The following is a 61,364-nucleotide window of genomic DNA, read 5'->3' on the forward strand; positions in this document are numbered from 1 at the left end:
TTCTGAACCCAAAACCTCAATTCAATCAAGAATCTGTGGCGAGACTTGAAAATTGCTGTTCACTCAAGGTCTCCGTGCAACGTGACAGAGCACAGACAATGGATGAATGGGAACGTCCAGTTGTGCAAGCCTTACAGATCCATCCAGCTGTAATTGCGATCAAAAAGGTGCCTCTGCTACACAGCATAACTGGAGGAAGTGAAAACTTATAAAACCAGTTGGGTTGTGTGTTATATATTTATATTCAATTTGGATCATCTGTAGATGTTCTGACACTGTCTTCCTATTGCTCTGTGTCAGTAAAGCCTAAATGCATCCACTTTAAACATTGTAAATCATGAAAAGTCAAAGGTTAGTGAATACAATGTCTTGGCATCGCAAATACAAAGACACAGGCAATTTGATTGCTTTACATGTGCAACTGGTCTGCTCTACCATTTTGTTAATTTTATGTTCCTGGTGCAGGGTTGATATAGCTTATAATCCATCTCTCTTATCATCCCTCCATCTGTGCAATCCATTTCAAAAACACTAGTTTGCCAATTCTGCCTTCCAAGAGTGGAGTCGCCTCTACAGTTTTGGCTCGGCAACAATATATTGCTTAAATCTCGCTTACATATTGAAACAAATACTAAGGCTGGATCATGGTTGTTTCAGACCAGCATGATCACCTCGAAATGTGCCACAAATAAAAGAGAAAGTCAGGTCAATTGCAATTTCAGTGATTTATTTGTACAATATAGGAATCGCACTGTACAAATACCCCAGCTCAGATGTAAAGGCAAGAACATGAGAGCATTTTTTTTTTCTGTCTGACCCGAACATCCCTCAAACCTCACTGTGAGCTTTTTAAACTGATGGAAACAGATGCCAAGAAGAAACATAAAAAATAAAGCTAAAAAATTAAATAAAGCAGCTATTTGCCAAACAAATGTGGGCTAGACAAAGACCCTTCCCAACTAAGTGCCAAAGCTTACTGAAATTACTGAAATTAAAAAAGGCGAAATAAAAAACTAAAAAATATCATGTCCAGATTTAACTGTCCAACCTTTATGGCAGTGGAGCGATTATGGCCTCAGTTTAAATAGCATGTAAAAAAAAAAAAAAAAAAAAAAATGGAACTCACAGTAGACAAATAAAGAAAAGGCATATGGTGATATCTCTATCAAGTCCATGTGCCTATGCCACTTACACCACTTACACATTTACACACCATCCACAGACAATGTTGTGAGCTTTTACACACAAGACAGGACACTTTTCAATTAAAAAAAAAAAAAAAAATGGAATCCCCCTCTCCACCCCATGTAGAACATGTTTAGACAGCAATGGAGATGACATGGTCCTTTTCAAAGCAATATCAATTTACATTCACTCAAATTTCCATTAGTAAATCACTAATGTTACCATGGTAACTCAAAACGTCGTATAAAAATATAACAAAGACCGAAAACTGATGCACTCAACAAAAATATATCTACACAGTCTCAAATGTAGGGTGGGGGCTGAGCGACATGGCCAAGAACAGCTCATATTTTTCCGATATATACTTTGACTTCTGGGGAATGAGTAAGGATGCTGCACATATCAAGTCTGAGTGGCAGCAGTCTTTCCCCTCTCGCTAACAGAGACACAGTGAAAGCCGCGGGTTCCATCGGGACCCCTTGGCAGCCTCATTACACCAGGCGGCAGACCATCGGCGTTCTGGATCTTTCTACCCAGCATCGGGCTGCCCACCGGACTGCTCTCCTGAGACGCCACTTGCTTGCGCCGCTGTACCCATGGGCTCCCTGAAGGGGTGAGGCTACTGTCTGAGGAGTAGTCTGCCCAGCGGCGCCCAGGCTCAGGGCTCAGTCTGCCCTCGCTTGCCAAGGGAGATTTGTGGGAATGAGGAGATTTGCGCTGAGGACAGGGACTGGCACGGGGGCTAGACCAGGGACTGTTGCGTGGGGACATACCAGGACTGAGGTGATTGTTCTGGAAGTTGATGCCTGCAGTGGTGGGGCTGAGCTTGTTGCAGGACAGGGACTTTCTGGCCAGCCTAGGGGATGTGGGGGTGCTCTCAGTCTCTGAGGAGCTGCAGGCCGAGTCATCCCCGTGATACTGAAGCTCTCGTACCCTGCTGTTGAGCGAACGACTTTTGCGCATCCCTCCTTCCTCACGCGGTCGTTCCTTGGGAACCTTCTTCTTGGGCGGCTTGGTGCCAATCAGGACTACTTTCAACCCCAGCGAACCGGCTCCTCCATCCTCGCTCCCCACAGCTTCATTCGCCTTAACAGCAGCCTCCACCTCCTCAAACTCCACAATGGCGCACTCCTCAGTGCCTAGTTGAGTGTAGCGACCGCTCAGCCTCTTCAGGTCAGCCGGCAGGTCCTTCCCAAGCTTCAGGACTCTGACAGAGGCGATGGCGCCATATGCTCCGAACTCCTTCAGCAACAGCTTCATCAGCTGCTCCTGCTGAGTGGCTCCTCCCTCACTGCCTCCATTATCCTTGGTGAGAGCTGCCAGCTCCGGCCACCTCTGTAAATCACTTAACAGCAGCATGCGGCTAGGCAACGACTCGCTGGCAAAGACTGGCACTGCGGATTTACGCCGCACCTTACGCCCCTCATCATTCAGCTCAAGTAGCTTTGAGTGTCTCAGAGCATAAGCAGTTGTTCTCCAGTCACGGGTCAAGTGTTTCACCTGCAAAAGAGACAATACTTGTGTTACATGGTTGAGATGTTAAGTGGTTTAAGGGGGGCATCTCGTAACCATTCAATATTGATCCCTACAACAGCTTCTCTTTTGAGAGTTATAAAGCTCCAGTTAAAGAAATTGGCTAAACAGCAACTTAAGCCTGTTGGCAGGATCAATCAGCAGTTTGCACTGGCTTCCTTTCAGTCATACTTCCTGAATCAATAGCTGTACTAAACATCCTGGCTCCACTGCATTACTCAATTCATCACTGTTTAATTTGCTCAGGTATAAAATGCATCACCTCAGTGTCGTCAAGCTCATGTGTGAATCCTTGTTTATATAAAAAATGAGTGTGTGCGTGGGGACTCATCACTTGTGGCATAAACAGATTTTTTTTTTTTTTTTTAAACCCAACAAATCTGCATGCATGGGCCTAAAGTAACACCAGCTGCTGTGAATCAATGTGAGAATATCAATGCACTTCCAACTACTAGTCATGTTGACACTAGAAACAGCCAGTCACTGCTATCCAATTCTCATGAGCCCATACGTCATTGGGAATAGAAAGCGGCAAACCACAGCTTCCCATTTTAGCCTTCTTCTCAGCTTTGATTTATCTTCACATTATTCACTGACAATCAGCTCAGGAATATAACATTTCTAACATTAAAAGCACATAATGAGCCATTGCTGGGCTATTACTACTACTACTATAGCATGTGGTGTGTACACTATAATTTAGCCCATAATAGCAAAGGCTTTCTGTGTAATTTCCAGCTTCATCAGAACAGGGAATTACAATTACTTCCAGAGTATACCCAGGTGATTTGCAGTCATGGTTACCTTTTTGAACGAAGTGAGCAACTTGACGCTGACAAATCCCAGTTTGTTGCGCCTGACATGTTTGAGGAGGAAGGCATCATGCTCCAGGTTCTCATCGGACAGGTAGTACTCGATCTGAGCAACCAACTTTTGGATGAGCTCTGAATCTGGGGGCTGCCAGCTCTCCTCCTCCAACTCCCCTCCGCTGGTCCCGGCACCACTGTGTGTGGGAAGACAACATGCATCATGGTCAGCAGAGACTCTTACATCACCGGAACAACAAATTGCTTCATATCCCAAACTGTTGATATCTTTACAACTGTTACACATTTCACTTTCATTAATACAATAAGCCAGAGGCTTACGAGTTGCTGGCAGGAACGCATCCTCGTCCTGCCATTTCTCTCTGCAATTTTCCTTGCAGCAGTTGTCAAGCTGTGTCTTCTGTGCCATAGTCACCATGCCTCAGTGCCAAACCTCGACACCAGTGCCCCACCAATACTGACTCTGCCAAGACCTCTCCATCTGAAGGGCGCAGAGTCACAGGCTCTCCCTCCCACACAGAACATGGTGGCTCACCAGATCAACTTCACACAGTTTACAAAAACTGGTACCAACACTGCATAGCTGAAGCTTTTAGGCCACTATTTGATCTCAGTCAGACACGTGGCTGACGCTGTGAAGCAGCACAGTCAGGTAGTGTTGCAGATTAGAGTGAGGGTCTGAATGAAATTTTGTGGATGACTCATCACCTCCTCCAGCCTCCTCCCCTCCTTTTCCTCCTGCGCGCACACCCTCAGTCAACAGCTTTCCAGCCGGCTGACCGCACAGCTGGCACAAGCCCACTGCTTCCCCAGGACCTCAGATAAAGATGGTCACGAAGTGAGCTCTTAGAGGAGAATATGTCACTGTCAGCACGAACATTTAAAAATGTGAATGAAACTAAACACAGCAGCAGTACTGGAGACATAGATTGTCTTTATAATTGATTGTGATGAAGTTTACTTTCAGGTCACTATTACAGTGAGTAAAGCACTGAAAATCACTGGAGAGATGCTGCAGTAATATTAGAAAAGCCACATGTACAGACAGCTGACAACCTACACTTTCCTTTCAGTTCCTAAAATGCTTCCTATCAAATGTTTAGTGTGCTTAAAATACATCCTGTGTGGAAAAAGCGTGCCACAAGGCACCGGCCTGCACAGTGCAGGTGTGACAGAAGCTCTTTATGCCAGAGAGGTTTTAAGGTGTGACCTGCAGGCAACCTGAAAAGCTTGGTATGGACAAAGCGATTTATTTTCCCCCATTGGCCTTTCTATCACTGACTCACTCTTTGCGCACGCAGTCCGAGTAGGGAACTTATAGGCCAGGGGATAAAAATAGCAGGCCATGACGCAGGGGAATTAGATTAAAGCGAAGGTGCCATCCTTTATCTCTCAGGTGTCTGGTCTTGCAGCACTGTTGCTGTCTACAGGTGGTTAAACACTTTCCCCGCCATCCCACCCGGGAGACAATAATATCCACTCGTGTATTGTCTGTGAGGATTTACACTCCAAATTGTGAGCATCTATTGTCCTGCTGGCACATTGTGGTGCCGTCTTTTGTTGGCACTGTCATACACCTGTCGGTTCTATTTGTACAGCATATTTCTACACCACTGGCATTCTTTCAGTGAAACAAAACGAGCCAACTGTACCCACGCTGCTCATGTGCTGGCAGCTCACCCACTGAAGTTACACGGGCCAATACAGTCTAAAAAAGCCAGACACAGAAATAGACTAATGGGGTTCCAATAACCTTGAGATCAAGAGGGAAACGGTTCATTCACCCTGCAGCCTCACTGAACCCAATCTGCCCGACATGACTACACTTTACTAACATTTAACAAAACATTTACAAATGTTTAAAAAGAAAAGTCTGTCAAGTTTACCAAATGCTTAATTGACTTCTATTCATAGTTTACCGACCTTGTTGTCAGCCCAACAGAAAATTGCCTTAAAGTAGAAAATAACTCAAACCTTGATTTGTCATGTCTTCCGAGTTCGTCTTCACTACAGCTGCCTCCGAGGAAGTCAATATTATTGGATGACACTTCCTCGGGCTCGTCGTCCTCCTCCGCCGCTTGAATGGCCACTGTTATCGTCACCGTGCCCATCTCCTGCGTGTGCTGATCCACGGTGATTACCTCATCGATGCCGTGCTCCGCTGACGCTTCTAAGACGCACTCCGCTGGGCTCGGGTTGGGGCTCCCCACGGACCCGCTCATGTTCCTCGAACAAGTCAAGGTGCTTCCACCCGCTCCCTTCCCGTCCACGGCTCGTGTAGCAGCAGCAGCAGTAGCAGCAGCGCCTCCCTGGAAGCTTTTAATCTTGCTCGACTCGAAGGCACAGACAGGATACGGGGTGCGTAAAGCTGCTCGACGCTTCTTCGGGCACCAGTGATGGCGGAGAAGGACCCAAGGGGCTCCAAAGACGCGCTCCACGGCTCGCCAGAGACCCCCGATCCAGATCCGACCCGATGGAGGGCCCTGAAGAGCAGAGGGGCTTGTAGCAGCCAGCGAGACGCAGCCTGGACCTGGTGAGACCGACGGGCTGGAGCCTCCTTGGGCTTCTACTGCTGCTGCTGCTAGTGCTGCTACTTCCTCATATGTAAGAGGCTTTCTGCTTTTGAAACGAGCTCTGGGATTGGGCCGCAGCAGCGTCTCCTCGCACTCATTCCCAGCCCACAAGCAAAAGCTGACACAAAGCCAAGAGGGAGGCAAGAGGAAGGAGAGGCAGCGCATGAAGGCGTTCACCAAGGCGTGCATGCTTCGCTTTTTTTCATACACAGGTTTTTACACACAGACTGTTGCCTTTTTTCTGTGAAGACACGAACGCCCCGTTTACATGGCTCTAAGTAGGGGAGCAAATTCACGTGTTCCTGTCTAATTGGGAAATTACCGTGTCAAGGACGACCCTTTCTTTAACGCTGCTAATTGGATAATAGGCTCTCAGCGTCTTGCTGCACGCATGGGAAGGGGGTGAAGGCCTATGCACCTGAAGGAAGGAGGAACAATACATGAATAGTAGATGTCAAATCATAAATTGCAACCATCAAAACTTTACATTAATCAGAGGGGATCTGACACACAAGTCATGACTATAGCCAGGAATTCAAGAGGCAGAATCTTTTAAAGTCTTAAGTCATGAGTTCAAACTCCCCAAGTGATGCCCCTCCCCCCCAAAATGACAAAAGCTTAATGAAAATATATTTATTCCATATTTTATGAATGGAATTTGCTTTGCACACTTGAGCATCAAACAGTAATCTAGTATATTAAACTATTTGATCATATTTTCTGCCAAGTTCTCTCAACACAATGGTCTAAATGCTGTTTCAAAGCCTTTTCCACACTTTATTTTAATTTGTTTTATTTTAAAAACTGAAATTTAGGAATATTTACTCCAAAAAAATATCAAAATAATTCATTAAAAACTCACTAAGTGTAATTTTTGTAGCCTAAAACTCTCTATTAAAATTCCCAGGGACAATACCGAGGAGTTTAGTGTCATCAGTGGCAGCTGTGGCTCTGCTCTTGGCTCATGGGACCAGTGACACCTCATTAAAAAAAAAACAAAAGTAAACTATGATTATTTCCTTTGTCTTACAATTCATTTCCAGCATCACTGATTCCGCTGATGTTGATGTGTAGCACAAGCAAACATGTAGGTGTTCAGTGAGAGCAATATTAAAACAGTCATCTGAATATTTGTCTTTGCCATAGCTCTGATCCATTTTTGTAGCTTGTTGTTGGCTCCCATCCTAATAGCCCTGTAAATCACCCACACCAGTGTTGTCGGCTGTTGCCTGCCCCGCATGAAATATCTTTACTCCTCCCCACTGGCAAGCCAGGCTCACAGCTGGTGGGCAGTCTGACTCATTCGCTGCACCACATGCCATACAATGCTCCAGTTTGTGTACAATGCAACATGGGGGGAGAGCGAGGGAGACAATGGGTGAGAGAATAAACGGAGGAGGGGGGGAGTTGAGGGAGAAATTGGCAGCAAATAATCTGAGGCATTTAGTTTGTTACAGAGGGCTTATTTTCTCAGATGGAGCACAAGAGTCTGCCAAAAGTGTTTCATAAATTTTGAGTCCCACCCTGCCTCTGTATTCTCCCTTGTGTCATAACATTCACTCCCATTTTCTAGAAAATTATTGCACCAACAAACTAAAGATAACTTGCAGTGAAAATAGCAAAACTGTGAGGCAGTCTATCCAGGAAGTGATGTCAGGACAGCACTGTGCACCCGTTTTGCAGATCACTTCCTCTTTTCAGGCATGGATGTCAGTTTGACGTAGATGGCCTCCTTCAGGCCTTTTTTTTAACCATCATTGCACGATTTGCACAAAACAATCCATAAAAATATATAAGAAATGCATAAGCTATTGGAAGATGTGTCTATTATTTTGTCCACCCTTATGTCACAGCCGTGAACAACAAAATAAGGCCCCTTCCAGTATAATACAATATAATTCAGCTTCCAAAATGGCTGTAGAGTTCAATCAAAACCTCTCTGACACATATTTGACAAACACTAGATAAGACAAACCTGATGAAGACAAGATGAACTACAGGGCTGTTGCACTGGAACCAAGTAATTCATCCAGGTGTGCTAATAAGCACGAAACTTAGTGTATGATGTTTTACAGTGCCATTCTAAAAGCTCTCTCCGGGCAGTTCCTTTTAATTGACACCCTAATATATTCTTCATTTCTCATGATTACCATTTTCCCACTTCTGGCTCTCATTGCATCACCAACCCTCCAAGGAGACTCTTTGAATTGCCACTCCTGCCTCTTTTCTTTGGATAATTTTCCCTTTTTTTTTTCTTCCTTTCCCCCCTTTCTCAAGTCCCTTATATGCTTTTCAGGTGCTTTTTCTACTTATGATGCCAGTAAGGCTTGGGCTTTTAAATCCCATTGAAATATTGTGTTAGGTTATTCAAATCGACTTGACTTCTCGTAATTTTTGAGACTGTGATGTGATTCTAATGATACAATTCTCAGAACCACTCAGAGGAAGTGAAGCCTCTTAGATTAGTCTTGTCTAATTGACTTTGACTAAGTGTGTCTATATCCTATTACCTGGAAGTCTGACAATCTTCCAAGAATCTTTGAATTTGCAGGAAAGACTTGTTTGCAGAAGACAGATGTTGCCAAATTAAATAAAGATATATGAATCGTGTGGTAGTACAAAAAGGGAATTAAATATATCTCAATGCTGAGTCATGCTACATTGATCCCTGATCATCCCTATTCAGTCAGTGTAGGTCTCATGTTCAGTCCATCACTTTGTTCCTCACTGATATATCTCAACATCTACTGGATGGATTGGTCACAATAATGTAGATTCATGGTTTCCAAAGGAAGAATCCTAATGACCTCGGAAATCCCCTGACACTTGTCTCCAGTGCCACCATGAGGTTAGCATTAGTATTGCTATGAATTTTGGTTAAAGTTTGCCTTTATCCAGTGCGGTTTCAGTTCATGACCAAATAGCCAACGTGCAAAGCTTATGGAATTAGCATCACCCTCAGCTGCACTTTGTATTTACTGCAAATTAGCAAATGTTAGCAGAGTCTTTTTGAGCATGTCAGCATGTTGATGTTAGCATTTAGCTCCAAGCATTTCTGTCACAGATCCACTAGCATGTCTGTAGACTAGTCTTGCTTCTCACTTTAATTAGCTTAAAGTAACATGTGACATCTTAATTATCAAGAGAGGTTTAAATACAACAGATCCACCCATCATCATCATCATCATTAGATGGACAGCACATCCAGTTCCCTTTGAGTTCATGACTTACTAGATGTACGATTAAATTCCATTGTTAAAACCTGCCATACCACTTGCATAGCTGCAGTAACTGTTGTAAGTAGGAGGTACAGCAACAAAGGGATCTGCTGACATCAACCCACAGGGTAAAATTTTAATAAAGAATTATTAAACACCTTAGGTCACAATTATTGTTGTTGTTTTTTCACTCACAGAATCCCTTCTCTCTTTGCCTCTGCAAAGCTTGATAATATTGATACGGTGTGACATGGCAGATGGAAGAGGCCATGACAACCACTCTGTTTCCCCCTTCCCGTCTGTTTCTTACTACCATGTTTGAGAAATACTGCAAAAGATGGGGGATGGTTGTAAAGCTGCGAGAAAACGTCGCAACCCCCAACTCTTGCTGCATTCACAGCAAACAGAGGGCTAATTGGGTTTATAATCACCACAGATGTCATCAGTTTTAACTAAAGAGAGATCTTGCTTTAAATTCATTTTTTAAAGTAAAGCAACATCAAGCAGTCTCTTCAATTTCTTTTTCTTGTACTGCTGATATTATGCCTTATAACTATTATCGGAAGCTGTTTCTCTTTATGTGTGAATATAGTGAATGTCAGTGTTACAACCATCCTTGTTTCTCCTACAGTGCTTTCATCAATACGCAGGGTATTAAATAAGTAATGAACTAAAGTTTGAAATCATTAACTCAGAGCTGTCAAGTAATTCATTTTTCTCTCTGACTGTAAATGGCATAAATCATTTCAGTTGCTATGGATAAACTGAAATAAAATTGCTTGATGAATTGTCTGACTGACAGGAAAAACTAGATCTCTCTCACACACACACACACACACACACACACAATGTCAAATGGTAGAAAACAGCAGGTCACCTTTTACCGTAATTCTGCTGTCATATATAGAAATATATATATATATATATATATATATATATATATATTTATTTCATCTGAGAATATGTTTACAAATAATGTTCCTGTTTCCTCATCTCCAAGTCCTCTGATGGTGAAGGCAGGAGTCATGCTGTGCTGCTGCCAACAAATCAACATCACTGTTACAGTTATGCTGTGTTTATTCCATTTACTCCTATAAAAAAAAGCCAATGTCTATGTTTTTCTAACAGCAGATCAATATATATCACTTTTCTGTGCTGTATATCAGACTCAGACTGAATGTTTACAGTTTTCTGGAGTCCCCATGTTGAGCATGAAGAACAAGTGACAATTAATTAATTTTTCCTCCTGCATGTGTCTATCTCTCTGCTGAAAGATCCTCAATACCACTGAGTCTAACTTTAAGGGAAAAAGTATTGTAATGTTTTAAATGTCACACTCAAACACCTTGGTGAAGTAAAAAAAAACAACCTTTTTGATCCAAAGGGCAGAGGGTGCTGAAATTATAACTGAGACAAAATAAGAAATAGGGCAAAGACACACGAGATAAAAGGTGACAGATACAGAATAACACCTGTTATTGATCTGTGTCTGTTTCTCCTGGGAGTCACGTATGATAGATCTACGTATGTTGCAAAGCTATGCATGTAGCTCCATTTATAAATAGCTAGTATTTACATTGTACTTCTTCAGTATAGCCTGTCATACAAACTGCTGATGGCCACCTCCCATAATATGTGTCAGCCTGTGCTTCATGAATAGACTGTGACAGGCAGTGTGTGGGATGTCCCTTTGATGAATCTGGACTTGCGTTCTGTGAGCAACCGCTCATTACTGCCAGAGTAAAAAGGCTGGAAATACACAAAGCAATCTATTTTATCACATTTGGTGCTCTGTGGTGCGACTGATTCAATTGGCAGTCACCTGAATTATACTGTAAGTAGAGGAAAGAAAGAGCATCAAAACTGTGGATAAAGACAGGTTCCAAAATGTTATCCACCCATGACATGACAGGTTAATGTCTATAAGAAATTAGAATAGAATAATTCCAAGATATCTGAGAAATGTAAGTGACTCACTGCCATGGCTAAGTGACACACCTAACTGGAACACAGCCATTATTAGTGTTATTTGTTGCACCTGTGCCTTTTCCCGTAATGACAACACTGTGAGGAAGGTCTGTTGTCAGTGTTGTTGTGGTCATTATCATAGCAATCTCTTTCCTCAGCATTACATCAATTTTATCCAGAGTACAAAAAAGGAGCAATGAATAAGTCTCAGGTGCAGGTAATTGCTCGCATTTTGAGGTGTTTTGCTTTAATCATGTTTAGAATTAGGACTTAAAATAGGTACGTGCAATTCTATTATGTGTAATTTACATCTTAACAAATATAGTACTTTGTTTTGTCTTACAGCTTACATCAATGTTTTGTGGTTTTACCTGCTAGTAGATTATAGTGGCCTTATCATATTCAGATAGTTTATCTTTGTTATGGTTCTCTGAATAGTTGCATAAAACACCAACATTTTTCTTATATATTGTAGGCCTATCTAATTATATTCTAAATGTGATGTGATTACTGTAGTTCATCTGGGTTGCTGGAAAAAGCACACTGCCCCCACATCTCACAGGTAAATATGACTGACCCTTGCAGAGGCTACTAGTGTTTACTTAGGCCACTGTGTACATCAGACCATTTGTTTTTCTGCTGCATTTACTCCGACGTAGGTGTACTCTCGGAGGTCATGTGTGATTGGCTCATACGTACCCTTGACCTGTTTGACTGAGAATTATCTTGTTTGATGTAAAACATAAACATGGCCAGTGTAACCCAACAGGGGGCCCTGTTGTTAATCTGAGCTGTGGGCCCCTACGGACCCCCGTTCTGCCCACTCTCCGTATATTACGCAATTTCTCTGTCAAATAGAGTCCATAGGGAAGGACTACATCTGGCAGCTTTGAGAACCAGAAATCAACCAGTGCTCCTATTAGGGGATACTAGGCTTCTTGTGGAAATTTGATTAAAGACAATTTTTTGGAAATAGCCTATATCAGTGGTGTAATGTGGTAAAGTAGTAGTTCGTTACAGTGTTAAAGTATGTTTTGGTTGTATCTGTACTTTACTTGAGTTTTTATATTTCAACTTTCACTTCTGCTCCACTACAATTCCTAAAAAAATGTATAGGCCAGTACATTTCCCCTAGGCATCGTAGTAACTTACTACAAAATAGGGAAGGAAATGAGGAAGGATGAAGGGGGACAGATGGATGAATGAAGGAATGGAGGGAAGGACAACTGGAATTTGCTCTTTAAATCCTTTAAGTTTTGAAAAAAGACCTTGTTTTTCTTCAGGTGTAATGTACACTACATTTACGAAGAAATTAACTTCATGATTCTCCAAATGTTGACTGCTTGCTTTTTCATTGACAGCATTTACTTATACTTTTACTTTCAATACCTAAGTACAGTTAATATTATAAAGTTACTTTTGACACTTAAGTACAGTAAATATCTGATACTTTAAGGCTTTTACTTAAGTAATATTCTAATAGGTGACTTTTACCAAAGTCATTTTCTGGTAATTTCACTCAAGTGTTGCTGTCAGTACCATGGTCAGTACTTCACCCACCACACCTGGCCTACACACTACATAACCGGAAATACAGGCCTCTTAACTAGTTTGTGACATACGTATCTTCTGCAAGACAAAGTCACAATGATTGGTAATAATAAATGACAATTAAAATCCGAACAAAACTAAGCCAAACTTTCTTCGTTAAAGAAACAATTTCAGGACTAGTTTCCCCACGGAGTGTTTTTTACTGACACGGGAAGTGAGCGTAACTAAGCAACGCCGTCGTTGCCATGGCAACAGTGCTTGTCTCCGAGGAAGTTCGGTCGGTTTTGAACCAACAAACCCAGGCTTTACAAATATATTAGTGCAGCAAATGAGTTCGCTCATTTCTTAAGGTTATTCATGAAAGTAGCACCGCTACTTAATTAGTTTTTTTATTCTTCCAAGGTTGGTCTGAACTGTTCACTTTTAGCTTTAGCTAAATGTTGTCACAAACATTGGCTAAATGGAGACGGAGCGAACTGAGGGAAAAACGATACGATCTCAAAAACGCAACAGTGTCAACGATGGATGGGCGTTTCTCACCCCCATGGTAAGTACTACTTTTAATAGTCCTTTACCATGCTTCACAGTATAGTTATAGGCTAACCATCAAAAGTGTAAGTCTCAGGCTCAGTAACGTTAGAGAAAGTGATTAATTATCGTTAGCTAGTTGAAGTTTGTGTCGTAATTAGCTACATGTTTGAATAAAGAGTATATGTCTTGTTTAAGGCAACTCAGTTGATGTGTTAGTAAAATATTTTTGCAGGTCAACAGCTGCAAGTTGCACCTTACAACTGTCAAACCCCTGGTACAGGAGAGAGCCCAGAGGATGGTGAGTCATGACAGACAGACTGAAAGAGAAATACAGCATGTTGGTAAGCCTAGTCCAATGCTTGCTTCATAATTTACAATGTTCACCTTTTTACAGACTGACTTTCAAGATATTGTAAAAGAAAAAAACATGTATACCGTCCAAGCAATGAATCATCCTAACCCAGGTAAGCTTGACTCAGTCCATTCATTTGCACACTCACTCCCCCCTACCAGTCGCCCCAAGATTCTTTTTGCGTGATTCAGCAATGTATTGTGTTTATGAATGGCTAAGATATGTAAATAATCATATGGTCTGTTTGCACTCTTTGTTTCCCTGTACCATACCCACTGTAGAGAACAGGTTGCACGCTTGCAGAGGACTTGTCCAGACACCTCTAGTGCCATCATTTGCCAGTATCTCTACAGATTCCCCTGTACATAATCTGGTACCACCAGCATGTGGTGGTCAAAGTGGTTTGGATACAGTTTCACGTGCTACACAGGACACAAGAGACAAATCAAGGGGGCCAACCCACAGTGCAGGGAACACTTACTACCGTAATGCCTTAAACTTTGCCAAGCCAACAGGTAAATATGTAGATGCCACTTGGCAAATAATATGCAGTTAAAAAATGGTTTTACTGGTTATTGTAAGATTTAGACTTTGTTTCCTACAAGTATATAGCAGTGAGTTTTATGCATTGCACTATGATATACGATATTTTGTGTGTCCTGAACTCAGTATTTAATGTCAATGCCAGGTGGTTCTGGAGGATATAAATACCACACAACCCCTGGTTTTCCCTACACTCGATTGCCTGGTGACAGTTTTGCATCCAGTTTTCAACGAATCGACTTGGACAGGTACCTCTGGCCATTTATTTTTCAAAGTTTTATTTCAAACTGTTCTGTGTTGTACAGAACATGTTGGTTTAGCTGTCACTGTAAACTGGACAAATGATGCCATATGGCAGGTCTTTGTAGCTTTACTTGCAGTGTTATTCATTTTCTTTTGTCATCACCTATACCATTAAGTTTTGTTGGTTTTCTTAACTCAGTCTGGTCACAGTATCTGCAGTTGAAAAAACAAGACTTTCACCTGAAATGACAAGTGCTCCAGATCTCCACTAGGGAGCAGCAAAGTCCCTTAAAATGCCTGTCCCTTGTCTCGAAGATAAGTGTTTGCTGATAAGTGTTTCATGGATGACAGAGCAAAAATAAGTCATTATGCATAGGGAAATATTAAATCAATAATTTGCATCACTGAATTGCATTGATTGAAAGTGAAATTCAGCCGTTATATCCTGAAAGTTAAGTCCTGATCTGTAGTCATCCATATAAAGTCTAAATTGTGCAAAATGTTCTCTAATTTACCAGGCGCTGTCTGGAGGAATGCCCCCAGCTGGGCATAATGGATGAACTACAACTTCTGAACCTTCAGCACAATCTAATCACAACGATCCAGCATCTGTCACATATGCAACAGCTTGTTTTTCTCAACCTGTATGATAATCACATCGATGAAATGACTGGCATTGAATCTCTATGCTCCCTTAGGATCCTTATGCTGGGGAAGAACAGGTTAGTTATCATCCTCACAAGCAAAGAACATGTCAGATTGGCCTAAATTGCCTCTGTTACACAGAGAGTATTGTGCAGTTCATATTTAAAGAAAGTTGGAGAGTAGGAGATGTTGTTAAGACATCAAATGGTATATTGTTCTTTAATCTAACACCTTTAGATCTCTGGTTTAATGTGAAATGTGTAAATGTTGCTTGTAGGTTATTCAAGGCATCCTGCTTTTTGCATTTAAGGATTTATACATTTTATATACAAGCTACTACATGGTAAGAAATGAGTGGTTTCCAGCAGATGCCCAGTTTAATTCGAAAACCATTCATTTTGGTGTTGGTAATTCAGCAGGAGCAGCAAGGTCGGCAGGAGAAAAATTAAAGTCATAAATCACCGTGAATGACATCAAGATCTTAGAGATGAACTCTGACATTTGTTTCACTCTCTGTAAAATTTGACATTTATCTTTATAGATCTCCATGCAGGGCCATACGTGGTGAAGAGTGAGGAATACCACTGATTTAGGTTACCCTTGACATTTTTCAAGGGACCAAAGCCTTTCATCCTCGTGTGTTATTTGATCTAAATCCATATGGACAGTCCTGAACATTAAGTTGCTGTACACAACATACTGCATATAAGACTTCCTCTGGGAATGTAACCTTTAAACATGCTTGTTGGCTAGTTGGCTCTCTACTGCTTGGTACCTGTTCAATAGACTGAGCACCCACTCTTTCACATTTTCCTTTGATTTTCCTATACACATATAGTTGGCTGCAGCTGGCACAATTAAGAATGTGCAAAAATGTGTCTGGTTGTTTTCATACATTGTGACAAATTGCATTTGATGTACATTTTATGATATATTTTCCATTTCTTAGAATCCGTAAAATATGCTGCCTGGAAAGAGTGTCCAAACTGAATACCCTGGATTTGCATGACAATCAGGTACTGGTTTTCACTATCCTCCCACCTGCAGCATGAGTGTGTTTAGTCTTGGTCATTTAGCTGCAGATACTGTTACAGGAGGTCATGATTTTCAGCTGCTAAGTTCAGAAGTGGATTGTCTCTTTCACCTCCTCCACACTGTTGCTAAGTAGTGATTTGCTATGTTAGATGCTGCTCTAAATGGTAGAGTCAAACAGTCATGACAGCAGGAGGCCAGGCATGAGAATACATGTATTCGTCTTAGTCCACTGGCCAATTAAATTCAAGGCTGACATTATAGTCAAACTGTGCACTTGTTTCTCTCTAAGGTCTTTTAAAATAGCACAGCTTGCTAAACTGTATTAGGAACAAATAGGTCATGTCTAGCATTCCTTCTCCATTTGATAATGTCTTTTTCAAGTGAGAAATCTGATGGGCGTCATGGTCAACCGTTTACCTACCTCAGTTTTTAGGGATTTATCTTCAGCAATTGTTTTAGTTCCCAGCACTGTTAGAGAACAAAGGACTGAAAACCATTGAACCCACAGGCTCTTGTCAAGGGTCTACTCCCACATCCATTTCCTCAGTTACCCCAGCACAATTTATTCAACAGGCACAACTGTCTCTATGTTTTCAGCATTGGGAATGGTTATGAGCTGAAGGAGATTATGCTGTGCTTCTATTAATTTGAGTCTAAAACTGTTATTGGTGGCCTTTCATTCAGCCTCTCATTTGTATTAAGAGCCTGGGAAATGAAATGATGTAAGTAACACAGATGTCAGATGAGGATTTTAGCAGCTTCAGGAAAAGGAAGATAGAACAGAAAGGCTTCCCTTGGTCAAATTAGTGTTTTGCCAGCATGCCGCCTACGCCCCTCCTCAGAGAGCTACTCCAGAGACCTGGTAAGACTCCCTCCCTCTCTGATGTTGGCTGCTCTTTGCATACGCAGGCGTCCAAAATACTATTCAGTGACTGCTACAGTGTTGTGTTGTTTTTCCTAATGATGGATGCTTTGTTGCTTCAAGCTCTGTCTAGTGTTGTGTTTCCTAACTGCATCTTTACAGTTAATTTAAACAGTTCTGATAATAGGACATTGAATGAGTGAATTACTAAAACGATTTTTTTTTTGCTGCCCTTGTTGGTAATGAAAGAATATTGTATCCAGAGGCGGCCATTTGTTGGCAGGCGCCTATTAAGGAGCAGATGATAAATCTATTATTCTGAGGAGGACAGGTCGCTTTTCACTCGCTGACTTCACAACCTCCTGTTTTATGCATTTAAGTAGTTGTTCATTCACCTTTTATTCAATGTTTTCCAGGCTCACCAGAGACCTGACCACCCAAATGTAATGTGAATCACTGCACAATGATAATACGAGATGATGAAGTGAGTCAGCGAGTGAGTTAATGGATTCACGAGTTAAAATAACGTTGAAGTTGGGCTTATTCTATTCTGATTGTTTTTTAGTCACTATAGGTCTCAGAACCGCAGCTGCTTGTCCTCTTTCCTTTTTCTGTGCATACTTTAACCACAAGCAGTACATCACTGTCATCCTTTCTTCCTCCCATCATCTAGCAGGGAGGCTCACTTCACTTCCCACCTCTTTTCACCCTTTATTTCTGTGACAGGATGTCATTTCATTTCCAGTTTGCTGGAAGTGTTCAAAAGGAGATATTCTCTTTGGGAATGTGCAGCCAACCCACACTTGGCCTCAGTGACCAAGTGTTGGGGTTACAATGTGACCTGACAGTGTTGGATAACCAATCTTTAGTTAGGCAGTGATGTTTTCCAGTAGAGCAGTTTGGCTTGAATACTCACAGAGGACAGTGGAGAATGCCCTACAGGGTCTGTAAAATCAAGAAAAAGTATCACAGTTAGAGAGTTAGTTTGTTAAGCTCATGTGCATGGTAGAAATTGTATTCCTCCTTTAAATCATTATTATGATTTTGATTTAGTTTGACTGAATCTGTCATGTGTGGTAAGCATTGCACTTTGGGTTTGGGGTGAAGATGGAACAGAGACTCATCACAAGGATGCTCAAGGCTTTGCTGTCATCAATGGCAACTTTAACACAGCATTGTCTGTGTTTGTGTCCTCTTCTTTGACAATACTGGCCATTATATGAAATTATATGAAATGAAGATGTGATTACTGTATTGTTTACAAGGAACATGCCAAGAGCGGATGTTACCATCCCTGCTACCCCTTCTTGGCATGTCTCACTGCTCTCATCTGCCAGCCAAGAACAGGCCTCTGTCCTGTCTGCAAAGCAATGTTATTCACATTTTTAAGTTGTTGTTTTTTTTTTTTACTAATGTTTAACAAATATCATAGACACTACAGAAAACTTCTACACTTTGAGATCCATGTCTTTCTGTATCTCAAGGGTTAAGTAAAAGAAGATTGTACTTGAGTATCATAGGTCAAGTATTTACCGTGTTAAAACCATCTCAATATTATGGATGTCTGACCTACACTACTGAAAAGTACCTCATTCATGGTGTGCAACACAAAATCCTTAAAATCCTATGAGACGTACCAAGCTGTTGGAAATCCTGTTGGACATCCCTGTCTTTAGGACTAGCTGTGTTTTAAAGTTAGAATAATGATATGGTATCATGGAAGACCAGAAGAAGGAATCCATCGGTACCATGTCATGCTAGGCTATCAGGAGATATAGGCACAATTTTGGTGAGGGAAAAACGTCATGACTGTTGCACAGGTTTCCCTTGACCTCTCATCTCAAGATATCTGAAATAAAAGGGATTCTATGGGTACACGTTTGCCCTTTACAGATATGCCCACTTTTGTTAGTCCCATGCAGTCTGGGGTAAAAACCATGCTGGGTTTTTTTTTCACATTAATGGTCTATTTTCGCCTGTTGTATTTAATTATTTCTGCATGCTGGGTTCCTAAACAGTCTTTGAATTGCATCAATTGGGTACGATAAACTACAGACCTCGGGCATTCGGAGGATGCATGGCTTTCATAGGTATGTTGAGAACAAGGGTGTTCCTCAGCAGTTTCTAGAATCATCGAAAAGTGCCATTCATACAGGAATCCCCAAATGTCAAATGTTTTTGACACTAAATCACAGTATGGATTTTTCTGTGGTGTTCCTCAAGGTCTTGGTGGCTCAATGCTGGATTTTGGAAGGGTTTTTGACTAGTTTTAGCAATTCTTGAGTGGTCAAAAATGCCTAAATGTTCCCAGTTTGAATAGATGTCTAACCAAATTCAATGTTAATTACATATTTATGACCAGAAAAACTTGACACATAGTATTGAGCTTCTACTCAAACGAATCCTCAGGTTTCCAGTTTTAAGATTATGCATACCACTCATGTGTGGCATATAGTTTTGAACTGCCATCTCCCCCTAAAGATTCCCTGTTTCTCCCACCCCCAAATGACAGCAATGGGTGTATGCGGGTCTCAGAGGGTTAAATATTTGCAAAGAAGTCTATCTAAAATCTCATTCACTGTGCAGAGATACTGTGTCTATGTGTTGACAGAGGTCTGATGTATCGATGCCTGTCTTGCTCGGGTCAGGGATGCCCAAGTCTGGGCCTGAGACAATGTTTACTTTGTGAGTGTTTTTGTTTTCCGGTTTGGGCAATGTGTGTTATTTTCTCACCTTAATTTATTCAGGGAGGGTTCACTGAGCGTGCAGCTGTTTGCTATCCACTGACTGCTTTACAGTCATGCATCTTCTTGATATTTGAACTAGATCCCTGTCACAAGCCTGCCACTCTAACCTTTTGGGTACCATTGTCCCATTAGTGTGCACTGACTGTGTGTTGACTGAAAGTATTCATGTCAGCTGTGACACCACAATACAACTGTTGTAAAGGCCTTTGAGTGCAGTGTGATGACCTCACTCTGTTGTATCCATCACCAGATGAGACTGCTTAATGGTGGTGTTTGGGGTTGACTTGTTGCACTCGGTTTGTTGACATTTTCTTTGAACTGTGCTGACACCTTTTGCACACCCACTACACTTTGAAAAATTGGAGGGAGCCAAGTAGAATACACCTTTTTTCATGTATCTGAAACATAAAAAAGTAGCAGCCTAACCTCCACGGTTTTTAATCAGAACAACATTTAATCATTTAACAAACATTGCCAGGATTGCACATTTCTCTCTGTTCCTAATACAGAAACTCCTATGCACTTTTGTCAAATGAGTTCCCATCTGAACTCCCTAAAGCTAGAAATAAATCAACTACAACTGCAACAGCAATTAATCGAAAACTCTGCTGACTAGGACCAGAAGGAAAGTGCATAATACTCTCTATGTACAGTGGTTCCCTGTAGGTTTGTATACTGATTTTAAAATCTTCTTAGGGGTTTCTATGCGTATGAACCTGTGAGCTCTCTCAGACCATCTGGGAGTGCTGTCCTAACTAGTCCAAAGCCCAAAAAACTTTTGCATAGCCTACTTTTCTGGACCAGTGAGCTATAAAAATTATATTTTCAGACAAGCTCAAATGTTTATCTATATTTCAAATTTTAACAACTTATTATTTTCTTAGCTAAAACTGTAATCTTTCAAATCTTTGAAAGAATCCTTGAAACCCTGATGTCCTTTTAACTTTACCCTCACATGTACAGTATGCACTACAGGGAGCAAACCCATCACTCTCACCAGGAATTTTTCTGAAGTATTTCAAGTGTCATTGTGACATGGGCCCCTAAGTATTCTCTCCCAGAGAGAGGAGGGGCATCATTTCACCATTGACTGACTCTCAACTACTTGTTTATTATTTTTTGGGAGGTCAAAGAAGTCACAACTTGATGTGACTAACTGTATATCAGTCATTCAGGATGTTCAGAAGTGATACAGATTGTTGCTGTGAAGTGGGTCACTGTGAGGTAATGAAGAGAGTGGAAATGTCATTTCTGTTAAAGTGTCATTTAGCAGAAGGTGCAGCCTCAGGCATTGCAAAGAAAATGGAGCACAACTGCATTTTGGCTTTCTTGTACCCCAGAAAAATTTAGCTGTGTGCAGGATAAAGAATTCAAAATGTACATGAACCATATGATGATATTTAATTACATGATATGATGTCAGACTGAGCAGTGAATGTATACAATTTCAGTGTGTTATGTTCTGCTAGCACTACCCCCCACTGTGCCTTTTTAAAAGTAGAATATCATTATCTAAATTGCCATTTCACAGGGTTTTATGTTGTGCATGACATTTGTCTCACTTTGCCTTCATTCAGATCTGCAGGATAGAAAACATGTCTCACCTCAGCGAGCTGCGAGTGTTGAACCTGGCGGGAAACAGCATATCCAGAGTGGAAAACCTGCAGGGTCTGGACTGTTTGACTGAACTCAACCTAAGACACAACTGCATCTCTGTTGTGGTGAGGGGCCTCTTTCCCAATTAGTGGCAGCTTAAGGCAATTTATTCACTGCATGCACGCTACTCTGCTCCTTTGCATAAAGGAAAAGGCACCAACTGTTCACACACTCTTACTTTCAACCATGACTAGTTTCTGCTGCCTTTTGTGGGGCTTCTATATAGTTGCAGGTTACAGTAGATGTGGACTTGAGAACTTTTGTTTTGGCTGCTGCAGGAAGATTTAAGTAGTTCTTTGACAGTGTGCACGAAGGAAGCTGTGTTGTATCTGATCCGTACACCTTATATTAATGCATCATACACATGTATTTGCTCAGTGTTGTAGTAATTCCTGACAGTGCAGCTGCCGTACGGTTTTTAAGACCTATGGACGATCTATATAAAGCCCTGATTGGTGAAGTTCCTGCAGCTACTAATAATGTAATTGTTGTATTTCTTCTGTATTTTGATGCAAAAACAAATGTACATGTACGCTGACAACTGTTCTTTGGAAAATGGTCTTCAAAGGATGAAAGTACCGGTAGCGTGCTCCATCTTTCATCTTCATGTCATTCTGTTGGACCGTGTCCCTTGGATGGTTACTGTTTCCTCTGTTATGGGATCGCATGTAGCAGTTTTTACTGTCACAAAATAACAAACACAGAAATCACATCAATAGAATCTTTGTAAGAAAGTCTGTGGTGAAATGTATCTCAATGGTGTTACCCAGGGAGACGCAGCTCATTACCCACAACCTCCCTCCGACTTTCTGGCGCAGTGAAAGAGAAACTGGATATTCTTAACACGGAAATTCACTCCCCTTGGTTTCTATAGTTTTAATCTGATAAACAGAACAGTGCATGCCAAAACAGGCCCCTTCATTTGTATGCAAATCCCCTAAGCCCTTTCCTGCTTTTTGGGGTAGAAAATAGGAATGGAATCCAACATTGTGTTGTATGAAACCTCTTCCCATCACTCACCCGGTCCTCTGCCTGCAAGTTCTGATCAAGAACCACTTCCAGTCCTAATTATCGGGTGTAGTGTTTTATTTGATGCGCAGGAGAGGAAAAATGCTAGCCCTCAGCAGATTCTCCAGTCTCTGTCATTAGCGGTGTTTGCTGCCAAGTGCTTGTATCAAGCACAAAGTAAATAACCATCCTCCAGGTGTCCAGGTTTTCCCTTTCATTCAAGGCAGATGAAAAGTGGAATTGTGGACTAGAAGAGAAAAATGCTTTGAGAGACTTAAAATAAGTAAATTGAAGACTTGCTCATATGTTAGGCTCAGTCATCCAATACACATTATAGAAGCATTATATAATCCATATGCACACTTTATCTTTAAGTGAATATTTTTATATCTTTACACAGCATCCAATTTGTATTTAGGTAATGCTGTAATGCATCTAAACACATGTATGTTTGGTAACCTATTTCATTTAATGTCCATCCATCCATCCATCCATCCATCCATCCATCCATCCATCCATCCATCCATCCATCCACCCATCTACCCATCCACCCATCCATCCATCCATCCATCCATCCATTTTCATCTGCTAATCCAGGGTCAGGTTTTGGGGGCAGCAGTCTGAGCAAAGTACTCCAGTTGTCCCTCTCCCCAGCAACGCTTTCCAGCTGCTCTTGGGGGACCCCGAGGCATTCCCAGGCCAGATAAGATATATAATCCCCCCAGCGTGTTCTGGGTCTGCCCCGTGGCCTCCTACCAGTTGGACAACGGGAGGCGCCCAGAAGGCATCCATCCAGAAGTGTGAGCTCCTTACCCTATCTCTAAGGCCCATTTCAGTAGCTCATATCCGCAATCTCATTCTTCTCATTGTTTGGGACATAGATGGACCAGTAAATCTTTGCCTTCTGGCTCAGCTTCCTCTTCACCATGATAGCCTAGCGCAGCACCCGCATCACTGCAGGTGCCATGCCTAACTGCCTAGCTATCCCACTCTCCATTCTACCCTCACTTGTGAACAAGACCCTGTGATCATTTGGGGCAGTAACTCTCTCCCAACTCAATGGGGGTAGTCCACCTTTTTCTGGCAGTGAACCATGAACCATGGCCTCAGACGTAGAGATGTTGACTCTCATCCCAACTGCCTCACACTTGGCTGCAAACCGCTCTGGTGCATGCTGGAGGTCATGGATTCATGAAGCCAACAGAACCACATCATCTACAAAGAGCATAGATGCAATTCTAAGGTCCCCACGCTGGACCCCTTCCTCCCCCAAGCTGCACCTTGAGATCCGGCTCATGAATACCACAAACAGAATTGGGGACGCTGAGCAACCCTGGCGGAGGCCAACGCCCACTTAGAACATGTTTGACTGTGTGCAAGTATGAGGACACAGGTCTCACTTTGGTCATATGAGGACTAGATGGCTCGTAGCAGTGATCCCAGTACCCTGAATTCCCACAGTCCCCCCCCCCCCCCCCCCCACGAGACTCCCCGTGGTACGTGGTCATAAGCTTTCTACCAAGTCCACTAAACAGATGTAGACTGGATGGTCAAATTTTCACAACCCCTTCAGCTGCCCTGCAAGGGTAAAGTGCTGGTCCACTGTTCCACAATCAGGACAGAATCCACATTGCTTCATTTAATGTCTTGTTGCAGTAAATTGTGGTGCAGTTGTTTTGCACTCTGTCTAAATATTGTCATCCACATTTTTCCATAGTTGTAACCACGGATTTCCAATGCATCTTCATATGAATGACAGATTTTTACACACTAATGCTCACAATACAATAACTGAAAACACACTGGTGATTTGACGTATAGTCATTTCATAAAACCTTTGCTGTTTATACTTGCTCTCAGGTGGGTCTTTCCGTTCTTCTTGTGGCAGCCAGTAAGTGATGCATTTTACATTTTTGGCAGCAGAGCTGGGTATGCAGCACAAGCATTGATAGAACAGACAAAGCAAAAAGGCATCACCCAGAGGCAGACTGGCTTTGTGGATTAGCAGTTTTTTTTATCCATAATCTTGTCTTCTTGTGTGGCCAGTAGTAAGTCAAGCATCACTTCCATTGAAAATGTAAAAAATGTCCAGTACTGTTTGGTACCTCTGCTGTAGATTTAATCAGCTCTAATGAGTGTGTGTGTTTGTGTGCATGTGATGGGGTCATAAAGTCATCACTCCTCATCACATCATCTCCTGAATACAAAAGGTCCCCTCTCCCAGTATTACATAGATCTGTTCTACTTTTTATATACTTTTGAAATTTGCAGTTGAGGGGATCTAATAAATCAACATGCTGCCCCAGAGCACTGTGGAAAATATTAATGTTAAAACTAAAACTAAATTATCAAAGACAGGGCCGATATTACAGAAATAATGAAGATTTTTTATAATGCCTGAATCCTCAAAATATGGAGTTTAAAATTTTTTAGCCAAACAATCCAAATGAATATTAACTGAATTCATAAAAAAATCATAAAATAATGATTAATTAAACAAACCTGTGCAAAAACAACACAGCATTGAGCACTTAACACCAGACTGTGTATCTGCAATTTTAGCGCACAGTACCTGAAGCCAGATGTGTGCCGGCTAAGCTCACACCTCAAGTCTGTGCTATTCAAAGAGCAGCCCCAAAACCCAACAGCTTTGCAATCTTTGAAACTCTCTTGGCATACACATGAACCTGTGTGTTTATTTGAGCAGCTTTCATGCTCTTTTGTGGTGTGTTTTTGCATGCAACAGAGACAGCGGCGATGAGAGGTAGTTTTGTGTTTGTGGAGTAATGCCTCTGCCAGAGCTCAGTACGAGTGTGAAAAGTGAAGACACGCAAACTGTCAGTGAGAGGAGGGTGGAGCCGGGATAAAGAGGTGAAGGCACGGCCACATAAATACATACCCGCAGGCAAACACACACAGCAACACAGCTGTACCCAACCTCACTTCAGATCCTGTCAGCCGATTGGTTCTGATCAATCAGGTTTTTGGAAAAAGAGACCACATTGGTTGGCGATTGTAATGCAGCACGTCAGCTCAGTTATGACATCATTCTGTCTGAGACAGGGATGCTATTTTTAGTCTCAGACAGCGTGCAGTGGCTGCTGCTTCACCAGCATCCATACAGGGACTGGCACAGACAGAAACTCTGGGAGTATGGTGGAGGGTCAGATTAAGCTAGCACTGGATAGAATGACTTGCAGTTTTTCAAAAGAGGGAAAGATAGCACGGCGCTGCACTACTGGGGTTCACAGTGAAGCAATCTTACACAATCTAGTACAACAGAAATCCCTACGCATTCTAAGTCCCACTGCAAATAATGTAATAATTCAATATGCTGCCAGAAATCATAATTTGTCTCTTCACACATTAGAAATGACTGCCAATGTGATTTTTTTTAAAGATTTTTTTATGGGCATTTCACCTTTAATGGACAGGACAGGTAAGTGTGAGGGGGGGAGGATGACATGCAGCAAAGGGCCACAGGCTGGATTTGAACCCAGACCGCTGCGGCAACAGCCTTGTACATGGGGCGCCTGCTTTACCCACTAAGCCACCGACGCCCCTTGATTTTTCTTTATTACTAGGGAGGAATAAGCTTGGATTATCAAGTGGCTAGCATGTTTGCATTAAGTTGACAAATTACATAGTAACACAGAACAACATGATCATCCCACCTGGTAAATGTTCACTTGTCTTTAAATTTTAAAATAGATGTTCAGTCACTCACATACCTTGTCTTGCCACTTTTTTATGCTGGACAGGTGTTGTGTTACTTAATGGCTATTTAATGTTGGGAAAACAACTAGTTCCTTGAAACACAATCATATTGCAAAGTAACTCTTTCAGCTTTATCAGTTATTAAAAATTTGTACTTTTGTTATCCTCTGTTTGGTGTCTAATAATGTAGAGAGTAAGGACGGAGCCAAGGACAATCAATGTACATTGTAAAACATTTTTAAACAAAACAGATCCCAAACACTCAAAGATAAGTCTGTGGTGTCGGTGTGCTGTGTGTCCTTTTGTTTAAAGACAATACTTGCCTACATGCCTCTCTAGCAACACTCATTGCAAAGATAGTAAATATTTATCTAAACTGCGTAACTACGTTGAAGTTAAAGGGACAGTCCACCCCCAAATCAAAAATATATATTGCTTTTACCTGCGGTGTTATTTATAAGTCTAGTTTGTTTTGGTATGAGTTGCTGAGTGCTGGAGATAGCGGCTGTGGCGGTGTCTGTTTTCTTCCTAATATAATGGAACTAGATGGCACTAGACTTGTGGTGCTCAAAGACCCAAAAAAATTTAAAGCTACTCAACAACAATGTCCCTTTCTAGAAATCATGACCCTGTTACTCAAGATAATCCAGAGACCATATTGTGAGCAGTTTCATGTAGGAACTATTTTGTTCACCGAACTACACCCACCAACCATATTACACATGCAGAAGGCAGTGCGCATGTACTCATGGACAACAGACTCGTGCTCGTGACAGCACGAGAGAGATGTAAACATTAATAGCATCCCCCTTTGCTGAACTGTAATGTATGCTAGCTCAGTGAATCTAGGTAAGCTAGCAGTAGATGCATGCTTTTCCTGTGTGGTGATATGATTGGCGCATATAGTTTAGTGAAATGTCCCTTTAATACATGAGATATAAGTGAGTGCTATTTCAATAGTAAAATCTCACTGGGAAAGTTTGTCACTGGTCTAAATAAACTGAGGCGTGCGCAGTATATGTTTCCTTTGCTGGTGGTTGTTTGTGTAAGTTTTGTTGTGGCATTTTATATGGGCCAAACTCTTTATAATATGCAGAGTTACCATGCTCCTGAAATTCCTAGAGAAGATATGAAATTAGAAAACCTTTTTCCAGGCCTGCAAATGGTCTGAAATTAAAAAGACATTTTGGAAAAGTTTTGAATATATATTGTTTTGGTTATTATTAAAAATATTATCAGAAAAACCCAAAACATGTTTAACATTATGCAACAGTTCCTTGATTACTGAGTGAAAATCTAGCGCTGCTCTGCGTGACCATTGAAACATCACCAGTATCACGTGATACACAGTAATATACAGTAGTATAGCTGCATCAGACTGTTGTCTGATTCAATTAGATATACATGTTTTATTAAATCACCAGGTATCTTGTTCTATACATCTATACATCTATACATGTATAGATGTATAGATGTCCAGATAAGGAATGTCTGGTCAGTGGTGAGTCATTAATCTACTTGGAGGGGAAAGCCTGAGGGGACATGACAGTGGTTAACCTTAATTTACTACAGTATTGCGAACGCCCAGGTTTAGACAAGGTTGCAAAATAATTATAGACATGTATATAAAACAAATATTTGTTTAGCGAGAAATAAATGCACACAAATGTGTCAAAATTACAATCCAAACACACGACAAATTGCATTGACATCTATAGGATCTTCACTTTGCTACCCCCCAAAAAGGCCCTAACGACATACTCATATGTGCCAGTCTTGTCTATTGCCATAGGCAGCTGCCAGCTAGTTGGTGGCCATGTCTAACATGCAAGTAAAGTTAGCGAGCACTACCAGTTTGCTTATCTGCAAATGGCCGGGAAGTATGTATTTACTAATGTATGGCTGTATAAGCCTACCCATTTTAAACTAGACTGCTCAGAAAATTAGAGGAACACTTAATTATCACAGTATAACACCAAGTTAGTTAAACGTCTGGGATATCAATCTGTCCATTTAGGCACAAGTGATTGTGAATTAATTTCATCTGCTTTGGTGCGAATGAAAGTAACAACAGATGCAATGGAGAGACAAAAGCAAGACAACCCCCAAAAAAGGAATCTTTTTTTCATGTGGTGGCCACAGACAGTTGCTCTCTCCTTATCCTGACTGACTGATTCTTCTCTAGTTTTGTCTTCTGCTAGTGTCCTTGTCACTACTGGTAGCATTAGGCAGTACCTGCAACCCAATCAAGCTGCACAGGTAGTCCAGCTCCTTCAGGATGGCACATCTGTCTTTGGAGGGCCACACAGACCTCTGTGTCATAGCCATCAGTACCCTGACTGCTGTTAGGTACCAGGATGAAATCCTCAGAGCGATTGTCAGATCTTACACTGGTGCAGTGGGCCCTGAGTTCCTCCTGGTGCAGGGCAATGCCCAGCCTCATGTTGCCAGAGTGTGTAGGCAGTTCCTGGATGACAAAGGCATTGATGCAGTTGACTGGCTCTTTCAGTCCCTTGACCTAAATCCAATTGAGCACCTATAGTACATTATGTATTGGTGCGTCTAACGCTGCCAAGTACTGCCACAGACTGTCCAGGATCTCACTGATGCCCTGATCTATGTCTGGGAGGAGATCCTCTAGGACACCATCTGTAGACTCATCCGGAGCATGCCCAGACATGGACAGGAGTACATACAGACATGCAGGGGCCATACACGCTACTGAGTCACGTTATGAGTTGCCGTGATAAAATTCACTCAAGTAGGATCAGCCTGTGATTTAAATTTTTCACTTTGATTTTTGATGTGATTTTGAATCCAGCCCTCAGTAGGTTGATGATTTTGGTTTCCATTGACCGTTATTATATCATTTTGTTTTCAACAAATTCATTTTTCAACTTGAATAATTCTTTCATCAGGATCTGATGTGTAATTTAAAGTTACAATGTGTAATTTACGTGGTTGTTTATTAGCAAATATCAACTATTGCTTTCATAAATATATATTTGCTAAAGTGTAACGCAATTCACATACAAATGGAAGCTTTCTCATAGGCTTAGAATGATTTCTCTATATATACACAGGCAGGGCGCGGTCTGCTGGAGGCTGCCCTCTTGCGTCACCATATTTGAATACAGTGGCCGAAAATGATATATGCGCTTCGCGTTTACCTAGAACTTGCCGTCACTGGAGACAGAGAAGGTGAAGATCAATCCGGGGCGCTTCTGTGTGAACCTGCTTTGTACTTTTATGATTCTGTCGAACTTTAAATGGAGGAGCACACACATGTTTTGCCCCGTAAGAGGGAAACCACGCCACCAAATAAAAGAAAAAGATCAGATAAGCGAGGACAGGACAAAACGTGAGTGAATATCGGCGTTGCTTATTTTATTTGAACTCATGTGGAAGAACACTCTGGAAACGCATATATTATAATTGTACCAACCTATATTTGCTGCACTGTGCCGTGACTATCACATAAAACGTGTTATTTTAGCATTACTGTGCTAATGTTTGCTCGTGTTACAGAAACAATTAGAAATAAAACACTCCTAACATAACGTTATATCTCACAGATAACCTATATGTCACTGGTAAGCTATAACATATTGTAGCATCCGCCAGGACGTTTGGAAAGGATGACGCAGTTATTCGGCAAACCACTGTTTATTACTGAACAGTACAGGTTACTGTTGGCCGTAACTACACCAAAATAACCACCAAAGAAGAACTTAGCTGTAACTCCAACTGTGCACTCCTGCTCTCTCTCTGCTGCTCTCTCCTCCAGCTCGCTCATACACACACCAGCACGCGCACTCACAGCTCTCATCCCCGTCACACTCGCACCCCGCCCCCCTACCTATACTCATTCAATCCCAAACATGCCATCGACTCACAGAACATTGACATTATAACAGAACATTTACTGCAGGGTCGCTACAACATCGTAATGGTTTAGATTCCTAAATAAATATTCACCTCGTCGCTAGATAGGCCTACTCCTGAAAAACTCGAAAAACTCGTGGATGGATCTCTGCTGTCTGCGCAAGGCTTTTTATCCTACGAGGCCACTGTCACTTACCTGATGGGAGGGGCGAGCAAGTGAGCGCGAGTGAGCCCTGCAATCTAGAATTTGACCACTGATGTCACTGTTACTCACCATTTTTACACACTGATGCTTTAAGTGTTTCTTTACTTTTTTTGAGCAGTGTACTCATATAAAGCAAGGAAATTGGGTAAAAATTGTGGAAAAATTATGGAAAAGTGTTGAAAATTTATTGTTAAGATATGTGGGAACCCTGTATGTATGCTAATTTCCATTGAATGCTAGCTTGTTTCAGGAATTCCATGGCTCAGATATAATAAGATGGAACGACTTCATATACTTTGTACAAACTTCATTGAAGATTCATAGGTGTAGTTATTTCATTATATTAATTCCGTACATTATGTATCAACAATGTAACACAATAGCTACACACAAAACACTTGCAGAAAGTCTTTCTAGCATTGTTCCTGGTGCTTACTGTACTGTAGTGAGCACTAAGGCTGTTGAAATGGATAAAACAAGGATGAGTAACTGTACTATATTTATGTGGCTCTGTGGACAGGGGTGGAAGGAATTCTCTAAATGATGAGACTCTGTGCTGCAGTGTGGTGCTGTTCACTGCAGAGGAGCTAGCACAGCCTGAATGCTAGGCTGCTCTCGTTTGAATGGAGGCTGGCAACAGTTCTGGAGGAGGCTGCGAGGCGGTGGCTGCAATATGGGCGGACGCTGACGCAGCTCATTCAGACTGCTGCTGGGAGTGTCCTCTTTGCTTCCAGCATGTGCAGCACTGGCCATCTACACAGACACACACACAAAGACACACACCATCTGATTAGCTTGAGTTGTGGTAGTGACATTGCCTGTGTCCCTATATATCTCTTCAGCTTGCCATCTGGCCAGCTGCTGCACCTCACCCCACCCCCTCATTAAATTCTGCATTGATTTTAGAAGCTCAGCCTGCCTGATGGAGAAACAACCCCCATCCCAGTCAGTTTCCATTACATTTACCCAGGCTATTGTTCTTGCGTGTACAGTAACAGCTCAGAGCGTGTGCGACTGGTTGTATATGTGTTCTAGTGGCATTTCGAGTTTCGCCTCCTGCAGCAGGGGATCTCTGCATTAGCGCAGCACACACTCCACTCTCTCTCCCCTCCCCCTTTCCTCCTCATGCTCTCTCTCTCTCGCTCTGTCTCTCCCGCCCCTCCTCTCCATGTGCAGACAAGGCAGCGTGCCGTGTGTGTGTGTGTGCATGCGCAGGGTGGATGGGGATGCTGTACGCTGGAGCTGAGAGCTGCAAGGTGACTGAGGGAATGGAGAGGGATACAGAGCTCTGACGACAGTGACGATGCAGTGCCCTCTTCCCGAGCACCTTCTCCTCTTCACATCCCTCCATCTCTCTCTCTTCCCTGTCCCTCTTTCTCTTTCTAGACCGAGGTGGACCGCCTGCCCTGCTTGCAGCGCCTCTTTCTCAGCTGCAACCACATCACCAGGTAAGAGCTCGTACCGCTTAACTCCCTCCTCCCCGCATGGCAGGGACGGAGATGGTGGCCGGACAGTTCCACGTCCACTCCCTTGGCTCTTGGCAGGGCCTGGCCAACACTGCGGGCAGAATACACACAGACACACACACAGACACACACATACACAATAACACACACAGGTTTGCTGTGGTAGGCAGTTTCTGTAACCTAGAAAACAATAACCTAGATGTGTTCTTTATTGTTAGTAATTAGCATACTGTTATCTAAGAAAGGGGTGTGCCAATACTTTAAAGTTATTCAGACAGCAGAGAAGCAGGCTAAGAAGAAGGTAGCTCATTTCCATGGAAAATTAATGACACATTTGAAGGTTGAGTGAATTCAAGAGCAGCATTGCTAGGTGAGAGTATGTAGGATGAATGAGAGGTGCCTTTTGTTGCTTAGTGCAAACGTCAGCCTGCTTTACACACTTTCTCCAATATCTGTGGTCTGTTTTTCTTCCTTTGCTTCTCTCTGCGCTCAGCTGTAAAGCTGACACAGAGTTAACTTGTTAAAGCAGCATAGCCCTCCTACTGACTAGAGTTGCTTTAAGGAAGGGCCTGCATGTGGGATTCAGGGTGGGACAGTGTTCATTACCCTGCTTGACCACAGTCACCTTGTGCTCTGATAGATCTGACCTGACGTCTCAGGCCAGCCCTGCTGTTCTAGTGTCTCTATGATTCTGTATCTTGCACATTGTTGTGGAGAGAATCATGACAAAGAAATAGGCAACAAATAATCAGTTTGTATTTTTAAACTTAAAGTCCTCCATAGAGTAACACTATATTCTAAGTACAGCGTGATCACTCAACTAATCTCCATAATATGTGCACTTTTTTCATATTTTTTCCTTCATATTCTTATTATCACTATTATGATATTTTGGTAACAGCATGTCAGTCAGACTACTCTTGATGGATGCTCACTATGATATTGTAGAAACCTGGTGTGTGTACGTTTTGAAACTGTTCAATGCTGATAGGAGAGCAGTTGTGCTCTGTTGCTAGGTAGAGGCACAGAACACACTTGTCTACTTGGTGCAGTCGGTTTGTCCAGCACAGGATGTTGGAGCAAAAAAATCTCTCATGATTCTTTGAAATTATTATTTCACTTATCATAATCTCACATTTTTGACTTTACCTGCCTTTACCTGTTAGATACCTTATAAATCCAGGTTAAGGCAGAACTAATAATGAGAAGTCAGTAGAGAAATGGGTGCAGGGATTGGTTTGCTGGATGGATTTGGAAACTACACAGTTTCCAACCACACCCCAGTCTGCACACGCAGCAAACAGACTTTTGAAATCGACTTCTTATTGGACCTTTGATAGCATCCAGGCACAGGTGCATGTAGGCTGTTACTACTGTAACTATTATTGAGTAGTTTATCATAGTAACAATACCCAAGAGGGCATTGGTCACTGTGATAATGAATGCCGCCATTATGCAAAATGCATGAGGCGCTGTCAAGCACCATTGGGATCTCTCAAGGGGTCTCTTATATCACTGTCAAAAACAACTTCTTTATTGTTGTTAGAATATAGTTGTCTTTATTATAAGCTATTATATGTAATGACACAATGTACTGTAGATTGATAGGCATTAATAACAATTAAAAATGCCCTAGGTTACTGTTACTGTGTGTATAAGACTGCAGTTTCCTGACTACCCCAAATGAAATGTGAATTGTGAAATCTTTGCTTTGCATTAGTCAGAGCACCAGCAGTACTTTGTTTAATAGTTCATCAGAGGTTTATTGTGTGACCTTGTTTGGCTACCAAAGAAACCTCAGGCTAAGATCAGGAACACTGCACTTCCTAAGTTGTTCCAGGCAAATGATTCATCAAGGTTATTATCACAAATTAGCAATGATAGAATCCCTACTGCTGTACTTAGCATGACTGTGGTTGTTTGCCACAGGGCGATATCAACAGTGTAGTGGATATTTCTCTCTTCATTGCCCCCTGAGTAATGTCAGGCTGCCAGTGTGCTTGCTAAATTACTAGTTTTTCATGTCTTGTTTTAGCTTGGCTCCATTCTGTCAATACAAGCCTAGATGAAAGGTTCAAGAATCAAAACATAAATGGGGGAAGCTGTCATGTTTGACTGAAGTGGTGGATGACTCAGGCTTCCCAAAACTTAGTTAGGCCTCTGTATCATTGTAAAGCATTCAGTGCACCTTATTTTTGTATTAAAACATTTGTGTTCACTCTCCTCCAAAATACTTTTTCTTTGTGTTTAGTTTTGATCAGCTAGCCTGCCTTGGAGAGTCACGCTCCCTTTCTGAGCTCACCCTGGATGGGAATCCTGTAGCCCTGGAGACATGGTACAAGCAGGCCGTCCTGCGCTGTGTGCTTCATCTGAGACAGCTGGACATGAAGCGCATCACAGTAAGGCTGAACTTTAGATTCTTTATTTCTACACGTTATTTCTGACATGTAATAGTTTTTATAATGTTATATAGTCATTATCAAAAATGTTAAACAGCAAAGAGGATGTAGAGGGTTGACAAACTTCAAGCTATATAACCCTCACAATTCACAGTTGTGCTGCACTTTATATTTTGAAAAGCCTTTGTTGAGTGTAATGTTGCGTCAGACAGTCATTCTCCGCGTAGCTAACAGTGTTGGGCAAGTTACTCTCAAAATGTAATATATTACGTATTACTAGTTACCTGTATTTTGAAAGTAATAAGTAACTTTGCAATATTAGGCTCTCTGTATTACACTACTTTTGCATTACTTTCACCAAAATGACCTCAAAGGAATGAATAGGCATTTTGAATGGATGAAGGTCATGTTCACTGCGGGTAATCAAAGCACAGTAGCTCCAGTTTATTACAGTTTATTACAAATCCAGTGCTGCGCAGGTCCGACCCATTCATGCATTCACATACAATGGTTACCACTTTGTATTAAAATGAAAAAAATGATAAAAAACGACTAAATAGCCTCAACCTTTTTAAGAATACCCTTGGACACAGGGACCATCAGGCAGAGGATCAAAGTCTAATAATTATGAGATATGGATAAATATTTGTGGGCCTATGATACGAAACACAATAAACAATTGTTGAGGTTAGCAAAACAAATGGATTGCTGTGCGAGTCAGTTACAATGACAAGCGCAAATTAAAACACCGGAGCTGGAAGTACCGCCTGCTGGTTCCCGGTGTGCCTGTCAGCTACGACAGCACTGGAGAGAGAGTTATTCATAGGAATGGGACTGTGTGCCGGCGTTGCTGTGCAGCAGGGGATGTGAATGGGAGCACATCCTACATATACTAACATCACCCGGGCCAGATGTGCCAATCACTGGGATGAGGCAAAAACAACAGCTCCTTACCCCCGCTGCTTTCAGGCAGCCTTGGGATGCAAAAGCAGAACCGGATAGGCTGTATGTTGTTATATTAATGGTAACACACTGAACATGATAACGCACAGAACGGCAAGGCCCACATGTGCCGATCACTGGCAACCTTCTATGATGTAGTCTGTAGTGACATGACAACACACAACAACCTTCAAATGTCCTAGATAACAAAAAGCACGTAACTTCTAAACTGATTCAACATGACCAAACTTTATAAAAACACACACACACACACACACACACACACACACACACACACATACATACACACAAAGATAGACAGACACACAAACACACACACCATTTTGCCATGTCCCCTTTAATAAGTCATGACTCAGTTGTCATAGTGAGGCATCACTGTACTAGTGATGAGTGTTTGCGAGGTTGTGTTTGTGTGTGTTACTCTATGAACATGCAGATGCATGTGCGTGGTCGCAGCTATTGCAAATTCCTGCTCATTATGAATTTACACTTACAAATAAACAATGAACTGTCATAGGCAGTTTCCTATTCTCTGTCAACGGGGCATCTTCAAGCTCCTGTACATCTTGATGCTATACTTATTAGTCTTTGTTTTCTGACATTTGCGCAGCATTGATTATGGTCTTGGTTGTGTATTGGAGGAAAAAATGCATCAGTGACTAAACTATGACCGTAAGAGTCTACAATACACATAATATATATTCAGTTTAACAAAACAATGATTATTCTCGAGCATAAACATTAAGTAATTGTATTTATATAGCATGCAAGCAAAGTGCCACAGTGAAATATCAGCATGCTTTTAGAGGCTGTCAAGCAGGGAGCACCCAGGTCTGAGCTTGCACTTTAAAAGGAATCTGTACGCACCACACACCTTGCCCTCAGAACATACTGCTGATACATTAAAAAAACTCGTAACTCCTATTTCAACAATTTTCATGTTTTTACTTGAATTTTAAGGTTCATGTGGTCCTTAACAGGTTTAGCAAGTTTTATGAGCTCTAGGGCCCATTAAACCCCTCCACCAGACTACTGTCTGCACTGTAGCTGTCACTCCTGAAAACAGTGATGGTGCTTTATTTCCAGAAATTTTTACTTTTGGGAGATGCAAAGTTTTGATTTGACATCAACAATGTCAGTCTTGGACTGGATTTTCCATCTTTTCAAACTGTGTCATGATATCGCTGCGGGCAAACTTCATCGTAGCCACAGAAGATCTAGATTTTCCCCTCTAACCGATTTGGAAAAACTTGCCCCCAGTGCACTATGCTGTCAGCAGTAGAAGTCAGATCAGATTATCTGAGATAAAATCTATGCCTGACTGCTGGCAGATTGGCCATTATTTATGAATGGAATGAAAGGAAGTATTTCAAATGAGGAGATACAGTACTAGGTGTTAGCTTTGGGCTCATTAATAAATGCTGTTTCTCTGTTTCCTGAGAGGATAAATGTGCCAGAACTGTCTGGATTATTTCGAAAGCTGAAAAAAGGAAGTTTGAACAAACCACGTACACTGCACTGGATCTGCCCATGACTAAAGACATTATCAGTTAGCTTACAGTCGTTATATATTATTGACTAATAAAACATGTAATCCCACTCTAATTATAATATTTGCCTACAAATACATTTAATATCGCAAATAGAGCTACTTTATCAAAGACAGCTGTTATGTTTGTGGGATAATCTATAATATTAAGGACATAAATATTATTGAAATGTTTTATTTAGTTTTAAACTTGAAATATTGTTGTTGACTTACTGAAACCTTAACAGCTAAATAATCAACCTAATGGACTATGGGGAGACGGTCCAAACAAAGACATTGTTATTGCTGAAAAATAGCACCCTTTGCAATCAATACGATATTGATCAGTTTCACAGAATAGCATTTGCAGCATTTTGGTCATTTTTCCCATAGTCGCTGTTCTTCCCACAAAATTAGTTTAAAGTAGTGCCATACAGGCCGAGCATCTTAATCTGTCTCCACCAGCTGACATCAGTGTTGCTCACACTATTGATCAGACTGAAGCATCGTCTCTGCTCGCTCGTCACAAACAGCTGAATACCCCCCAGCTCTCAGCTGGCACACTCAGATTGTGTTGGCAGCATTGCATTCTGGGAGTTTTGGCTTTCCCCAACAGCTGGGCTCAGTTGATCCGAGACTGAAAATCAGACAGATAATCCCGTGATGCAGCCGGCTGGTGTGAGAATCCCTCCCATCCTCCACAGTGGTCCAGTTCTGCTGTAGAGAACAGCCTTCCTGGCGGCGTCTTTTGTGGTTCCCCTCTCTCCTGAATAATTCAGAACTCATGAATGGAGCGACACTCTGATTGCACAAGCTATCTTTTTCAGGACGAGGATCGGCGCATGGCTGGTGTGCAGGCTCGAAAAGAGGAGGAGAAGAAGAAGGAGAGTCACAAGCAGACCATTCATAAGGTACTGCTCTGATTTGATTCACTCCTGTTGTCTTTGTCTGCCTGGATGTAGAGTTTGAATATGTAGCAAACACACACGGTGCCCTACATCTCAGAGAGTAGATTAAGTGTCATCTGAAACCACTGGTGCCCTTTTGATCCATTGGGTGTTGTATGATTAGTTATTGTTGGTAGAAGAAAGGAAAACAGTTGGTTCAAAGTACTGGATGGAGCTACATACTATAGCATTCTAAAGCTACCACATACTGAATTGTAGATGTGTTTTACAGTGTTTTATGCATCAGCTGAACGTTTGACTGTATATATTGTGAGTCCAACGCATTTCACAGTATTAGCCACCATCAGACCATTATAATTTTTGGACAATTACGATCTCTTTGGCCCTTAATGGTACTTTTTACCCATCAAAACATATTTAATGAGAATGCTCTAAAATATTTAGATCATACTTGGGATTTGTTAACTTGTTTCTTTCTTCTTATGTGCCCCCTAATGTACTGTATGTGTCTTGTGATTGTTGCGGCTATTTGTGTCAGTCAATACACCTTTTGGATGCTGACATGGACTTTCAACTTTTTAAACATGTCCATATGAGTAATCCACAAAACAGTACCCTTTGGGAGTATTGTTAGTGTATAGGGAGGGGTGCACTGTCGTGCACAGTGATACTGTATCTGTAAATTATACTATGTTTCTCTAATTGGTCTAAGATGTTCTGTTTTAAAGAGGCATCTGTTTTGCAGTAAATATGTCATAATGTGTGTGTAAGAGTTCATATTGATGGTGCTCCTCCTGCCCAGTCTGCGCTGCAGTGGTGTCTTCTGCTGAAAGATGGTCTCTGTGTAGAACACATTGTCTCTCGGTAACCTAACTCCTGCTCAGCCCTGGTGTTGAGAAAATGTTAAATTCAATGCTGCAGCCAAGAGTTCATAAGGGTGAAGGATTCACTATGATTGATGCTTAGTCATCCCTGCATTAGGGAGTGGCACATTCCATACCTGAGCATATCGAAACTACAGCTTGGCCAGAAAAGAACAATTGGAAGACAGAAAAGGAGCAGGTAATCTTCTCTGTTGCAGGGTGGGGATGTCACTTTTACTGCTGTAACTGCAGTTAAATCAAAATGCTGCGGTAACAAGAGGAAATAAATTGGACCCACACATGCATATACAATTTCAGATCTCACCTTAGTGAGGTGTGATATGTGCCAGTAAGCAGTTTTTATACTATCTTCAACAACATACCTCAGAGACAAGCAAGGTAGGAGGGCTGAGTTTGCCTGTGATCAAGTGGTTCCATTAGCTTAGTATATGCCCTCGGTGTTATTCTCAAGGGAACTGTCACTTAAAACCTCTATTGTCCTCTGTGTGTGTGTGTGTGTGTGTGTGTGGGTGGGTGGATGGGTGTGTGGGTGGGTGTATGTGTGTTTGCGTTCATCAAGGAGAAGCGGCGTCTGGCAATCCGTAATGCAGCTCAGCAGTGGGAAGGCGTCAGGGCCTGCTTGGAGCTGCCACCAACAAATGGTGCTAAAGAAGAAGTCAGTCCAGAGAACAGCCCTGCCCACAGCCCCGCCCAGACCAACGGCCTCGCACAGGAACCCTCTCCAGATGAACCCAGGTACACAGTGCATCAACAGATTGTCACTTAGAGGTTTACTATGTCGACTACTGTCTGTAAACAGTATCACTAGTGAAAATCAAAGTCAACCTGGATTCACTTTGTGAAAGAAAAGATTTGTGTTTTTTCGCTGCTGTATCCATGATTTATGTAAGTTCCTCTTGGATGTGTACTGCTTTTGCTTTCTGGAACCTGGTTCCTTTTTATAAAGTCCTGACCTTGCCTGTGTGCTGTGGCCAGAAACACTTGTAGTGGGTCATAAGTGATGACTGAGAGGAATTATTTTTGGGTCTATACATTGTTTTTTAGGAAAATCCTGCATAGTATTCCCATAAGTCACATTTCTAGAACTAAAAGTGACAATTCCCAGTGGCTAGCAAGATATAAGTGTTTTGTGTGACTTATATGTGTTTTTGCGCAAAAGAGAATTGTGAAGAAATCAGTAAATATTTGTAACGTTCTAAAATCTTCCAACCTGTTTCTACTGGCCATGCTACATGTATACAGTAAGTCAACATGGCTAACACTCTGATAGTCTAATAATTTAGACTTGGTTAAACTTTACAAAATGTAGCTCAGATGGGATCTTGAAAACATGAGGAATAGATTGATGTTGGGTTCAGATTTCAGGAGGTTTGATTTGCCATGCAGTACACTGAGTCTCCTCTCCTGACAGTTGGATGGGTAATCTGATCTAGGGCCTTAGTACTGATGTTGAACATGGAATATCTGTTGAAGAGGAGCAATTTTCAGATAAAATTGTAACACTTCAAAGCTGTTGGCAGACTCATCTGGGACACCCTGATCATTTTAAACCAATATCATGTTTGCAAAGATCCAGACAATTGCTCTCTGAATGAGAGACATATCAACAAGGTACAAGTAGGGAGATAACATTTAAGATGACAACAATTAGTAGACATCAAGATGGTGTAGCCATTTAATTTGATTGACAGCTGAGTTTAAGGAAGGGAAATGTGTCTTTCAATGTAAGGTTTTGTGAGAGCCAGAAGCATGCGTGAGGGTGAGATTAGCAACTAATCATAATAATTTGTACTGTGTATGATGCTGTTAGTTTTAATCCTGTAATAAGAGAGCAGAGTCTATAAAATTTCTTCTTATGTGTGTGACTCAGCTAATTTAAAAGAGAAAAAAATTCTAGTCTGTGCATGGCTATACTGCTTTTCCTTCATCTGAGAGGGTTCTGAAAAGAATTGTTTGTTCAGTTGCTGAGTTTGTTTGTCTTGTTTTGTTTTATCAGACGGGTAAGTCCAGGTTCAGGACCAGAGCGACCATCAGGGGGAACAGAGAGCAGACTCCGCACCAACAGCCGTCCAAACAGCCCACGAGATCCAAAGTAAGACAAAAATTCATATGTTTGGAAACCAAATCTGACATGTATGTCTACGAAAAATCCAAAATAAGCACCTGCCTGGGCTCTTAAATGTCAACAAAGATTTGTTGCTAGATTAGTAAAGTTGCCTGTATTGACCAGTATCTTTGTGAGATACAAACTGTTTGCAGATTGTGTGGGTTCTGTTGAAGTCCATGATGATTGATAGATTGACTGGTGTATTCTGAAATTGAGTAAAGGCTCACTTCACTCAAAATGCAATAAATGCATCTAACCATGTGATATCTGGCCATCCAGAAAGCTCTTGTTTTATTTCTTGGGTGTTTTTAGAGATCTGCCATTGTAACACCTCTGTTGTATCACTAGAATAGAATTTTGCTTCATGCAGTGTTCAATAAAGTAACACTGAATGTGGTGTACAGACAGGCTCATACAGACCAATAACAAAGCTAACTTTGTCATTAATGAGAGAAGGTCACTGAGCTGTATTTAGCCATTAACTTAAACACCGAAATCTGCAAAAACATATAGTTGCAGTGCACTGTATGATATACCGAGTGCTGTCATCGACATGAGGAATGCTACCTGGCGCACTATCATACTTATTAGTTTCAGTTGAGCCTATCTAACACCATCTTATGCATGAGGTCTAGTCTTTTCATCCTCCCAAGAGTCACCCATATCTATCTGTTAGATTGGAGTTTCTCACTGCACCAGGTAGAATTTAAACTATCTTAAAAGTCTTCTTTTTTAATATTGTAATCTTTAGTTAATAAATATTTGTCATACGTACACTCACAATGTACCTGTTTGAAAGAACGCCCATCTAGACAGGTGGTTGGCTGCTCCTGCCCAACTGACCTCCTTGTCATTGATATTTTCTATGTGTGTTTCTAGCAGTTGCACTGTCCTTTTTTCTTTTCTAGTGGGTTGGCAGAATAGTCTAAATAGAACATGTAGAGACATAATTCCGGTTACAGATTTGATACCAGCAACAGCTGGTGGATCAGACCTGTCTTGAAATATTCTTGAGCAACAAAGTGACTTGCTTATTCCAGGGGTGTGGGTCTTGGCTGCTCATAAGCTCTGTGAGCTCTCTAGTAAAATCAGTAAATGCATGTTTTAGATGTCTGAGGACAGTTTTCTTGTTTTACTGTTTATAACATGTTGCTGGAAGCGCTCTAACTCAATAGTCTGTGCTAAGTTTAATGTGAGCATAGGGCTCTGATATACTCTCCTGCACAGAGTGTGATCCAGGTCTGGACGAGTTATGAGGGGGAGGGCTGAGATGAAAGTGGGGTCTGTGTAAGGGACTATTATTACATGTTTCAAAGACGGCTTTTCCTTCCTGCACCAGGATATGAAAATGGCCCCGAAGCGCAATCCCTCAATGGCAATGGCTTTCCTTTACAGTGTCTATTATAACTTCAGTCATGTGGCTTAAGAGGTTATGGTGACGAACAGGACTCACGCGATCAAATCCACTACATTCCTTTAAGATGGAACTTTGGCTTGGATTGAATCACAAAAAATCAAAGGCCTTTACAGACCCTGGTACCACTAGTAACTTGAAAGAGAAGCAAAATCTGTGACTAAAAGAGTAAAATCTTGAAATACCTGGGAATAGGTACAGTAGGTGGGAAATTTAAAGGTTGTTTCGTTAAACAGTGTGTGGGTTTACTGAAGGGTTATAATGCCTACACAGTGTAGCTCAGATTACCTCAGATAGTACTAGATGCTGACGAAAATTACATCATCCTCCCCAATGTCGAGGGAAGGGGGCAGATGATGGATGAACCTGTCTCTGTTTTCTGAGGCCTGTGATTCAACACTCTTGCCTCACTAGTGCATGACATCACGGATCAGGTCCATGGGGGTGTGAATTTCCAGAATTCCGTCAGCAGGAGGGCTTTATTCTTTGGCACCACGAAGAGACAGTGTATAGTTTGTTGCATGTCATCTATAATCCTGCTTCTCCATATTCTCAACAGAGTCTTGGTTTCCCATTTAGGTCAGGGGTTGGACCTGGCACATCCACACATCTGGATCTGCTCAGTGACAGCCTGGGGAGTAGGGCAATCTCTCGGTGCATGTGTGTGTTTTTTTCCTGAGTAACAAACTGGGGACTGTTCTCTATTTCTTAAATTCCCAGCCCACTGCTGAGAAATATCATCTCATTTAGAGTGAAAAACAACTTTAATTGATTACGTTTAGTAAGGTCAAAACAATGTATAAGAATATTCTCAAGTTCTGAAAAAATTGTAAGAATTCTGATATAAATTACCAGTTGCATTTAACACACGGCGGCCTTTTTCTTATGATTAGATCTGTTGCTGTGTGTTGCTGTTACTCATTCAAGATTTTTTAATAATTGTAGCCTTCACTATTGCTGCATTTTCAGTGCTCACAATTACATTGTCAAATGTCCAGTGTCCATTTTTGTTAGCATTCACTATGGTAAACAAGATGTTTTGTGTGTCACAAAAGGTTAAAAACAGTTGAACATATATATATATATATATACTGTGTATATAGTACATATATATATATATATGTATATATGACTACACTGCTTCAAAATGTAGTTGAATGTGATGACAGTAGGAAAAAAGATGACGGTATGATGTCATCTCTGGTTTGCATTAGCAATCCCAGTTTGGTGACAAATTAGAATGAGGTTGAAGTGAGTGTTGACAGCACATTTAACATGATAGTGTCAGTGTGTTTCTACAGTAAGTTATGGGACAATAGCTTATGCCAACATGAATCAGGCCCAAGTTTATTCTGATGGAAACGATTTAAGATTTATTTGGTCTCTTTCCCCCTGAGAGATGGGATGAGGGGTGCATGGCAGTGGAAGAGTTATTATTACACAGAAATCCAATAGTGGTGTTGGTCACCATGTGGGGTAATGGAAAGGCCTTTGTACTTTTCATGCATTCATTTAATTAAGAGTTGTGCTGAGACTCTGAACAGGTGGTTTCACGGACACATACATGAATTATCTTCACAATGGTGAGAAAGAAGTTTGGCAGACTCCCCAATTGAAACCTTAAATCCAAAGCCACTGCACACCATGCAAACACACTTTACAGTAAGAGTCTGCAGGACTCAGCAATAAGTCTAACAAGCCTAACATCTGCACTGCACCAGTAACTGCCTCTTGAACAATTTGTTTTCACTTTTTAATGTTGGTATGATGAAATGCGCTTTTAAAATGACTGCTCAGAGAGTAATGTTTCATACCCGTCGCCACCACACAGAAATGCTTTGTGGTAGTGATGTGTGTGAAACATAACTCTCTGAGCACGCAATTGGAGACATGTGTATGTTACAAGCCATGTCTTTGGGAGGATTAAGTTGTTGAGAGATGACAGATGTCCTTTTAAAAACTCTTGTAGGATTAAGTGAGATAGCCCTAATTGAATTAGATTCAAAGTCTAATAGGCCAGAGCAGGATCCATGTAATTGTGACAGACTCTTCATTCGGTCTTCCCCTCCTTGTTCGCTTCGTCTCTCAGCGTTAGTTGCTGGGTTCATGTCACAAGGGGATTTAGGGCCACCTGGCAGCCTTTCAGCTGTGATTATGGGGGAACAATACATGACACAGTGCAGAGTGTGTTGGTGGCACACTTCCAGGCACGCAGAAGTTACTCTCATTCTTTACTTGACTTATCTACATGTTACGCTCCATCTCCTGCACCACTCTCCATGTCCTCCTGATTTACTGCCTTTGGCAATCTTACATCTCAGAGGCTTGGCGTATCCTTATGATTAAATTGCCTTTCAGTATCTGTCGCCACCCTGTCTATTGCTGGCCAAGTCACTTGGACTTTGCAACTTCAAAGGAAAACTTTGGTATTTTTCAACCTGAACCCTATTTTCCCATGATTATGTGTCTAAATGACTCATGGGAACAATAATTTTTTACATTGGTCCAGTATTAAGAGAGAGTGCTGCAGCCGGCAGCCATGAAATGTGCTGCAATGTAACCACTTGGGGCTTGTTTTTGCTACTGACAGACTCAGATTGTTATTGTAAGTGTCTGACAACATTATGTAAAGGACCCTACAGATAAATACGTTTAATATTACCTTTCGCTTTATCCAGTCTGTTTGTTCTGTCTTCCTGCAACAACTCAACTCGCAAGACTTTAGAACGAGACTTGATTAGACACAATAACAAATTGGATCAAGTAAAACATAAAGAAAAAAAGTTTTATTTCTTTGTCAGGCACTTACAATAACAATCTGAGCCTGTCAGTGACAAAAACAACTGCTTTTAGTGGACGTACATTGATGGTATACATTTGCCTGGAGTGGTTACATTGCAGCCTATTTCATGGCTGTCAGCTGCAACACACTTTTAGTCACTGGGACTCAAAAACAATGAAAAAATAGGGTCCATGTTGAAAAAGTTTCTCTTCAACCTTTGTTAACTGCAGATTTCATTTTCTGGAAACAAGCATTTATATTCTTATACTTGCTTTTGTGTCTGCCCTTATTGCAAGAATCCACTATTTGGAGGCCTCATCACTTCTGTCAATGCCCATGACAAATCTAGATGTTAGTAGTGTAACAAGGAACCAGAGTAATATTGACCTTTCATGTTGTTCAGGGTGTCCTCCTGTCAACCTGTTTACAGATGTGTGTTTTGAAATGTTGGTCCTCAGGGGGAAAAACTTTGTAAGCCATCAGGGGATTTTTTTAGTTGGAGTTTGGCTGTTGGCCACTCCAAAATACTGACAGCAAGGATGTCTCTGCCACGCCATATCCACTTCTCTTGATATATCCGTGGCATCCCCCCATATTCTCTCATGACCATCCCTTGACATTTGATTAACAATGGCTTTCATACAGGGTGCGTGAAGGATCACGTTAGTTAGGTATCATGTAAGAGTAATGTGCCTGGACACAAATATGATGATTGAGTGGGATATTCCCTGTCAGTCACTGTTTTATTGGTTCAGGCTGTATGACACGATTAATCCGGATGTTGTGTTTACTGGCAAGTATATCCTGTGCTGTTTTTTTCAGGCTGTAGCTCTCCCAATGGCTGCTTAAAACAAGCTAAACTGATTAAACTGACTCAGCAGCCTCAGAGGAGACTTTGAGAGACGTCACACTGTTTACTCATGTAGACACTTAAAGGCAGACCACACATGCACAGAGAGTTTCCCAAAGGCCTAACAGCCATGGTCGAAACTGATCCTGCACTTTGCCATCTCCCGAGGCACCTGACCATTCACCTGACTTTTACACAAGAATGAATCAGTTAAAGTGACTCAAGGCCAAAGTATCACCCATGAGAACCTGATGTCAGTGTTGATTCACATTCTTCCTCCAGCAGTTGACACAAGGTGGAATACACTATGATACTGGTTGGTGACCATATGTCAACCATTCTCACTGTCTTCACTTTTTAGAACTTAACACAACTTCTGTTTCTCAGTTTGGAAGATTTTCTGCTTTTTTGTCTTCTGTGACAGTAATTGGAATAACTTTGTTCTTGTTCTAGACCAAAGGCTCGCAAATTAATCATCTACAGATTAATAGCTAAGGAAATAATCCCAAATTGCGGTCTTGATTAACAATGATATATAAAATGATTTAAATATGCTTGGGTCGAGTTTTGTATACTGTAACCAAAAGCTTTAACGTAATATGTTTTATTTTCAGACTCATTGATGCTTGGGTGCTTGACCCTAATTATTACTTATTTATGCACATTTTTAAGCATTTTTAAGGTGAACATCTCAACTGTTTTAAGAAGCACTGTTTGTTGTTAATTTATATTTGTTGTCTTATTGGTAATGTGTTGTGTATTGACGTTTTTACACAAATGAAGTACCTGACAGATACATAAAGTTGTTATGCCTCCGTGAAAGCCGTGGCCAGAGGCAGTATGTTTTCAGGTTGTCTGTCCATCCTTCCCTTCGTCCATGACGAACAGAAGAATGTGACCTTGCATCTGTCTCATTCTTGTAAATGCTTCAGAGGGAAGATGTGTGTGAAGCATCCATGTTTTCACATGGTGACACATCTGGTAATCATAGATTTTGATTTTGATTCCATTTTCATTTCCTTCCCTTAAAGCTTTGTAAATACGAATTCATTTAGATAGGACAAAAAAAAAGAAAATTATGAGAGAATATTTATCATCTCATACTGTGAACATCAGTATGTGCAGAGATAGCTTTTGTTTATATTGAAAAGTAGATCTCTCTCTCCATCACTGCTTTGTTCTCTTTTCTCTTGTCTCCCAATCTACTTTATCATTTCTCTCATTTTGAAGAGTGCTTTAAATAATCCAGTTGGGTTGTTTGTCTGATTCTTCAAATCTTTGATCCTCTTTTTGCTGCTCAGTTATGAGAGGAAACTGGTGCAGAGAGGAGTCACCTCTGGGGGATCAGTCTTACTGTGCCTGCAACAAAGGTGGCCTTTTCAAAGAAGCTTGAGTTACAGTACAGCTTTATTTTCTTTCCTTATGTATATACTGCTCTGTCTACAGTATGTCTGCTGTCCTTCTCCTTTTCTGTCCCTGAGTTTCTCTCTATCGTTTCTCTCACACTTCTCAAACACAAACTTTCTAAAAATCGTTTTCAACAAGATCCTTGGATTAGAGATCTGTAATCAAAGGATTAGTCTTTTAACTACTATGGCTTTCTGTTGCAGCGAGATTGGGAGGGTGTGAAATATGAATAGGGGTGATTAGTTTGTTGGCGGGCTGAACTCAAAATAATCAGTGTTGAGTAGCGTGCAGCCAGTAGCCATCTGATGCCCTGCTATGCTGAAACGTCCCCTGAGTGTCAGCAGACCCAGAGGGCTGAGCGCATGGGCTTGGGCAGGGAGATTATGTCTCCTTGAGACTCGCCCAGATTCTCTACTCTCACGACTCTCTTATCGGGGAAGGGCACTTCAACTGTCGTATAGGAGAAAAGAGAGCAATTAGGGAAGACAAATAGGACATTGACTAGACCGCTGGGTGTTCTGTAGCGCTGTTGCTTTTTCCTTCTTTTAGCATAGTGCTTGCTTTTTTAAACAAATGTGAGCAAAGCACTTTTGGCCCAGGGATATTTTTTACAAGTTTCACAAGGCAACAACTTCTGTGCATTCAGCAAATCAAGACGGGTTTACAAAGTGTGTTTTTTGTGTGTATATATCTTGCAGGCTTGTGGAGGCAGGGAGCGGCAGTGTTCAGAGCTTGTCCCTCTCTGACAGTCACCTGGCAGAGCTGGATGGAGACACCCTGCGTTTATTTGGACCTGGGGCCCTGGAGGCCCTGGAGAGGGGCTGGGGAGTTCAGACCGCTGGTGCTGTCACTGTAATAACCTTCCGTTACATCAACTTTGACGCCATTGTACCAACACTGCCGCGAATAAGGGTCAAGTTCCCCAATCTGTCGGTGAGGGTACTAGCCACATACCATAATAAGCCATGGAATAATGTTGTCAGGAAGAAACAAAAATACATTTGTCATTTTATCTTCAGATGTGGTTATAATAAATGCTGCATGTCATCTAACACCAAACCGCCATGACTTGACATGACAAAGAGTAAGGATTTTGGAGATATTGGCTGGTGGAACCTGCACTCTCACAAACAAATAGTCCTTGTTTGTCATTAACTTTGGCATTTATCTGCTGAGCCATTTCTTATATTAGGCAATGGATCTTGTTGGACTAGAACACAACATTAACCCAATGTACAAATGATTCCCAAGCTAATCTCACATCATCTGACCTTGGCAGGTAACTAAAGGTGCTGGATATTAAGTTGTGGTCATTCTGAACCTCCTGCAAAACCATCAGTTACTTCTTAGTAGACAGTTGTGGGGCAGAACTACTCCCAACCTAATTTGTCATAATTAGAAAGCGTGAGTGCTATGGTAAAGAGAGCACTGATTTCAAGGGGAAACTGTCACACTGTCAACAAGAAAGTAAAACTTTGCTCATGTAACCTACAGTATATTTAGATGGACATTGTCATCCAAAGCCCCTACAGTTTCTTGAAAGCATGTTTAAAATCCCCAAGTTGAATGAGCAATGAACAACAAAGTGAGTTAAGGCATGAACAACAGTAGCTATATAGGTCTCCCTCTCTGAAACCAACTTACTACTTTTTCTGCAGCACCTGATCTTCTTGGAAACCAACATCAGCCGTCTGCCCCAGCTGGCGGCTCTGACTCAGGTGAGGCGTCTGGACCAGCTGACCATCCACCCAGGGGGCAACCCTGTGGTCAGTCTGGCTCTGTGGCGCTCCTTTGTCATCTACCGCCTCAACCACTTCAACCTGCAAAGGATCAACGGCCAGGAGGTGAGGTTTTTAATGCATTCCTCCTGCTGCCTTTGTAAGACACAAATATATTAACCAATAAGGCATTAGATGTATTCTCTCTTATGTACAGTAAAATAGAATTTCTTTATTATGCCATTTTAGAAAGAAAATACTGTAAATAAGCAAATTTGAAGGTCAAAGGAATGGTTTGAGTTTTCGGGAACTACACTTGGCTTTCTGATGGACAGTTAGATGGGAAGATTGATTCCACTCTCATTTTTATCTGTTAAGTGTAAGGCTACTTTCAGCAGCCTGTTAGCTTAGCTTTATGCAAGGACTGGAAACAGGAGGAAACAGCTAGCCTGGCTCTGTGCAGCATCTCCGAAGATCACTAATTAACATGTTATATCTTGTTTGTTTAATCTGTGCAAAATGTCAAACTCTTCTCCTCTGACTCCACACCAGAAAGAAAATAAGCCTATTTCTCAAAATGTCAGACTTGTACTTTGCTGCTGCCAGGGCCCATGTCTCCTGGAATGATCAACAGTACCTGAGGATTTTGCCTCTGAATTAGAACTCTTTGAAGACCTTACTTTATGAGTGATCTTTAAATTAGTTTATACCTGCTGGTTCTTGTTTATCACCTTGTTTTTATTGTGTCAGCTGTCGATTTTAATGCCAAATCTCAACCAGCATCTGGGACTGTAACTTTGAACTTGTAAATGGTATAACCCATGACAAAGCGGTAATTCTTACTTTTATCTTTTCAGGGTTTAAAGACAGACAAGATGCTGTATGTGTAAATTCTGGTTTGTGTGTCTACCTTAGGTTACTATGAATGATGTGATCGCTGCAGAGCGTGTGTTTGGGACACTGGGTCATATAGCAGCCACTGAAACTCCACGTTGCCGGCTCCTCCTGCTGCTAGAGGAGTCCAGGTGAGAACTTGATCTCGGACAATTAACCACAGCATAACATTAACTCCATTTTAATAACAGATGTGTGCTGTGTCCTGGACTGCATGTTTTTTGTTTAAATAAGAATGTGTGGATGCTTCCGTGTGTATATGCGTGAGTTACAGTGGGTAACTGTGTAGGCTACTGTACATGTGCGTGCATGCTTGTGTGCAGCGTTTTGAGTGTATACATTTGTGTGTGTGTGTGTGCATGTTTGTGTTAGACAGCGAGACAGAGCCTGGCACCAAGGAGCCAGGGGAATTAGACTATGTGTCTCAGGGTAAGGGTGGGTACTTGGCACTTCCACACAAACATTCTTCTCTCTCCCTGGCCAAAAGCTCTAGAGGTCTGTCACTCTGGGTTAATAAAAAACATCCTCGCAAAGCAAAGATCTGCTGAATTTGTCACGCACAAGAAAGTTTTTCCAAAGGGTTACATTGGTTGGTCATGGGTAGCCTAGACTGTAAAAGGTCAAAAATAAAGCTGCATCACAGTGTTACTGTTCTTTCAAAGATTATCATATGATCAGTACTGCCAAAACACTTGCAATTTTGTTAAAAATGAACTGGAAATGAAACTTATCTGTGAAAGGCAGACTCCAATACTAAGTTGTTGGGGGTTTTTTTAGCAAAGTTTCACGTGTTTGGGAAGTACTGAGCATACAGCTGGATAAATGGGACTTTGATTATACTACATGAGTTGTGTGAGAGTTTGTAAATGGATGTTTTGATATAGTTTTGCTGTTGAAAATGTGATCTACAATATTTTTGCCTTTTTCTTTGGAGGCATGCGAGAAAAATACAAATACAAGGTATTGTATTTCATACTTCACAAATACAAGGTAACACAGCATGACTAACTGATATACAAATGGTCATTTTGTGGGTCAAGTATTTCTTTATTAAAACCTAACATGTTATATCTTGAGCAGTGTAGCAGTGTCAGAGCCTAAAAATGAATTTGAACTGCTTCAGTGTCCTCCTTTGCCCTTTCAGAATGATACTGGAAATAAACTAGTAAACTTTAGGACAATTGACTCTGTTTTGGATAGGTAATACACAGCAGCCCAAGGCCAAAGATTATTTTTGCATCAGCACTGAAATCTTAATCACTGTATGCGGAATGATTACCCCTGTAGTCAATAAATCCATTTGTTTCACTAAATGCTGTTAAATGTGTCCTCTCATCTTTCACAAACCTCCTGCTATAGACTGTGGCTCATATAAAGTGTGCTGTCTGGCTTAAAAATACTGGAAAGGAAAATGAAATAACCATTATAACATCTGCAGAAAACACAATGAATAGAGTTTAAGTTTCATGTTCCCACAAAGCTCTTGTGTTGCTTAGTGGGTTGTGAGGTTTGCATGAAACATTGTTGAGGTGTCATGGTTCCCGCATAGGTGAATGTGTCGAGGTAGGCCCAAACATTCACAGGTTTTCCCAGAAGGATCCTAATACTGCAGGATGCTTTGGATGTTATGTCACGTCGTTGAAATTAAGGCCTTTGCTCATGTAAATGTGTATCACAGTTATTCTTGTCAAGTCCCACTTTAAAGTAACACTTCACCCTCCAAATGACCATTTGTATAAGTTTAAGTTTTTTTTTAAGTTTTAAGTTTTATTTACTTTATTAATCCCCCTGAGGGGAAATTCAATGTTTTTCACTCTTGCTTGTCATTAACACACAGGTCTGAAAGACACACACATGCACAAACAGGACCTATACATGCACAAAGTGGAGAGATCTCAGAGTATATCACTTACACACGTGTTTTATTGAATTTGTGAAGAAAAGTTTGATTTTCTTGCATGCCTCATTGATCCAGTTATATGCTCAGTACTTCCCAAACAAACAGTCTTTGTGATGGGGAACTGAACTGAGAGTAAAACTTATCTACGCTCTTTTTAAAACCAGACTTATTGACAAAACCAGCAATATACCTCACTGAACACAGGAGCTGCTGGTGTACCACTGCCTTGATCACCTAGTTTGTGTTAAAGGGATAGTTTTGATCCACCAAAGTCACACAAGGCAGTTCTGTTAATATTCATTATGCTGCAAGACACAGTCTTGACGAGTCTACTAAACTAATATTTGAAAGAATTTAGTTAGATTAGATGTTATAGGGATGTGTAGGTCAAAGCAATACTTCACCCACCAACATTGAAACATTGAATTTGTGAAGAAAACTTTGTTTTTCTTCCATGCCTTTGATTAATAAAGAATCCAAAAACCAAAAAAAAAGTAAAGTGAAAGAAAGGCCTGAAGCATTTTTGTAAAATCAGAAATATATAGGTTGTCAGGGTTTGAGTTCAACCTCAATTGACCCTTGACCTTGTCCTCTTGTTGAGAACAAGGAGAGTTCACCTTCTCTACTCAACACATTTCATCTAAAGGAGTCTCACCAAAGGGAAGAAAAAAACCATTTTAACATGGAGCCAAATGCCTAATGCTCTTGTTGCATAAAAACCTTCATTCATTCATCTTCTAACCGCTTATCCTCTTGAGGGTCGCAGGGGGGCTGGAGCCTATCCCAGCTGACAGGCAGGGTACACCCTGGACAGGTCGCCAGACTATCACAGGGCTGACACATAGAGACAAACAACCATTCACGCTCACATTCACACCTACGGACAATTTAGAGTTATCAATTAACCTAGTCCCCAATCTGCATGTCTTTGGACTGTGGGAGGAAGCCGGAGTGCCCGGAGAGAACCCACGCTGACACGGGGAGAACATGCAAACTCCGCACAGAAGGGCTCCCACACCCGAGATCGAATCGGCAACCCTCTTGCTGTGAGGCGACAGTGCTAACCACCACACCACCGTGCCGCCCATAAAAACCTTGTATCTGACAAAAAAACAAGGACATTGCACAAGACCTTTAAATAGATTTCATTGGCTGTGTTTGTAAATCTGAGTCAGCAACTAAGGTATGTTAACTTTTGGCTCAAACCCAAAATGGAAAAAATGAACTCTACAAGTAGTCATACAAGGTTTCACACGTTAGATGTTCCTTGCACAAGAGCCAAATGACAGAGTTGATCTTTGATACAATCTGATCGTAACTGCTCTTCACTTAAGAGATATTTACAGTCAATTACACTCCATTAACAAATTTGTTTGACGTGCACACAACACTTACTTACCTGATGCTCACATGATTCTCTCTGACAGTAACATGCACACACACTCACATGAACACATACACATAGGTCTACCTTTCTTAAGCTTGTTTTGCCTTGTTAGTCTGCGTGAAGTGTGACTGACACACACTTGTGGGTTTTGGCATCCACACACGCATACACACACACTTTACAAACTTATCATATATGGAATTTTTGCCTCCAGCATCCTCTGAAAAGACTACTTCAGCATCCTGGCACTGGTCTGTGGAACATGTTTGTGCAGTAGTGAAACACAGAGATTTCATACTGATAGACAGCAACATTTGATGTAGTTTACATCACTCTACAGTCCTCTACTGTTTTTTACCTCGGTGTCACTCAGTTTTTGCCACTGTTTCTCCCCAGGTGTGTGTGTTTCTCACCTTTTTTTCTCTTTACCCTGAAGGAAGCGTCAGCTGCAGTTCCTGTTGGAGGGTCGAGGCCGGCGAGCAGGACTGAGTCCAGAGGAGCTGCGAGACAATGGGAAGCTCCTGGGAGAGGGCCTGAGCAGAGCTCTGTTCAACTACCCAAGCAGAGACTGCAGTGCAGAGAGCCCTGAGGTCAGCTCTTTTTTTTTCCTTACATTTTTTATTTACAGTTGCCTAAGGGTTTGAGAGACTGCAACAACTCTTGTACGTGACTGAAAAGTTAGTGAAAACTAGCATATCAATCCGTTTGTTTACCATTTGCCAGCAGGGCCTTGTTGACTTGTAGACATACCTAACCCTCATTTTTGCAGTAAATCTAGTTGAGTGTTCACAAAGAAGTTAGAAGCCACCATATCAAAATAATGCTTTACCAAACTCAAAGTATTTCCATGTTAAAGGCATCAATATATGCCATCGTAAATCTAGTGCACCACCAGACAGAAATCAACACTTGCCATCCACCCTGTATAATTGGTAAGTCAGTGTGTGCATGTGACATAAGTTATTATGTGGGCAGCTGCCATTGCAGATGTTTTGCTGAATTCACTCTTCCAACACCACATCTGATTTTACTTTCTGTGCTATTGTACTGTGGTTTAAAAACAATGCTGTTCTCCAGGTCCCAAACATAACTCAATCCTTATTTCCAATACAATAAAGAAAGAAGGAGGATTTGGAATAACAGCCCGCTCAGTAGTTGCTAAGGTTTGTTGTAACAACAAACAGTATCAAGAATTTTAAGCAGTATATCACAGCATTTCAGCTATTATGGCCTCTAATGGCCAGGAGCAGAAATGCATTCCTAGTTCAACCTCTCTTCCACCAGGATGGTATGCAGTGGAGCATTTGAGGTTGTGTTTGTGCAGATCAGGCACTGCAGTACAGTATTGCTCCTTGTTTTGGGGTGACATTTCTCTTGCTTCTCTGCCTCCTGATCAGATCCTCTCTTTTATTTTTACAGCCTGCTTCCACCAAAGTGTGGGTACAGATTTGAATCTACATTAAAGTACAACTTTTATTCAATCAGTGGGTTAGGCTGGCATTACAGAGCTCAAAATACCTTTGTCTGTGTGTGTGTGTGTGTGTGCACTGGTGCGTATACACAAAATTTAAGAGGCACTGGAATGTTGCACCTAAAGTTTCTATCACTACTGCACCATAGGTGCATTTGTATTTTTGCACTTCTGCTGCATTCAGATCCAATCAAAAGAAATCAAGAATTGACCGCTGCAACATTTTTTTTTTTAAATGATAGTTAAAATGTGAGAAAATCATCAGTGTGTTATATATTATTGTAATTTTGAGCTGACTGTCCCTTTTCTCAAACTTTGTACCGTAAAATAACTTCAAACTTTACATGTTCATAGTCAGGGTCACATTGGAAACTTCAGTAAACCACTAAAGAAAGACATTCATTAATTTAATTTATGAGAGTTTAAGAATAAGGACATTTTTAGTGTGTACCAATATCATTTGAGCTGACTTTCATTGTACAGTAATGTACAGTGAAACAAGTTGTGCTGGTGTTGTCAGGACCATTTTGAGCAGAAATCCATCACTCTCCTCAGCGAACCAATTATGAAAACAGTTTTTATCATATTAGGACTTCTTTGGTGACATCACATATTCAACATAAATTGTGTAAATGTATTATTGTAATGTATCTTCTTCTATTTTGGTCACTTCTAGTACCTGTATAAAAGCTTGAATAGATGCGCATCAAAGTCCAAGCAGCAGCTGGCTTAACTGCAGTCACTGCTGCTGTCCTGTCTGTTCTTGCACTGTCAGTGCTCTCTTTTCGCACCACAGTATAATGAAGTCATAAGTTTGCTTTTCATTGTGTGTGAATATGGACGTGTGGTATAAGAGTTGGCAGCCTTGCACAACTTGATATTTTCTGTACCAAGTTACATGCACTGGTTCTTCTAGAGCTGAAATTATGTGAACAGCTTATATTTTACATGCATGTGGTATCTTGAGCCCTGCATTATTTTAACTTTTAATTTAATAGCATAATAAAAACCAATACCAGCAATGAATGAATGCCACTAATAAGTAGTGTCTGTGTAGCCAAAGCCTGATGTAGCTAATTCTTCTGTGGCATACAGAGCTCCTAAACTGTCGACATATATGGGCCAAATTGTTGTATGATAATGACATAATCTATCATTGCCATGAAGAGATATGAAAGAGAGCGAGAGAGTAAAAAGCTTATGAACATACACCCATCAGCCAAAACATTAAAACCACTGGCAGGGGAAGTGAATAATATTGATCATCTTGTTACAGTGCAATATTCCATGGGGAAACCTTGGGTCCTGGCATTCATGTAGATGCTACCTGATGCGCTCCACCCACCCCAAGTGAACCCCCTTAAGGCAATGGCACTTGTCGGTGGCAGTGACCCCCCCAGCAGGACAGTGCACCATGCCACAGCACAAAAACTGCTCAGGAATGACCAAAGGAATGGGACAAAGAGCTCACCGTGTTGACCTCACCTCCAAATACCCCAGATCCCAATCTCATCGAACATTTGAGGGACGTGCTAGTACCCCAGAGGCACCCCAGATCCATGGTTGGTCCTCCTTGGACTAGACTTGGCTCTGACCTGTCAAGGCATGAACACAGAACCTTTGGGGGGTGTCCTATAGTGTGTGGCACCAACAAGTTGGCTTCAGATCTTTTGGGTCCTGTTGGTTGTGAGGTGGGGTTACAGCACGTCCCACAGATGTTTGATCAGACTGGGATTTGGGGAATTTGGAGTAGGGATGCACTGAAATGAAAATTTGTGGCCGAAGCTGAAGCCAAATAATATTAAGTGCTTGGCCGAATACCGAGTACCGAATACTGAATATCGTTGTTTAGTTTTTCATTAGTTTTTGCAGATGAACCCCCTCCAGATTAGTGTTGTCACGGTACCAAAATTGGATCCCACTGTACGATACCGATGAAGATATCATGGTTCTGAGTAGTATCACGATACCACAGCGAAAATGAGGCAGATGTGCCTTTTGTCATTTATAAAAAGATAAATCACTTTTCTATTCTAGGCTACATCAATGATATTTCAATGGAATAAATTACTTATTGACTTATTCATACTTCAAAAACAGCATCAATAAATGATTAACATAGGGGGGGTCAAAATAAAATAAATAAATAAAATAAGAATCAACCAGCCACCCTCCTCCCCTTCATAAGTAAAGAACAGTCCCTAAAGTGCGGTGAGGTTTGTGGGCCGTGAACGGCTCGTTTCTCCTCTGACACGTCACATACCTGTGTTCGGCTGGCTCAGCTGTTCAGGTACTTCTGGGCAGTCCACACGCCAAGAAGAGGATATTATTGGAGCCGACTCCTCCGTCGCCGGTAAGCCGATGGCCGCCGTATTTGACAGGAATACATTCCTGTCTGTGTCTGTGACCCCCGTTCAACCCACAATTGGTGGGATTCGCCTTTAGTTTCTGCTGCTGGTGCTTGAAATCTGTAGGCTGCTCGCACAGCGTGCTGAATGATTTAAGCCTATTTTGCTCTCTCAAAACTATTTTTAGTCGCAAATGCGAGTGCAGTGCCGGATGGATCGCCACACTCCGCCCATCACGGCACGCTATTTGATTGCGTTATCAAAACACGCCGCTATTATTCGGCCTTGCTTTTAACTTATTCCACCGAATACCGAATGTGTGTTTTTTTGCAATATTCGGCCGAATATATTCGGTTACCGAATATTCGGTGCATCCCTAATTTGGAGGCCAGGCCAATGCCTTGAGGTCTCTGTCATGTTCCTCGGGCCACTCCTGAACAGTTTTTGTGGTGTGGCATGGTGCATTGTCCTGCTGGGGGGCCAATGCTACTGGGGAGTGCCGCTGCCATAAGAGGAGGGTACCTGGTCTGCACTGGTGTTTAGGTGGGTGGAGTGCGGCTGGTGGCAAACACATCAATGTCAGAACCCAAGGTCTCCCAACAGAACATTGCATTGTAACAAGATGATCAATGTTGTTCACGGCACCTGTCAGTGGTTTTAATGTTTTGGCTGATCGGTGTATAATCAGAAATGTTTTCTTTTTTTTTTTCTGTTAAAATGATTTTCATCTCAAGTTAGCAAGAGTGAAGCAGTTTGATGATATCAGTTATTCCACATCTGTCTTACACATAAGTTCAGGACAGGAATTTTAAAAGTTACAGCTGACTTTGAAAGCATGTTTTGGCTGCTGAATTGAAAATAAGCATTTTGGATATCACTGCTCTATGGATGCCTTCTGTATGTCTCATTTTGCTTACAAAATAGTATGGGTGTTTTTGGACATTCTTAAAATTAAGTATCCTGCTTTAGCAACTATCCTAAAAATGTAATGAGCGCATTTTTAAAAAAAATCTAGAGCCACATTGTTTTTGTCAGTCACAGTACCTTTGCCATGTTTTACCTTTTCCTAATGTTTATTTCCTGCCACTGAACCTCACCTTATTAATGTACTCATAACAACTGAATCAACATGGATGATATTCTCTGATTTTCCTCACAGGAGGGCACTGTAGAGTCATCGGAGCGTGCTGCCATGGTAGAGCACTACCTCCAGGAGTTGGTCCAAAGGGCATCAGACACCAATCTGAAGGGTGAGGCTCTGCACAAGCTCTGGCCCTCCATGTTTGCAGAAATGGTGAGGGACTGTGTGTTGGAGATGAGGGACCGAGCGGCCTTTCGCCAAGCCAGCCTTGCGAAGCTGTCTGAGACCAAGTGAAGAGGACCAAAGGTTCAGTCTTAGACTACAAACATACACACACATGTGGACACAGCTTTCCTGGGCGCCTGCAGGGCTTCATCTCAAACTCCATTTATAGCACATCATCACTTAGTGACTTATCACTGGCTGTCAGTTAATAAAATCTTTGGAAACTGAAGGGTGTATTTCCCTAGAGGCTCTTTAAGATGGATGTAGACTGTTTTAAAGATGTCTGAAGAAATCACATCGACAAATGCATCTTGATTGAATGTAGATTTTCACTGAAAACACATCGTTTGATTCTTCAATGCTTGGAGCTGTAACATACTTGAAGAAAGTTAAAGGGACGTATTGACTCACAGTGCATTGTGGTCCCTACGGAGCATCCTCTGCACTTTAAACGCTTTCTGAATGACCCCTCACCACCATCACTGTCATCAGCTGAAAATGACCGGTGTCTCTTTTGTCGAGACTAGAATGATTTTTCTGTCTTAAATAATGTCTCATGCATTGCTCTTTCACTTTCTCCTGCCTGACCTTATAAGAACAAGGACTTTTCTTTGTTTACCACTGATTTTCTGTATTGTACTTAGTATTAAAAGATTCTGTATTAACACTCAGTTTGTGTACATGGTTTACATGGTGGTTTCCCTGGAAATGTGTCTGCAGGAGTGAAGAAACCATGTCTGTCTTTAATCAGGCACCGCATCAGTTCAGATCAGTTGTTTTGTAAGTTGCAAGTTTCCCCTTTTCTTCATGAGTCAATCTCTAAAATATGCTAATACTCAGGTTCATCTCTTAGGCTACATCCGCCCTAATACGTTTTTGTTTAAACTGCATAACTATTCCTCCATTTACAAATAGCATCTACACTGCTCTAGCGTTTTGGAACCCCTAAAATGGAGACATCTGAAAACACTGCTTGCCCTGTTTCAGTCTGATTTGGTCTTATCAGTCACAGCTTCTCCAGTCAAAAAAGTTAAGCTACATACCTTACGTGATCTCATCCTTCTTGTGTGGGGACTCCTCTCCCATTGCCATGGCTTCCTCAAATGATGGATAATGCTCCTGGCCGGTACCTCTGTAATATGTTCCCATATTTGCTTTGCAAATGTGCCGATGTGCAAAGCAAATATGGGGACGTATTACAGAGGTACCGGCCGGTTAGCAACATATTGGCAACATGTTCTAACAACTCCCAGTCGGGTTTCCGCTGCCTTGACCGCCATACTCATGTTACTCGTATATAAACAGTTCCACCTCAGTGTCATTGTAAGTAAAGGAATCTCTGGTCTTACTTTTCGCCATCTCTGCAGTATTTTTAATACTTACATTTTAAGCAACCAGTGGCAGAGTTGACAATCTACTTCTTGTGAATCATCATGTGATATCCTTTTTTCAGGAGTGTTAATATGGATAAATATTAATTCTGAAACTGTGTTAAGATGCTTGTGTGTACTGAGATCGTTATTGTTTTGAAACGCTGTGTCAAAATGAAAACATATTAGTGTGGATGTGGTCTTAAACTTATCAGTCACTTTGGAGGACTGCATTATCAGTGCCTAATAGACAGTTGGTCTCCAATGAGGCAGACCCTGTGTGTGTGTGTGTTTGTGTGTGTGTGTTGCGTGCTCGCCAGCAAGTCCAGAAACCATAAAAGGTCCTCTGGGTAGTGTGAACTCAGACTGGAATGTCCCTGAAGGCGAGAGGCTTCACCAGTTTCTCACCACCTGTCCCTGCTCCCCTCACTCAAACCATCCCACAAAGAATTTTTTAACCCTTATTTAATCAGGTATGTCAGTGGAGAACACAGCACCAACCTGGGGGACCAACTGCAGGGGGATGGAGTGTCAATCAACATCACACACACCAAGGAGCTGACTGGCACTGCTGTCCAATGTCATCCACTCTACTGGACATCAGTGCTTTGCTCAAAGGTATTAGACTTGAAGAAGACAAGAACATCAGTTTGTGTGTTACATGAGTTTGTCTCTTCTCAGTGCTGCTTTGTTGTTTTCTGGTTTTCAATGGCTCCTAAAGAATTGTTCTTTGTCTGTCTTCCTGTGAACGTTCTTTTGAATCATCCAGGTGTTACACTGTCTTGAGAAATTTCAATCCAAACCTGACTGTCAGACGATCATGTGAAAGGCTTCTTTAGTCCAGTACTTTCAGACTTTTACAAGTCTCATTTTTTTCTTAAGCTAAATAGCATGATACAGTAAATCTTCCAACAGAAGACAAAAACACATATCTAAAGGTGTTTCTGATGCACCTATCCCGTAGAGATCTTATACGAGCATGAAATACAGATGAAGATGAAGAAAATATTCGGTGCAAATGTTTGCTATCAAAAAGCTACAGCGAGTTTATTTTGAGCAACTATGATAAACAACACTGTTTTGTGCTGACACATTGTGTCATCTTACGGGACCATGGCTGTCAGCGCTGTGCGAGAAGTGTAGTCCCAAAGGACTGGCAGAACTCCATGACTAGTGACAGCATGCAGACAGAGAGCAAGAACAGTGTCTCATCACTGGAAAGCAGTGAAGAAATCCAGACAGTGCACTGATTCCTGAGACCCACACAGTTAAGAAGACTCAACACATGAACATGTAGTCCATATGTCTTGGTGAGTAATAACCCACAATCTGTTGCTCACATTAAAAGTAGTATTTGTTCTATACAATTTTTTATATATATTTTTGTGAGCAAGGGCAGTGCTCCAGGGGTCTCATTTATAAAACAGTGCATAGGATCCATACTAAAAATGTACATACAGACAAAAGCCAAAAATTGCGTGCACCAAGAACATTGAAAATTTCTACAATCAGGCTTCCACTTCAACATCTGCGTTGCCAATCTCTGGTCCCCCAAAAGTTTGTAAGCATGGGTCAAAGTTGCTTTTTTGCACGGGACGTGGCATACACCTTTTTCATGCCTCGTTTTGTGCGTACACAATGTTTATAAATGAGACCCAAGTCTTGATGACCGTCAGTGCATAAAGAACCACTATATATTTAACAAATTTAGTGCTGGTAGAGGTGAGACTTAGGGATTATGATGGTGATGTCAGGTTGTCTCCATCCATTGATGATAATTTGATGCTCATGCTTTGGGAAAAATGGTTCTGATTGAAATAAATCCATGGTCTCACTTGGTTTGTGGGTTGTAATATAGAAGTTCAGCATCTAGTGGCAGATATACAGTGATATGATACTTTATTAAGGGTAATGTACTAAGGTGTGCACCAATGGATGCTAACTTTCCTTTTGGCTTCCTGTTTTTTTACTAGTTATA

At 41.4% G+C, this 61,364-nt stretch overlaps 2 protein-coding genes across 4 annotated transcripts; one reads left to right on the top strand and one right to left on the bottom strand.

Annotated features, from left to right (window-relative positions):
• Positions 1–706: 706 nt before the first annotated feature.
• larp6a (La ribonucleoprotein 6, translational regulator a) lies at positions 707–6,759 on the bottom strand. The gene is made up of 3 exons (XM_050051470.1): positions 5,520–6,759; positions 3,523–3,721; positions 707–2,685 (listed from the first exon to the last, which is right to left on the bottom strand). Exons 1-3 carry the CDS (start codon positions 6,305–6,307, stop codon positions 1,588–1,590), a joined length of 2,085 nt encoding a protein of 694 aa, XP_049907427.1. The 5' UTR covers positions 6,308–6,759; the 3' UTR covers positions 707–1,587.
• Positions 6,760–13,147: 6,388 nt separating this feature from the next.
• On the top strand, positions 13,148–58,687 carry LOC126395833 (leucine-rich repeat-containing protein 49). Of its 3 annotated transcripts, none has more exons than XM_050053583.1 (18): positions 13,148–13,402; positions 13,619–13,684; positions 13,781–13,850; positions 14,020–14,253; positions 14,427–14,529; positions 15,043–15,246; positions 16,119–16,185; positions 21,391–21,534; positions 31,671–31,732; positions 34,002–34,149; positions 37,468–37,551; positions 38,995–39,167; positions 40,429–40,524; positions 47,691–47,925; positions 48,651–48,836; positions 49,626–49,735; positions 53,328–53,481; positions 57,870–58,687. In XM_050053583.1, exons 1-18 carry the CDS (start codon positions 13,316–13,318, stop codon positions 58,083–58,085), a joined length of 2,439 nt encoding a protein of 812 aa, XP_049909540.1. In that variant the 5' UTR covers positions 13,148–13,315; the 3' UTR covers positions 58,086–58,687. The 3 variants fall into 3 exon arrangements, with proteins under 3 accessions (XP_049909540.1, XP_049909532.1, XP_049909548.1); XM_050053575.1 differs by having other exon boundaries at positions 13,150–13,402; positions 38,992–39,167; XM_050053591.1 differs by lacking the exons at positions 13,148–13,402; positions 13,619–13,684; positions 13,781–13,850; ... (3 more) ...; positions 16,119–16,185; positions 21,391–21,534 and adding an exon at positions 31,465–31,540 and having other exon boundaries at positions 38,992–39,167.
• Positions 58,688–61,364: the final 2,677 nt, after the last annotated feature.

The sequence above is a fragment of the Epinephelus moara genome, chromosome 1 (assembly GCF_006386435.1).
Source record: "Epinephelus moara isolate mb chromosome 1, YSFRI_EMoa_1.0, whole genome shotgun sequence".
Taxonomy (NCBI): Eukaryota; Metazoa; Chordata; class Actinopteri; order Perciformes; family Serranidae; genus Epinephelus; species Epinephelus moara.

Excerpts from the sequence above, each read along its gene's own strand:
- LOC126395833 (XM_050053575.1), top strand. The coding sequence starts at position 13,316 with ATGGAGACGGAGCGAACTGAGGGAAAAACGATACGATCTCAAAAACGC. Across the intron at positions 14,530-15,042 it reads CAACGAATCGACTTGGACAG|GCGCTGTCTGGAGGAATGCC; the intron begins GTACCTCTGGCC and ends CTAATTTACCAG. Across the intron at positions 39,168-40,428 it reads CCCTCTCCAGATGAACCCAG|ACGGGTAAGTCCAGGTTCAG; the intron begins GTACACAGTGCA and ends TTGTTTTATCAG.
- larp6a (XM_050051470.1), bottom strand. The coding sequence starts at position 6,307 with ATGCACGCCTTGGTGAACGCCTTCATGCGCTGCCTCTCCTTCCTCTTG. Across the intron at positions 3,722-5,519 it reads GGAAGACATGACAAATCAAG|TGGTGCCGGGACCAGCGGAG; the intron begins GTTTGAGTTATT and ends TCCCACACACAG. Across the intron at positions 2,686-3,522 it reads TGCTCACTTCGTTCAAAAAG|GTGAAACACTTGACCCGTGA; the intron begins GTAACCATGACT and ends TCTCTTTTGCAG.